Here is a 68,295-nt window from a genome sequence, read left to right on the forward strand (position 1 = left end):
GAACTGTGCCTTGTGTGTTGATGACACGGTCGATCATGGAAGACTAGTTAGGGCATCATTTTCTGGGTTGCCTTCTTGTTCGGCTGTTCCTGGGCCTAAGCTGCAGGGGGTGGAGAGGGGTGGGGGCGGCACAGACCGTAGCTAGGCCGGCCGGCCCACTTTGTTCAATGGGTATTTTCAGTGTTGACATCCATACTATCAAGTCCTATGGTACTCGTTGATTTTATTTTATTTTTTTGGACAAGTGAATCTTATTTATTGTCTTTACATGTTGTTTGGTGAATGTTAAAAATTATTGAGTTAATCAAAAGACGAAAAGACCGTACATTTTATTTTTTACTCAAAATCCTCAAGTCTTATTTATGTCACTTGTAATTTGGTAATTCCGTATGAACCAAAAATTTTGATTTCATCCTACGGCAGTTTTGTACATGGGGCGATTATCCAAACGTCGATTGAGTTGACCAAAACCTTTTTGGTCGACAATTTTGTTCGGACTCTGGCGATCAGTTATTAGTACCGATTTGCAGGACGGTCAAATGGATTGGTGGAAATTAAATGTAGGTCAGTAGAATGTTTATTTCCAAAACTTTCAGCCTCGCCTTCACTTCTATTTATACTTATAAACAAAAATTTAAATTTTTAACCTTAAATTTAAAATTAATTTTAATTTTTTCATCGTAATTTATTTTTCATTGACTTTTAGATCGCTAAGAAAACTAATATATGCATCACCCTTAGAATAACATATTCTATGCCTCCCTCCCCTCATAAGGCCCAAACCCTCCCCACTTCCAAATGCCCAAAACTCATCTTCTACCGTGGTCAAAGCTCTCTCCCGCCGATTAAACCCGTCTTTTAACTTTTCTCCACACCCCACCTTTGTCAACTCCCGTCTATTTGAAAAGTGCAGTAACACGAAAACAAAAATACAGTAACATGCCTTGTAAAATGTAGTAACAACGTCAAAATATAGTCATGACGGATCTATTTTTTAAATCATATTTTTTAACCATTGTGGTGAAAACGGTTTTAAAAAATAATATAAAACATATGAGATATTGCTCTCTAAAGATTGGCAATACAATCTTTTACTCTCTCACATGCATTAGTTGTACTATAGCAACACTATGCAGTCATGATGTTACTGTACTTCTATCGCAATGTTATACTTCTATCGTGATGTTACTGTATTTTTATCACAACGTTATTGCAGTTGTACAACACACATATTACTACACGTATATCTCAATGTTAATACACTTATATCACATTGTTAATGCAATTATAGTAACAATACACATATTTTTATAGCAACACAGCATTATTACTACGTGGAAGGCGTATTGGTACTGCACTTATAGATATTTCTTAAGATTTCGAACTTTAAACAACTTTATCTTTCACCTCATATATTATTTTTAAAAAACTTATGTGCCATATTGTTTGAAAAAAATATTTTAAAAAGTAGATCCCTCATGGGTATGTTTCAACGTTGTTACTGTAAATTAGTCGTCGTGTTACTGTATAATTCTTGTGAGACGAGGGGTGAGCTTAGATAGACATGAGAGGAGGCTCATAAGGGGTTGACCCACGGAGTTAACCCTTTAACCAGCCTTTAAATAAAGTGAGAGTGGTTTTTAGGTCTTGGTAGAAGGGTGAGAAGTCGAATGGGCCTTGAGAGGCTTTGGAATGGAGGGAGGTATAGAATATGTTATACTAAGGAGATGCACATATTAGTATTAATATATATATATATATGTTTTATTTATGAATTATTTTTCGTTACAAATATACCATCTTTTTTGCAACCCCCACTTAAAGAATCCTTCGTGAATCGCCTTCGCAGGTTTATGCAAAACGAACGAAGAAGAAGAAAAAACAACCGGACGGTACTGTTTGTAAATTGTAAGTTGAGAATTTTTTGAATTTTGAATTTTATTATTAAATAATTTACAAATTTAATTTTGTATTTAAAAAATCACAAAACTAACCTCTTGCTGCCCTTAGGAGGGCGGAAAGGTGACGTGGCAAACGGCCACTCGGTCGCGAGCAATGGCCGGAAACGGCGACACGGTAAAATTTTCTTTTGGCCCTTTCCACCTTCTATAAGGGCGGCAAGGACCTAAGTGTAAAATTTTCCGCGCCGTCCAAAAATTTTATGATTTAACTAGGGTTTGATAGATATATGTATAATGTATGAAATTCTCTAATCAATACTACTACTTAGCTCAGTGGTCATCCTTCTTCTCTTCTATCTAGGAGACCAAGGATCAAATTCTATGCTCTTATTAGGATTCGACCCCTGGTTTCCTAAATAAAAGAGTGAAACAATGACCACTGAGCTTAGCTAGTTTTTGTAATTAAACAATTATATACAATATACATATATGTATCAAATTGTGATTCAATCGAAAAGTTCTTGGTTCAATTATAAAATTCTTGGGTAGTGCGGCAAATTTGCATTTAGGCCCTTACCGCTCTTACAGAGGGCGGAAAGGGCTTAAATACAAAATTTGTCGTGTCGCCGTTTATGGCCGTTGCTCGCGGCTGAGTGGCCGTTTGTCACATCACCTTTCCGCCCTCCTAGATGTTAGTTTTGTGATTTTTTTTGAAATGCAAAATTAAATTTGTAAATTATTTAATAAAATAAAATTAAAAATTCAAAAAATTCATGTTCGGTGAACTGGAGACTAAGCCCACTGCAAAACTTTACCTGGACCGGGACCTGGTGGCTAAAAGGCCGAAATTTGTGCCATGCTTCAGTCGAACGGGCCCAAATAAAAAAAATGTTGAAAGAGAGAGTTAACAGTCAAGATATTTAATCGAGGACATAATTAACTTTTCGCCACTTTTACATCTGGTCATAACATATTTGTCACTGGAACACATGAGGGCCCATGTGTCATAGATAACGAGTGACAAATTTGTTATCATCTATTTTTAAGAGTGACAAAAAGTTAAATGCCCCGACCCCACATTAAAGACCATTCATTCGGCGAAGAAGAGAGACGAGAGAGCTTGTCATCATATATAGTAAGCATATTGTTAGATTAATGCTGGCTAGAACTCCAACGATAAACCCTCACGAGCATTCGATCTAATATGATAACATGAACCCAACAAACTAGATTGATCGGACTGAACCGAGACAAAATCGAGTTGACCGAAATCATGCTCGCAGATCAAACAGAAGAACTTGCAAGAATTTGATTGGGAACTACTGCCACCTTAAGCTAAAACAGATTAAAGCAATAATAGAATTCAACCCGCCAATCAACCAGACAGAAGATCGGACGTAAACGAGACAATCCTGTTCTAGTTGATCGACGGATTTTGACGAACTAGAACTTACATTACAGAGCTGACAAACTCCGCGCCGAAAGCCCAAGCAAGTCGAGAATTTTGACGATGCGCCGAAGTTGAGTTGATTGATCTGAAGATGATTTTACAATGACCCCAGACATACATATTTATACCCTCGGGTGTTAATTGACATAACCGGATAAGGATCCGCTACTAACTAACTTGTAGTATCCAGACTTTAATTAAATCTAAAAATCCTAAACAAATTCTAAGATAAAGCGTAACTAAATTACACGGATTCACACCTAACACCGAATCTATCTCTAAGTTCTGAGCCCAATCGGACTCCACTTCCTGTCCGACTCGGATTCTATTGGTTGCCTTCGTATCACTTTCAATCTTCTGCCTTTAGCCGATTCGCCTTTTGTTATCCGATTCGGTCTTTAGTTGCGTTTTAATCCATAACGTTAATTTGCTAAAATCTGACGTTAACACTAAGGTTTCATCACTCAAAAAGTTTTCTCAGGTGGGGTAGTACAGATAAATATTTTTTTTCCAAAATATAAACATGTCTAGGATAGGATTTAAAGTACTTACCATAGTATAAGCATCTTTTGCACTGATTCTCAAGATTTTAATCATTCCGATAATTTTAGAGCCAATTGTATGCCTATAAAAGAATCTAATTAATTGAAAATTAAGAAAATAATTATTAAAATGACTAAAAAGAATTTTTAAAATATTTTATTAGTGTATGCTAAAAGGAATACTTATATTTTAAAATACTATCCAGCCGCGTCACTAATAATAATAATAATAATAATTCGTACTCTGGCTAACAAAAATATGTCCCTTCAATCTCATCAATGTCCCCTCCATCCCGAAGGTACCTACTACCCAATAAAAATCGTACATGCATCAACGTATCACTCCCACTTGCTCTGGCAGCAAAGGGCGTGGGGAACCAGGCTCATCCAGGCCAATCAGGTGGGGCTTACAATTTGAACCACATGAGAGTCAATTATATTTCCCATACGGGATAGTTGTTTGGGTTTTTCACGTAAAAGCTAAACAATATATTTAGCAATAAAAAGTAATTTATGAATAAAAAGTTATATATGTATTATTAGCAATCTAAAAATCAAGGCTAGAAAATAAACTTCGGTGAAAAAAAATCTAAAATCAACTCCAAATTTATGGTTAAAAATTCAAATTTTATCTCGTAAGCATAAGAAAATGTGAAAGGTGGGGTGCACGACTGTTTAATCTCAAACCCATACTTTCCTCTGATAGCATATATTTATTCAGTGGCGGATCTAGAAAAAAATATTAGGAGGGGCTGAACGAGAAAGAATTGCTTCTAGTCTATCACTCTCTTCAGTAATACCAAAAATTTTATTGCGGGGGCTAAGCAGGGGCTTCAATGGCGCAGAGGGGCTAGAGGGCTTGATCCGCCACTGTATTTATTGTCACTAACAACAATAACAAAAATATTGAATGATATATTGATTAATATGAATCTATTGGTAATAGTATTAACGTCATAATAATAAAATGTGACTGTAATACTTACCGTCAGATGCCCGACACCTGAAATAATGATATACTGGTCGGCCGATATCAGTGTGAGAGAAAGAATGTCAGGGAATTTGATGGTATGATTCTCAGACGAGGGTATTAGGTGGTGGTTGGGACAAGGGACTTATCCCATCGAATGTTTCGACACTTATTATAAATAGTAAACGTAGATTATTAATAAAACTCATCCATAATCTTAGACTAATTCACGAGACGAATCTATTGAGCCTAATTAATCCATGATTAGCTTATGTGATGCTACGGTAAATATGCTCTAATTATGGATTAGTTAGGCTTCAATGGTGCAGAGGGGCTAGGAGGCTGAAGCCCCCTAGCCCCAGTGGTGGATCCGCCACTGTATTTATTGTCACTAACAACAATAACAAAAATATTGAATGATATATTGATTAATATGAATCTATTGGTAATAGTATTAACGTCATAATAATAAAATGTGATTGTAATACTTACCGTCAGATGCCCGACACCTGAAATAATGATATACTGGTCGGCCGATATCAGTGTGAGAGAAAGAATGTCTCACAAAAGTAGGGAATTTGATGGTATGATTCTCAGACGAGGGTATTAGGTGGTGTTTGGGACAAGGGACTTATTTTTAGTCCCTTGTCCCATCGAATGTTTCGACGCTTATTATAAATAGTAAACGTAGACTATTAATAAAACTCATTCATAATCTTGGACTAATTCACGAGACGAATCTATTGAGCCTAATTAATCCATGATTAGCTTATGTGATGCTACAGTAAATATGCTCTAATTATGGATTAATTAGGCTTTAAAAATTCGTCTTGCGGATTACCACTCATTTATGAAATTAGTTTTTTATTAGTCTATATTTAATGCTTTAGATTAGTGTCCAAACATCCGATGTGACATGGGGCTAAAAAGTTTAGCTCCATCTAAACAACCCCTTAGTTGAATATAAGAAAAATGGAATGAAATTATGATGATTATTTTAATATATCTCGAGAGTGTATATGACTTACTAAATATTGTCTTCACATCCTTTCTTATTATGTGGTTACTAAAATCTAATGGTAATAATTTTAACAATGTACTAATCTTGCTAACTGCGTTTAGCACTCTCATTATTTCAGGGACTAAAGTTGAGATGAAAAAATTATGGTGGCCCTTAATAAACGAGGAATAAATAGGCGTACGGAGGTAAGTCAGGGTAAAATAGAAAAAAATTAGAATGTAAAATGATTAATGAGAAGTAGTACTATAAATAATATAAAAATATTTATATTTTTATATAAATTCTATATTCTAAAAATGTGTATAATTTGGCAGGGAAGGAGGAGTCCAGATGAGATGTCCAAGGGGGACGGTGACATGCAGACATAGGGGAGGGATGTTGGTCGATCTACAGTTGTAGTACTTCCTCCAATTTTTTTTAACTGACACAGTTGACTTTTTAATTTACGTTTGACTATTTATCTTATTTAAATTTTTTATCCAAATATATAATATTATAAATCATACTTGAAGTTATTTTAATAAACAATCAAATCATAACAAAATAATCAATAATTGTATAATTTTTTTAATAAGACGAAGAGTTAAATATAGATAAAAAAGTCAATGGCGCCAATTAAAAAATCCGGAGGGAGTACACTAGCATTAGCTTTTGGTTCAATATAAAGGAGACATACAACAACATGCATGGTGCAGGGAATAGTTTAAAGGACAATCAGTCTGGTCAAGAGACCAACCTATATACTACTATTTAGCTGTATAGCATGTGAAAATAAATGGAACCGTCTGATTGTAACCGCTACATCTCCCGTAGTATTCTTATGAAGCATTTCTATAAGGATACAATAGACTGTAACAATTACAACAAAATTCGTATATGATAATAGCAAGAGGTCCTTATAGTTAAAAACCATTTTTACATATAGTTCTTTAGAAGAGCAATTTTTAGTGTGTAAATATGGGATACTCCATATATGTGCGTTTATCTCGGCAGGAGTAACATATCAAATCTTATATGGAAACAAAATCCATACGTATGGATAATGTTCAAAGTAGACAAAAGAGTGTGAGGTATGGAACCAAATACTAAGACTATTCATATACATCCACACTTGTCTTCCTAGTTCTACTTAGACAAGGGAACATCTAAGGGTATAAATATAAGAGCCTAGAGAGGGTTGGATAAGTGAATAGTGCTTGAGAGGCTAATAGACCCTGAGGGGCAATCAGAAGACAAGTCAATACAATACAAATCCCACGGAGTTAACATTGGAGAAGCCCGACGATGCCTAGCCATCTCGACAACCACTCTTGTGCAAATATGCCCACATAGTTGCAAACTAGACTAAGGTTTCCTCCTTGTATATTGTACTCATGCGAGATTGATATAAACGCGAATCTGGCTATGACCGACAGAAGTAAGGCTATTACCCATCATCAGGCTTGAACATGTAAAAAATATTTGTGTCCTTCTCGACTGTCTCATGTATACCTTGGCAACAATCAAACCCTATGTTCTCATATACCATAGTCAGATCTCTATTTAACTATAGTTGGCACAGTAGGTACAGGCCTAGTGTGCCTAAGGTATTCATCAAAGAAAACTTCAAGAAGGGACACTTTTGACAACGTCTCTGTCATAGCTTGAGCCTAGGAGATTCAACCTAGCCAATGGTCACCTATCTTTAGATTGGAACCATCACCATCTCAATCATCGACAATTCAATATACTAGAATTGACATGGCTTCAAGACATTATCACCATGAAAAACGGTAGCCCAAAATTATCGATAATGGAGCCTCGAATCAAGAACCCGGGCTAATAACTTCTAAACTAGGATCCACAACATGCTTGTGCACTGATGAAAATGTTGATCTTCAACAAGATATCGGATGCATACATTTACATTATGATAGAACGCACTAGGAGACATTATGGCTACCATATCTATCGAGTACATAACATGGTATTTATTAGATGGACTTTTTAGGACAATTTACTAATTTCGTAAATACATTTAGCACGTATCTACCAGGTACGTAATAGTTTATCCAATTTATCATAGCTTCTTTCATATCATAAATTTATTGTATTTACCTAGAATGTTTTTATACACGACATTTATTTGGCGAGGTCATGTCATATTAGACCGACTATGGTTTTATGACTGGGACTTGTACTTTTCAATACATGCATGAAATACGCTCAATCATGGTGAATATGGTGACAAATATATAATTTGAATATACTTACTACAATATCTACATATTTTATCGGGTATGCTCAATATTTTATAGAAATTTCTTTTCATGAACAATAAGCAACATATTTCACAATAGTCATTGATATCACCTAGGATAGCTGTGAAAAGGTTGCCATACTAGGACAATTTCTCAGAAAAAAAATAACTGGTACTATCTAGCATATTTTGTCTAGAATATGTCTATGTTGTCTTCCCTGACTACTCAAGACACCAACAATGAAGGCGCTCCACTCATAAACAAAGGATATGATGCTAAGCTTATGTCATCTATCGTGATTATTAGTGTTACATATATGACATACCCTACGATATTGCGCCAATGTATATCCAGCAATACCGCATACCCTGTTGACTACAAACAGGAAACTGCACACTCCAAAGAGGATGCGATTAAACAAGGAATTGTACCTAGATAAAACAATATGATTAGTTTGATCCGGGTACGAACGCACCTGCCTAGTTGTACTCTGTAAGATTTTACCTGAGTCCAACTTGGTAAAGGGCGAGGAGTTTACAATATAAATACAAGGACCTCCTAGGAGAGGGGAGTGGACAAGTCACAAGTGATACACGAGCTACACGGAACCAGGAGCACCCTCATCAAGAGACCACACCATACAATCTCGCCGACTTTATCGAAACCTAACCATAGGGTAGTCTAACCTAGCAGATAGCTCCAAGTGTTGTATTTGTGTACTTCTCATTGAGATCATATAAGAGAAAAATAAGCTTTGGTTGAGTGGAGTAGGGCTATTACCCATTACTAGGGGGTCTAAACTAGTATAAAAAATCTTTGTGTCATACTTGTTGCTACGCTCTCGTGCATACCTTGGTACCAATGAACACATGCCCACAGATACCATAATTGGAGCCATGTCTGATGACACTAATGATCAAGTCAGTTACTTTGAACGGTGATACATGTCATTGCTATACTATCGAACAATACCTAGGTAATGTAACTAGATCAATAATTTGACATAGTTGTTGAGACAGTGTTCGCACCGTTTATGTTGACTAGTTGGAACAAGGATGAAGGAGGTTCTTTGCTATCAACCAGAGGACCCGAGGCACTGCCTATGACATCTGAGAAGATGATATTGGCATAGACGTAGAACGACAATAACACATACCGTGTCATCGCCCAAACATAGAAGGCATATGTGGAAAATATGCTTGTGAATTGGAAAAATAAATGTCAATCCATGCTAACCATATGAAATGTGCCTCAAGCAACCAAACCAAGTACAATTATACGTGGTCGAAGCTTCGACTATGACCAGGTCAGGGGGGAAAGGGTCTCCCACCTAAATGGTGGTCAAAGTTCTGACTATGCCACTTCAAAACTAGTCAGTTCACAATAGTTTTACCAATAGTACATGTTGTTAGGATCTTACTACACTACTATTCATGAAGAGGCCATGGGAGTTGTCATGACATAATCGCCTCTATATGTTACTCATCATATTGGTTATTTATGCACCACAAAAAGCGAATTGTTCCAAACAACAACTAATGCCACCAAGGTCGTGGCCGAAGACATCAAATTGTTAGGTAGATTGATACTCTTTATACCACTGTCTTACTTAGATTGTCTACTCATTTAACAATGTTTATGAGAAGATAATAGTGGATGTGAAAATATATATTTTATTTATATACTGAAAAATGTTCAATTTCAATTTAGATTTTACTCTTGAGAGTTCACTCGGGGGCTTGTTATTTAACTATTTTTTATAGATAGTTGATTTTAAGAAAAAGTCAAATGACAAAACAATTGGTCTGATATGGAATAAGACAAAGACTAGTCAAGGGTTTTATATTAGTCATTATTGAATACGAAATAAGTGAAGCTAAAACCAACAACTCCATGACTCAACTTCAAAATCATATACACAATCAGAGGTGCTGACTAGTCGAAAACCTACATTGACTGGTCATGTGTCGGGTTAATAAGTCCATTCATAAAAAAGATAAAAAAAAAGCCTGATGACCTATATATAATGGCTATGTTTGGTGTTTCGCATCATGTGATATCACCAATATTCTTCGTATCTATCATGCAAAGGAAGATTCCAATTAGGTGGGTTGAGTACTCCAAGCGTACATGGTAGCAGATATAGAAGAACATATTAATAAGTTTACATATATATGCATTTAAATTTTATACTTTGTGTCCATATACGTGTACCTTTCAATTACTTGCATAATCACCAAGTAGTCGGTGGTAGACTAGGGGGATTCCTTGTTGTCAAACTATGGATTGTGCATACTGTATGAGTAATATATAGATTTGAGATTTCTTGTTTTTGAATTAGCAAAGGGCCTAATCTCAGATATTTTGCTTTGACAACATCTGCAAGGGAAAAAGAAACCTGCATTATCCGAAGATTTTTACTACTCCAAGAGCCCATAGACCGAATGAGATGTAGAAGATAGACAACCTAAGACTAGTCGGAATGAGAGAGCAAAAGTTTATAAGTATGGACAAATTACATAGTAAAAAATTACTGAATATTTTATATTTGTAATTTGTTTGCTTTTTATATAATACACCTATATTGAGCTACTGGGCTACATCGGGGCTTTAATGTTTGCTGATGAGTTTATTCAAGTATTTCAAAGGAAAGAAAGAATAAAGTGGGTACTCTGTCGATATTTTATGACATGCAAAACTTCTGAAGTCTACTCAAATATCAGAACCAACTACGATGGAAACTTATTCGGATCAACGATGTCAATGTAAGCTACTTGGTTGATGACTCTATTACTTACTCTGATAAGTTGACTACTTGCGATGATTGTACTAGTTAGTTTCTCTATTTGAGTAGAGTTTGGGGGCTACTGTTGCATTATAGATATGTGATACCTCGTAGACATACACTGACCTTGGCAAGAGCACTACATACCAGAGGCCAATAAACCATGCGGAACAATTAGGAGACAAGGCAATACAACAAAAAACTCATGAAATCAACATTGGAGAAGCCCGACGATGTATAGCCGCTAACAACCACTCATATGCTACCATGCTTATATAGTTACATAGTAGACAAGCTACGACTTCTTCCTTATATGTTGTACTAGACAAGCTACGACTTCCTCCTTATATGTTGTAGTAGATTGATATAATGACGAAACTGAATACGTTCCATTGACAGGAGTAGGGCAATTACTCGTCATCAAGAGGCCCAAACCTATATAATTCCCCGTGCTCTTCTTATTGTTGTTGTCTCGCGTATACCATGACATCGACTGAACTTTATGTCCTCACATACCATAGTTGAATCTCTATTTGACGATAATCATATGTATAAATAACCCTATGTGAAAATCATGAATATTAGAGACATTTTATCAATAGGAGCACCTATGAAAATAGTGTGATTTTTTTACATGATGTTTTGAAAATATGCTGTTAAAAATTAATCCACATTTGGTTGAGATATACAACTTTATAGTTGAATTGCTTTTTATTTAAAATCATTTGGGGACCAAATATGCTACAAACATGTCAAAATTTTCATATATTTTGATATTTGTGCTGAAGATGTATTAGATTTAAAATGCTAAAAGATGCACCAATGTATCCTACTCCCTCCGTACAGCCGTATCAAAAACAAAATAAATCTAGCACGAGATATGACACGTCCTAATATAATGAATTTGAACAGAGTAGGTTGATTAGACTTACTTTTTGTGGGACCGAGAGGGGTAAAATCTTACTACGGCCGTGTTCGGTAGAAGTAAAAAGTGGGTTAGTTATCTGACTCAGAAAACGTAGTAATAGATTAGTTTATGATTAATTAATAATTAATTATTAAAAATTTATAATAGTTTAATATGATTTTTTAAAACAACTTTACTATACAAATTTTTTGTAAAAAATACACCGTTTAGCAGTTCAGGAAGCGTGCGCGTGGAAAACGAGGAGATTTAGATATCTAACCATGACTGCCGAACGCGACCTATCTCAACTAGTACCTAGAGTACGGAGGGATTCCATGTGGCTAGGGGTGGATATCGAGCCAGCTCGACTCGACTCGGCTCGGCTCGGTCTAGCTGCTCGTTATCTTAACGAGCTAAAAACCCATCTTGGCTCGACTCATTAGAAAGCTCGAGCTGGCTCGTTAGGCTCGTGAGCAGATGGAGCCCGGGACTAGGAAGCGACGCGCCAAAGGAGCTTGGTGCGGTGGCCGGTGGGCGAGCTCGAGGTAGCGACCGTTGGTGGAGCGGCACGAGCCGACAGTCGCGGAAGGAGGAGCTCGGGGCGGCGGTAGATCGACGACTGTCGGTGGAGGCGCAAGGCGGCGGCCACGACAGAGCTCGGGGCGACGACAGACCAGCGGCCGTCGGTGGAGTGGCACAAGGGGTGGCGGCCACGGTGGAGGAGCTCGACTAGCGGCAACGGCGGAGCGGTGCGAGGCGGCGACCGTCAGCGGTGGAGCTCGGGGCGGCGGCCACGGCGGAACGGCGCGAGGCGGCGACCGTCAGCGGTGGAGCTCGGGGCGGCGGCCAGGAGTGGCGCGAGGCGGCGGCTCGGGGTGGGAGGAGCTCGGGGCAATGCGAGCGTCAATCGTTGGCTTCATGCGACGGCGGTAGATGTCACGCCCGGACGCTTAGTGCATTAATCCTCGTCCCAGGAAAGGCGAGGTACACAAAGACATAGTTGATTATTACAAGCCAAACTTTACGGTAGCGTAAATAGAGTACTTAAAATGGGTGACCTTAGGCCCTTACAACCAAAGATAAACAAATAGAACAGCGGAAGACTAAACAACGGCAGCCATAGGCACTTGACGGCGGAGCGAACTAGAAACCAAAGCCTTCACCTTCTTCTGGTCCAACTTCTGGGGATTTTTGGAGCAAGGGTGAGTACACACCACCGTACTCAACAAGTCAATCGGAAAAATGATATAAATGCATATGGAAACAAAGGAAAGGCATAGTATGGTTGACATTTTTGCACAAAGCTAAGTTTGTAATATTTTACTATTTTAAAGCTGTTTATAAAACCAGACTTATGTCTGAGCAATTTTACCACGGTTGCGCTAAACCACGCATTGCCGGCCTTAAACCTCAAGTTAAACTACCTGTCCCAGGTTAAACTACCTGTTTACCACACCAAGAATTCCATCCATTCAATTTATTTAGAGAGAGAAATCTAACTTGGGTACATTGCTAGGCTTGCCCATGACCGCGGACGCGGCTATTCGAATAGTTTTAACTCTGATAAGAGGTGTACAACTTTACTCACAAGACACAACATTCAACACGCGTTACCACGCGCCAAACACCACAAAGGTGCCTAGATAGAAGTTGTGACAAGACCTTTCAAGCATATCATCCCAAAACAAAGGACCCGCTGAGGTTTCGCAGCCCGCCAGTTCCCAACAATTAAACCATTGCCGGATCCCCGGGTCGAGATATGCCCCCTCTTGCGCCAAGTCAGAATCAGCCGACCCTGGCTCCGGACTCATCGTACCAGTGGCCTATGTTTTGAGATGATCTACCATTCCGGTCAGGCCTTACCCATTAGACATGTGGTTGTACTGATATGCTTCGCAACAGAGGCCCGAAGACCGGTCCTTATATCGGCCGAGGTGCTTCTAACACAACCATGCACCTCGTGTCCCACCCAAAAACAATTTTCAGAATTTTGAATAGGGATCCATCAAGTTCTGGCTATACCAGCCATAATCTTATTATCTAAACCACATTTTAGTTATTACCACATTTTAAATATAAAAGAGTACTATGTTGAATCTAAGCATGGATAAGCCAACCTAAAGCAACTAGTGAGTCCATCATATAGGGAGTCAAACTAGTTATTTTACAATTTTACTAAGGTTCACAAGGTATAGATAAACAATAATAACTAAATAAAACAGTGAACGTTATATAATTTTATAAAGCAATGCATAAGGATTAAAACAACATAGATTTTTACAATATTGGGATCAATATGTTCAAGGGATGATTGACTTGCCTTGGTCGCTCCAAAATTCTTCTGCTTCCACAGCTACGAAGAGATAGTCTTCCGAAACAAGAGAATCTACACGACCAACGACAAAAGGAAGCAAAAACGGCTAAGACAACAATAAAATTAAGAACCAAACAATACAAAAATGGGTTCTTTAATTCGTTGGAGGGGATTAGTGATTTTAACAGATCCTATTCAAAGTTCAAATAGCCAAGAAAAACCATTTGCATTTTATATGTTGTTCGGGTGAACAATTTGCGAATTCATTAATTTAGATTTTTTATTTTGGATAATAAGTAATGGATAAAGAGAGAAAGGAATGGTCGCTGCAACAGTAACCATGATGGGTGATAAATCGTCGGCTTACCACCAAAAAGACGACGATTGGTGGCTTGATGGGTTCCCAGGGAAAGTTGTTGTTCCAGCGAACGGAGGGTTGGCCGGTGTTCTCCTCGATCACACGAACTCAACGGTGCATGCGGCATCCTCCGAAGTCGTCCAGAGCAGCGGCAAAAGCCCGCCGAAGTTCGTCGGGGAGAGGAGGGAGGAAGATGGTGGGAGGGCAGAGGAGAGCTCGCGAGCTCGGGCCAGGGCTAGCAAATGGAGGAGGAGGACGAGGGGGTTCCATTTTATAGGGTCCCGAGAGGTGGAAGGTCGCGGGAGAGGTGAAATGCCGGCAGCTTCTTCACTGCGTCCATGAAAACGCCGGCGAGACAAAGAGTGAGGAAAACCGGCGATTTAAGTCACGATTCAGTGAGGAATTAAGGGGGAAATTAAGAGGGAGAGGTGGGGATTCCGTTTTTCTATTTAATTTGGAGAGAAACGGTCGGGAAGGAGGCGAATCGGGCGGCGGCGCCGGTTAGGGTTCACGGGAGAGAGAGGAACAGGCGGCGTCGGTCTGGAGGAAGAAGAAGAGCAGGTGCGTGCGTGCCTCTCTGGCTAGCTGGGCTGGGCGGCACCGGGAGGGGGCGGAGTGGGCCGAGGAAAGGCCCAAGAGGGAGAGAAGAAGGGGAAGGGAGAGCTGGGCCGCCAGCTAGGAGAGAGGGCTCATAGAGGGGAGGGGTCGGAGGACTTGGGCCAACTTTCAGCCCAAGTTGAGGGAGAGAGATTTAAATTGATTTTCTTTTTAGTATACTATTTTAATGGTTTTTGTTGCATTAAAATTAGCTAGAGTGCTCTGAAAATTCCAGTAAAAATTACTTACATATTTTGAGGCACGTGGAACTTATTAAAAATACCCACAAGCCCATTTGAGTTCAGTATTGGTCATTTTTAATTGTTGGAGGCTTCCTTCATCTTTTAAAATTTCTCGAAATTCGGATTAAACAATGTTTTAAATTTAAGGTGATTTTAGGGCACTACAGTAGAGGAGCTCACTAGCGCTAGCTGTTGCCTTGACCTTTGACTAGGGTTTTTCTTTATTAGGCTATGGGCTGTCCGGTGGGCCTTCGTGTTGGGTTATGGCCTGTGGCCAGGGGTGAGCTCTGGCTGCCACAACTGGCTTGTTATCTCTAACGAGCTAAAATGCCGGCTCGGCTTGTTAGAAAAACAAAACGAGCCGAGTCGAGCCGAACCGAGCTTGTCACGAGTCGAGCGAGCTAACGAGCACGGGTTTTCTGTCCACCCCTACATGTGGCGCATGTCATTTCATCCATCATAAATTCCTTATGGCAGGGGTCACGAACTAGAAAGAAAAATTCGTCCGTTGCGTGGCACCGGGAATGAAAACAATTATAGTACCTGACTAAGGTGGTGTTTGGATTCAGAGACTTTTTTTATCCCTTGTCGCATTGGACGTTTGGACGTTAATTAGAAGCATTAAATATAAATTGATAACAAAACTAATTGCATAGATAAATGCTATTTCATTAGACAAATTTTTTAAGGCTAATTAATCTATGATTAGTAAATGTTTACTGTAGGATCACATTTACTAATCATGGATTAATTAGGCTTATTAGATTCGTTTCGTGAAATAGTCCAGAGTATGAGGTGTGTTTTATTAATAGTCTATATTTAATACTTCTAATTAATGTTTAAACATTCGATGAGACAGGAGAAAAAAAAGTTGCGTGGATCCCAACAGGGTCTAATCGCCTTTCGCTGACGCAAAAGCCAGATCGACCTGTCGTCCACGATCACACCAAGGTTTAGTCGTTTGAGCTGTCTCCTCCTCATTGGACGTACGGCCAATGGCCGGATCCGCCATGCACGTCTCGTCTATCAGGGAGAGTTGCCATGGTTAATTTTTGCTCACCAGTAGCAAAATTGTATGTTTTGCGAATTTCTTCTTCTTCTTCTTTTACGGTAACGCACGAGCTCTTGCAAAGAAGGGTTTAAAAATGATGAGATTCGATCTACTGTTTTATTTTATTTTTTTACTTCAAGCGAAAATCAGCATGCATGGACTGTTTTTGCTGAAACAAGAGCTTTTCAATGGCATTAGTCCAATGCAATGTACCATAAACAAGCGTACTTTCGCTTTCAATAAATTAAGAGATTGGAGGTTAATGGAGGCCAGCAGAGTGTTTAGTGGCCTCCTACTCCTAAAATCTATATTAATTCGTACTTTCCCGTATCAGATTAATTTCATTTTTTTTCTACTGTTATTTATTCTAAAATAGATTTAATTTTCTTCCCTCACCTACCTCTATCCTCAAATGAAAGTAGTTTATTCCTTTAATACCCCTTAACAACCCATTATCTAAATACCAACCATACCTCTTTACTAATAATGAGGGTATTTTGGTATGTTTCCTCTCTATCTTATTTTGAACACCCCCGAATATCAATATGGTAATCTTCGTTGATTACCAAAAGTGATCTTATTTTGGGACTTATGTACTACTTTTTATTTGACAATCTTGCTAAATAAGCACAAATGTATGTAAATAATTTAAATGGTAGCTAGTATGTCGCATTCTTGGAATTTTTAAAAGAATACTATTTAAATTAAAATATCCAAATTCAATACCGTGCTTTCAGAAATCTCAAAAGGGGACTAGCTATACGTTATTTCAGAAATCTCAAAAGGGGAGTAGTTATACGTTATTTGCTATACTTCCTCTTCGAAATCAGTCAAATTTGTATACCCCTATTAGCAACATGTGTCTTGCATTATAACCATATCAAACACATAAAACTCATTACTAAGATTTTAAAAATGTGGTTTAAATTAGAAAATATAATATAATTAAAAATTTATTAAATAAGATTTACTTTATCCATCCTAAAATAAGTAACAGCTTTGACATTTATAAGGAAAATTAGGATGGGAGAAACATTACATAGATGCCCCTTATTACATGAGCAATGTTTGAGAGTGGCTAGGGTAAGACAGGAGAAAATTTGAATGTGAGGTAATATAATACCCCGTTGTTCAAATAGGATCTTTTTCCAGTAACAATTAATAGGAGGTGTGAAAATTTAACTTTTATACCATTTCTCAAATAGACGATTGGAGACTGTGGATGCGTAGGGTTCGTTGAGTAATACGAAATAGAGTATAAGTTGGTGCTAATCAGAGTCTAGATGAATTCACAGTTGTCGAATTAATCTGGGCCGCTTGATTTTCATTAAAACTCTTTTTAACCAATAGGGAAAAAAAGAAAATAAGAGATATATTAATCCAGCCACGTACAGACCCTATCAACTACTACCTCCGTTTCATAATGTAAGATGTTTGACTTTTTGTTCTAACGTTTGACCATTCGTCTTATTCAAAAATTTAGTATAAATATAAAAAATGACAAGTCATGCTTAAAGTTCTTTTGATAATAAAGTAAGTCACAAGCAAATAAATAATATTTCCATAATTTTTGAATAAGACAAATGATCAAACATTAGAGCTAGAAAAGTCAAACATCTTACATTATGAAACAGAGGGAGTACCAAATATATATGTCTAGCCAACAAAATCCATCCAACCAACCAACAGATCGATCTATTGCTAGATCCAGCGGCAGAGGTGGCATGAGGGCTGGGGGTGTTGAGCCCCCACTACCGGCGTCGATCTCATGCAGACCCCCCTAAGCCCCCTCCTAAGCCCTCCTATAAATTTTCTCCATGGTTTCATGGGATGGGGGATGGAGTTCTTCAGTTCGTGGTTAGAGGTAGAAGATGAAGTTAGTTGTTGGACCGTTATGAAAAGAAGCCTAGCAAATTTGTTTTCTTAGCCTAGCCCACTTAGAACATAACCATCAACATTCAGCCATCCATTTTCATCTGTTTCCGTCCAAACCGTCCATTCTCATCCCAATCCACATCCCCTCCCCACCACAATACACTAATCCTCACTCACACCCACCCAATCCTAGGTGGCTGGCGGTGGACAACGGATGCACAGAGCGGCGGAGGCGGTCGTCAGCTGGCAGTCGACGACGAGCGCGTAGGAGCAGGCCGAGCGACGAGTGGCCTACGCATGCGGTAGGGGTCGGCAGAGGCGCGTGCATGGCAGGGAGCCCGGCACACGTGGCACGGCGGAGAGCGGGGCGCACCCGCACAGGGCAACCGGTTTGTTCAGCCCCCCTATGATTTTTTTCTTGGATCCGCCCTGGCTAGATCGATCCAGCCCTTGCGGCTAGGTTGTTTTGCCGCTGCCGCCGCCGCTCTCCTGCTTGCGCCGCCGTCGCGGTGCTGCTAATTGGCTGTTGCTGCTTACGATCATCAAGTCAAAGGAGAAGAAAAGGAGGAAGGCAAAGAAGAAGGAAATGAGGAAGAAGAGAAAAAAATTTGGGGGGGGGGGGGTCTTGTGAATTCCTCAAGTTCTTATAACTTCTGGGTGTTCAATCCATAAGGGTGTGGAGGGTTCAAACTTAGGAGGTGCTACGCTAAATTTAACATCAAGGTTTGAGGCAAGCGCACGACGAACTTATATGGCAATGCTATATTATCATATATTTTCTTACTTGGTCGTGCATAAATATTGAACCTATTTTTATATTATTATTCGGATTAAATTTATGCATGTTTCGAGTTGATAATTAAGTTTCTCATGTTGTTTTCAAGTTTTATGAGTCCGGTTCTTTTCTGGTTAACTCAATTAAGTACCCTGCATAGAAATGGAGTGTTTCAGTTGATTTTTCATTCATGATCCTTGTAGTAAGCGCTGGCCCAGCTTACTCGGCTTACCAGTAGATGGAAACTACCGTCGAATTAAACTTCGAGTTTCTTTTCAAAGAAGAAAATTGATTCTTGTTGCTCTCTGTTCCTAAATATATAATATATTTTAGTTCTATATTATACTTGCTGAGTATTTTATACTCACTCTTGTGTTTTATTTGGTTTTTAGGTACTAATTAGTAACACTGGCATGCATGGGCGGGAAGTAGCGACCTTTTACCTCCACACTTACACACATCTTCAAATTGAATTTAGTCAATATATTTAACAAATAACCTTGTGATTAGATGATCCAACCATGTATGTGCTCCGTGAAGGTTCGAATATGGTGGTTTTTTTGTGTGCTTTGTGTAGCACTCCAGGTTGGTGAAAATCCGAGGTGTTATAGGTAATTACAAGTAGTACTATAAAGTATTAACTTATTTTGGAAAATTTTCAGCCATATTGTTTAACTTTCAGCTTATAAGAAAAAATTTAAAATTTAAAACTTAACTTTGAAGTTGATTTTGGGATTTATTCATCATAGTTTATTTTCCAGCATGTGTTTTTAAATCGTTAAGATCACATATATAAAAATTTTTACTCAAAAATTATATTTTATCGGTAATAAGCCATTTCGCTTATAATAAGTATAAGCAAAATGATGAGGTTACCATGCATCTTCACTTGCTTGGGACCAAGAGACTTCATTGAAACCTCAAAGTGTTATCCTGCAATTTTGTATCAGTATCACTTTGCCACACTCCTTGAGAAAGTACAACATGGATATACAGTGGCAGAGCCAAAAGTTTTTTAAACGTAGGGCTCAATTAGTTGAATTTATAAAATTTTGCCTTTATCTTCTAGTTTCTAAAGTTTTAAAATGAAATTCCAGTGCATATTTAGGATCAGGAGTAGGGCTGCAGCCTAAGCTACCCTACTCCTGTATCCGCCCCTGGATATATCAACAAATTAAAGGGGTGCAAACAGATGAATAGTAAGAGCAAGTGCAATAAGTAATGCAAATGCACTATATGATTTACCATATCATATTTGTGCTAAGTTGGATGAGAGACAAGAGAAGAGAAACAGGCTGCACATCTGCATGTCATCGGCAGCACAAGCTCCAAGCTTTGCTTGAGACTGAGATGGACCATGTATTGATGGTGTAGCTGCCTATTATGGTTGTGTTTTGTTGATCAAGGATAAAATATGAAGATTATTTAATTTTTTTGATAGCTATTTATGGTATAAACGATTGAATTCATCGCTACAAAGTTAAAAATCTACTTTAAAAATATAAAAATATGAGAATATGATGAACTTCTATATAGCACCTTTTGCAAAATAATAATAATAAATTGTTTAATATTTCGGAAAACATGTGTGTAAAAGTTAAAAAAACTGAGAATAATCTGCGATAAAAATGCAGACTATTAGATTGATTGTATACGATATGTATGGGAATAAGATAAAACTAGTATAGTTTACTATGGCGCTCATTATTTGGGCTTATAAGTTGAATTTTAAGCTAAAAAAACATAACTCTAAACAAACAAGTAGTTTTTTCATTGAGCTTTTTAGAACTATAAATCACTCTTATATTGTTAAGTCAAGACCTAGGTCCGTGTAACTTTTTTTGGCTTATTTAAAGTAGACGCTGCACCCCCACCATTAAATTTTAAAGCCTTTACGTCATCAACTTATAAACTATATAAGTCCAAAAATCGGTGTAAAAGCTCAAATAAACTTAAAGCCCAAAAAAAGGACATATATTACGAGCTTTGCTCTAATTAGGGTTAATAAAAAGCAACGAGAAAACAAAACATACAAACACTTTAATACTATGAGAGCAGTAGCGGATAAAAAAAAATATTAGGAGGGGTGGAACGAGAGAGAATTGTTTCTAGCCCATCCTTCTCTTTAGTAATACCAAAATTTTTGTTGCGGGTGCTAAGCAGGGGGCTTCAATGGCCCCTAGCCCCGGTGGTGGATCCGCCACTGCATGGAGGAGCATGAAAAAAAACCGGGTACGCTTGATGGGCTAAACAAAGCATGAATATCAAAGTAGCATCAATCAGTAAAAAAAAGCTAACTAATTTTGAAGAGGAGATATATTGACATAAATATCGATCGAAAAAATGCCATGTCGGCAATCATAAAAAGATTGTGGAAGATGTCGTCTACCTAGGTTTTGCGGGACCGAGCAAGATACTCATTGATTTGGAAGTGATACCCAAACTATCGATGCATGTGTGTGATGTCACCTTTACCTATTGTTGTCCATGTGATATATGTCATCTCAGAACAACTTTTATAAAATACTTCCTTCGTTACATAATGTAATATATTTGACTTTTTTTTGCTCGCAATGTTTGATCATTTATCTTATTCAAAAATTATGAAAATATCATTTATTTTGCTTGTGACTTACTTTATTATCAAAAGAACTTTAAGCATGGCTTGTCATTTTTATATTTATACTAAATTTTTAAATAAGACGAATGGTCAAACATTGTAACAAAAAAGTCAAACATCTTACATTATGAAACGGAGTTAGTAGATAGCTATTACCTTTAATTTTTGTTTATATATACTATTTGTTATATAGATAAGAGATAGCATGTATAATATATCAGTTTCATTTATTTATTTGCCCAAATAACTCTTTATTTTTCTTCCATTTCTCTGGGAGTTGGTATATAAGTTGCATATTGCATATTAGGAGTGGCCTATACTGATCTCTATCTTCTATTTTCTCTCCCCGCCTCACCATATAAGCCTATGTGATATGATTTTAGGGCATGTATCGAAGGGTTTATAGTAGTTGCTCTCGGTTATTTATCTCGTGATCTAACAGATTAAGGCCGTGTTTGGCAGTATGGTTAGTAAGCCGTACGAAAAACGTAGTAATAGATTAGTATATGATTAATTAATTATTAAATATAAAAAATTAAAAAATATATTAATATGATTTTTTAATTCAACTTTCCAACAGAAAATTTTTACAAAAAATCAACCGTTTAGAAGTTCGGATTTCGAAAAAAAAGAGGGAATCTTGCTTAACTAGCCGACCAAACATACGCGGCCTAAGACGATTGCTATAATTCAAAAGCTACATGCATGACTCATCTTTATTCGCACGGTACCTCAAAATCATGATTACTCAGATCTTAGATATGTTACTTTATAGTACATAGGTACCAATCACAACTTTCTTAATTCATGTGTACACCAGGAAAAAAACAAATCTACATATATTTGGAGTTCTATAACAGCTTCCACTGTTGGCAAAAAACGATGCTACCAACATGGCTGTCAAATATCAAGCTGCATCTCCGACGTCTCAATCCCAGCGGCGGGTTTCCGACAGGTAGCTGTTGAAGATAGCTAACATTTTGTCCAACGGTATATGTATCTTCTGCCACAGTAGTTATCCTCTGTTGGATCCAATAGATGTCATGTAGTGAAGTTCGTATCTCTCTCTCTCTCCTCTCACGAATAGATACCATCCAATCACAACAACGAAAAGAAACACCTTTACATAGGGTCAAAAAGGTATTATGCAAGGGGTTGGTAGCCAGCCTTTCGCAATAGCTTTTTTTAAAAATAAAAAGACAACTAATGAAATCCTAAAAAAAAAATCCTACCACCGCCCCACATTTGGTACACCGCTGCACAAGGTCGTTGCGCCTACCACGGCCTGCCCGCTGTTACCGCTATCGGGCCAAGCCCCACCAGCGTGGGATCCACTGGATCTGAGAACGAGAATGGGATGGAGAAGCAATAGTTTAGCTCGTCCCACAATTGATCCACATTCCATGACCAATGTTACTCAACCCAACCAGAACCAAACAAGCAACAGTTCAGGCTCATCCCCTCCAATCACATGACAACGAGTCCAGAATAGCTCATTTTTTGACAAATTGGTCCTTTTCAAAAACTTATTTTAAAACTAGTCCCTACCAACAACTTCAACCAAAAATAGGTCGTGGGCTTAGCGTAATTGAATTTGCATAGAGGTCCAACAAGGCAGCGCCATAGGTGTTCGCGATGAGCCCTTGCCAGCAGGGAGAGCGAGCCAATCCCCTTGTCGACGTGGCAAGGATCTCAGTGCCAATGAACTTAGCCCTAACATGCTCAAGCTTAACGCCAAATACGTTGGCGTTGAGCTTGGGCACTTAGTCACCCCCACTAGTCGCTCCACCACTCTATTCCCCTCCTCTTTCTCTCTCGCTCTCTCTCTCCCCCTGTGCAAGGTTCCTTCTAACAAGGTCACCATCTCTCCTCCTTTCCCCAAATCCACCCCAAATCAAAGGGGGTTTCATTGGGGGTTTTATGGGCATTGCGTTGGGGATCGATTTGTAAGGTAAACCCCATTGGAAAACCCTAATTTCATCAATCAGTTTTTCATTGGCGTTGAGCCCACGACCTATTTTTGGTTGAAGGACCAATTTCTGGCCGGAGCTAGCTATTTTCAAAATAAGTTTTTAAAAAGGATCAATTTGTCAAAAAAGAGAATAATAACAGCCAAGAAACTAAGAATGGATTGAGAGTTGCCTTGAATTTTCCGTTCCATCCTCGGTTGGGAGAGCTGGCTACATCTAAGCCAACATGACCTCATCTTTACCCGCATCAACTACGTCTTCATAGAAGGAGGGCAAAACAACCATGGGTAGCACTTTCCCAAGCCACACATCGCACTCATCATCTTTGTCACCTGTGTGGGTGCATGCCCCGATCCTTCTGCACTCCACATCCTTCCTCCTACTAGGCACCAAATATGGCACCATTGAGTACGAAGGAGATGGATCAAGTGAATCTCCAGGTTTAAGGAGGCTTGGTGGCTGGATCAGGGAGGGAGAAGTAACCTATAATGGCCGAAACAGGTAGTGGGAGATAGTGGGGTGAGAGCAGCGAGACATAGTGCAAGCTAGGGATCTTGGAGGAGGAGGAGGAATTAGGGCGAGGTGCTTGACAGCTTGGCAGAGAGGGAGAACGGGAGAGGAGCCGAAGTAGTGATGGTTGTGTCGATCAAGGATAAGGATGAGGTGCATACAGGCATATGTAATTGATCCTCTCTGTCGCAAGTGGGCCTCTTAACACACCTGCGTGCAAAAATAGGACTATTCTTGTAGGTGGGTAGCTTAACTGGTCTACATGCAAAAAACAGTTTTTACGGGCGGGTTTTTACTAGTCACCCCCTAAACAATTTTTCCGGACATGTCATTTTTCAGTCCACTTGTATATACAAAGAGAGTGTCTAGAAAGATTTGTAGTAGTGAATGTATGTCGTCAAACCTTGAAATCTTATTTTATTACTATCTCCATCCTAAAATATAAGAATTTTAAAGTTGGGCATGAATATTAAGAAATACGTAGAATTAAATAGGAAAATTATTGATATTGACTGAGCGAAGAAATTAGGTAGGTTGACGAGGAAAGGTTATAATTGGTTCAAAAAAGAACTTAGGTAGATAAGCAGTTATATTTTAATATAAATTTTAAATACTAAAGTTATCCTATTTTGGAATGGAGGGAGTAGAATAAATGCACAACAATAATAATTAATATGCATATGTGATAATAATAAATTTAAGACGGTAAACACTTCCCTGTAGTTATATTTCTATAAATAGATGAATATAAAAAATAATAAGTTCGTTTTGGATTCCTAATGGTGCCTCGTCATATAAACTACAGTTTCGTTCTTAATTCCTGTTGTACAAACAGGTTGCGCAGAACAGTGTACATATAAACGGAGCAGCACGCCGATGGCCTCATTGTTTTGCTCTTTATAAACATAAGCGAAATCACTTATTAACGATTAAAGAATAATTTATAAATAAAACTTTTACATAGATGTTCTTAGTAATCTAAAAGAAAGTATTAAAAACAAATTACGATGAAAAATCTCAATATCTACTCCAAATTTAAGTTTTAAAATTTAAATATTGGCTTATAAGCGTAAGCATAAACGAAAAGACGAGCGGGTTTTAGGCTATGGTGGTGTTTAGATTGAGAAAATTTTTGGGAAAGTGTCACGTCAAATGTTTGATCGAATGTCGGAAGGGGTTTTCGGACACGAATGAAAAAACAAATTTCATGGTTAGCCTGGAAACCGCGAGACGAATCTTTTGAGCCTAATTAATCTGTCATTAGCACATGTTGGTTACTGTAGCACTTATGGCTAATCATGGACTAATTAGGCTCAAAAGATTCGTCTCAAGATTTCTTCCATAACCGTGCAATTAGTTTTTTGGTTCATCTATATTTAGTGCTTTATTTGTTCAAAAATTCGATGTGATGTTTTTGAAAAAAAAATTAAGAACTAAACAAGGCCTATATATACAACCGGACAGGTAGACGGCCAGCTGCATGTTATCTGCGTTTCAATTTGTTCTAGCTTTCATTGGTTTCTGGTTCTTCTCCGTCTGTATCTTATCAGCTAGCTAGCCATATCAATCTCTAGGTTTCCAGGTCACTATTGCTTTATCTTGCTTATTATTCCCTCTACTTTCTGGGTTGGTTTTGTTAAGTTCTTCATCTTCTTTCATGCATGAATATGAATCAAAAACTTATAGTTAATTATCTTAATTACAGCGTCTTGATTGCCCATCATCTCCTTGCTTTGTACTACTGCAGGTAGCCGCAGGAATGTTTTTTCTATAGTATAGTTAATTGGTTATATATATATATATATCCTTGACGCATGCAAATATATATTACGTATATATATGTGTGTGTGGAGGTAAATTTTTAGGATCGATGAATGTGCTGTACGTGCATAAATATTTAATTATTGGTTGATCTGCTGCTTTTGTTAATTAGGTACATGTGGTGATCGATGATGGGGTCTGCTCCTAATTCAGTAGTTGAGGGGGAAGAAGAAGAAGAAGCCCTAGAGCCAGGGACGATGCGATTCAGGAAACAGCTTGCTGCTGCCGTGAGGAGCATCAGTTGGAGTTACGCCATCTTTTGGTCCATTTCAACGTCTCGTCCAGGGTACGTAATTAATTATATATTAACTGGTTATATATGCCAATGGAGCATCTTCTAAGCTAATTAATTAATCCCCATCAGATAGTACTACTGCGAAATATATATAGGTAACCACATGCAGCCATATAAACGATTTTGCAGCTGGTCGATCGTCCTTGCCGGTAAACTGAAGGACTGCGAAAAATCGAGTATTTCCATGTACTGATTTTTTTTACCGTACACTCAAATAATTGTGAGCCGTTCGTTGCTTTAGATCCAAGGGCTTTGATTGTATTATACTGTACCGGTAGCAGGTATAGTAGAAATTTTATATGGGTAAAATGGAAACTAAAATATATAACACTGGGATAAATTATTTGTGTGTCATGTCATATTAAAATAGATAAATTGGTAAATATATATTACCAAAGTTTCATATAAAATTTTTAATATGCTTATTAAAAATATATAGTTTGATCTAAATTTACCACATTCTACTGCTAGTAATGCGAGGTACCATAACATTGCCCTAAAAATAACCTTGTATCAAATCCTAGAGAGGTAAGAATAAATTTCTATATTAATAAAAAGTATAGAGATTTTCACATAAATTAATTTACCAGGAGAAAGATAAAATCATAACCATCTAATTTATTTAACGGTTATAATCCTAGGAATACAGGATCAGTTTCAATTGATATACACATTATGGTTATCAGTAATTAATATGTAGAGTCCAGCTTAGGGCCCCTTTGACCTATGGAAAAAACAGAGAAAATTTGTAGGATTCCAGTCTTATAGGAAAAGTTCCTAAGCAATCCTTTGAATCAAATGATTGATTTGCATCCTTTCCTATGAAATATGCAATCCCATATATCAGATTTTTGGAGTAAAATAATCATAAGGCTCTACCTCACGTTTTCTTCTTCTTATGACTGAATTTCTGTTTTTCTCCTCAACTGATATTTTAAAAACTTTCCAATGTTTATCATTCAAATAGGTATTTGGAACATAGGCATCTTATTAGTGTATTTTTACTATTCTTGTGTTTTCACAATACCACGTTTTAAAGAAGACATAAGTCAATAATATAGAGGTTTGCATGCATGGTCCGAATCATATGTACATGATCAAACATGAAAACTCAACACTTATATATATACACACATGCACACAAATTAAAAATTACTGAAGATAAATCATTAAAACCTGTTGCCCATGCATACACCACGGTAGCTGAATATGAATATATACACACACATACATATATACATAAATATAGTACTTGTTTCGTATTTAAATATACGATGCTTTGACTTTTGTAAATTTGACCGTTTATCTTATTCGATGTTTTTAAGAAGCACCATTTATTTTGTTGTGATTGTTTTATTCCTAAAAGTAATTTAAGCACATTATATATTTTTAAATATTTACACTAAATTTTTAAATAAGATAAATGATAAAAAATCGAGTTTAAAAGTTAAAAATATCATAAATTAAATGGGAGTGGATTTTTAAACTCTCGAGGAGGTGTCTCCTTATCTATTGCATGCTATCCAAATAGTCATCAAAAAATTTGAAAAAAATTATGGAGATAGATTAATATGAGATATATCACTATACAAACATTCAAGTTCAAATATTACTTCTATAATCCATAACAAAAATAACAATATGACTATGGGTATACATATACTATTGATAGTTTAATTTGTTATTTTTGTTATGGATTGTAGAAGTCATATTTAAACTTGCATGTTTGTGTACTGATATATTTCATATTAATCTATATTTATAAATTTTTTGATGACTATTTAGATAGCATGAAATAGACAAGGGGACATCTCTCTCAAGAGTTTAGAATACTTCCCGAAGAAAAGGTTCAGTTAATCTATTTGGACCATGCGTATTGAAGAAATTAACGAGAGGCCGGGCATGCGCCGATCACCCTCGATGGTTTAAAATGTTCTTCTTAATTTTTCGCCCTCAACATACCCAATAATACTACATCGATCTCCTGATATATTAATTGAATATATATTAGTATCTCTCTCTCTAATACGTAGTATTACACTAGCTCCCATGTATACTCCCTATGTGTTAAAAAGAAGATATTCCTAAAATCCCAATGCAATAATAACAATAAGAAGAAAATACCAAAATACTCCAACAAATATATATAAAATTATAGGTTGGTGGCTATGTAAAAAGACCGGCATTAAAAAAGAGGTAATTAAGAGCGTGGAAGCTGACTTACTTTTAAACAAATTTTGAATTTTAGAAGCAAATATATATACACACACGAACGAGCTCGAGATTCATATGCATGATGAAATTGACTGTTGTACGTAGGGTTCTGACATGGAATGACGGGTTCTACAACGGCGAGACGAAGACGAGGAAGATAACAAGGTCAACGATGGAGCTCACGGCTGAGCAGCTCGTCCTGCAAAGGAGCGAGCAACTGAGAGAACTGTACAACGCTCTCCTCTCCGGCGACGGCGGCCGTGGCCGTGGGAGGAGGCCCATCACCGCCTTGTCACCGGAGGATCTCGGGGACGTCGAATGGTACTACGTCATCTGCATGACGTACGCCTTCAGGCCTGGACAATGGTACCTATATACCTACGTAACATCTAGCTTATCTCTTTTTTGATAACTTCTGTTTAAAGATATAGCAATAAGAGCAAGTATGTATATACAATGTCTTTAAATACACTATGCTTCCGCCTCTAGAGCACGGTGCGAAGAAAGTGAAACAGCATCTATACGATGTTACAGGTGTTGGTTCACATAAAATGGTGTGCACCTCTACTTCAGATGTCAATCATATTTAAAAACTGTCACCTATAAAGGGACCCAAACGATCCAAAGACAACTTTTTGTTCAGTGGGCCTGCTTGGGGTCATTGGTGCTACATACTACTTGGTAGCGGCTACGTATTTGGCATCTAAGAGCATCCCCAACAGCTCATCTATCCCATCCTCTATCCTGAAAATAGAGGATAGAGACTATAAATTGAGCTCTAACAGAACGGCTATCTTATCATCTATTTTTAGATGTCATCCATATTAGAAGAGATTAGAAGAGAGCACATTTATATTTAGATGATATCTTTTCATCCTCCAAAGAGATATAGAGGATGTCCTATATGGATGATCTAGTGAGGCAAAGAGATATGAAGGATGAAACTAGTTTAGATGATCATCCAAATGAAGATATGGATGACCAAATATAGATAAGTTGTTGGGGATGCTCTAAGCTAGGTTTGCATCTGACAATAGCTAGAGGTTTTGCAACAGTGATAATCTCTATATGTCAGGTAACTTATAGGATGAACAGAGAAATGAAGGGGAAAAAAATCATCCTCTCATGTGAGATACAGTTTCTTGACGAGGTAGAAAATACTCCCTTGGTTTTAAAATATAAGATAAATTTTGTTTTGTTATTTGTTATTATACTTTTGTATTACATAAATAATACCCTAACGAAGTAATTGCTGGTCAATATCCTGTTCCAACCAAACAAAATATGTATTATATTTTAAAACGGTTGGAGTACCTCTATTATTAAATTAATTTGCTTTAACTAGCCGTAGAGAGCTTTCATTAATTCACTGCAGTCTCTAAATTAATTAATGCACATACTATGATGCAGGTTACGTCCGTACGAGAACAATTAAGAATAATGTTGTGGCATATAGTACTATATACTTGATTAGTGGAGAAACTAAACTTGGAATCTTAATGCCTGTTTAGTTCCTAAAATTTTTTACTAAAAACATCATATCAAATCTTTAAACATCTAAGTAAAGTATTAAATATATATGAACATTAAAACTAATTACATGGTTATGGGGAAATCGTGAGATGACTCTTTTGAGCCTAATTAATACATGATTAGCCATAAATACTACAGTAACTAACATATGCAAATGACGGATTAATTAGACTCAAAAAATTTGTCACGTAGTTTTCAGACGGAATCTAAAATTTATTTTGTAATTAGACGTGTTTAATATTTCAAGTGTGACGATACGCGTCGATACATGTGTCGCAAAATTTTTTGCGAACCGAAAGCAGCCTTAATTTTGTCTCTGCATGCATGCATGCTTCCAATTACTTTATTTTGAAAAGCTGCAACTTAACTATTTGGTCAAACCTATTACATACTACACCACTGCAAACATTAGTTCAAAACTACAACAATACATTATAGTAAACTATTTTCAATGCAACTTTAACCTCTTGTGTGTACTACATAGGGGCCGAGTTGCAACTGCATGAGTTTATGTGGATGTGACAGATGGGCCCGACTCTGGATTACTTATAATTGATATCAATGTGTAATATCCATTGTAATGCCGTCTATCTTTACTTGTAACAGATTAAACATTTAACACAAAAAGCTTAGCTGATATAGATCAATATATATATCTCCTTGATTTATCTTGACAAAGATATATACTTTTTACGGGGTAAAATTAAATGTGTTAGTGGTACATGAACTTATGAGTGCGGTGTAATGCTACATGTGCTCACTACAGACAACCAATAATATTATAGACAGATTCTGTAGAGAAAAACATATTAATATAGGATACAATATAGTGAATAAAAAACAATGGAAGAACAAAATAAATACACAAGACATAGAGATTATTTTCATATATATATACAGTGCATTATGCCCTTCTCATGTGTGCGTATGATATATATATATATATATATATATATATATATATATATATATATATATATATATATATATATATATATATATATATATATATATATATATATATATATATATATACATGTTTGTGCATTGAAATAAGCGTTTTACAGTCGCATATATCCCATATTAGGCCGCGTTCGTGAGAGGTGTGGATAAGTTAACTTATTCGGCACGGAAAACGTAGCAATAGATTAATAAATGATTAATTAATTATTATTTTTTAAAAAATATAAAATATATTAATATGATTTTTTAAAATAACTTTCTATAATTTTTTTAAAAATACGTCATTTAATAGTTCGGGAAGCGTGTACGCGGAAAACAAAGAAGATAAGTTAACTTAACTGCAGGGCCGAACGCGGCCTTAGTAAGTTTATATGCTACCAATGAAATCTACTATAGTCTACAGTAATGAATTGTTGTCGTTAATCATGTGCTGGTTTGCATGGATATACTACATATCACATGCATGCACTGTCAGTTTGCCAGGTAAAAGCTTTGCAAGCAATGGATGTGCCTGGCTGTGCAACGCTCAGTGTGCTGACAGCAAAACCTTCCCACGCAAACTCTTAGCAAAGGTACGCATGCCCATACAATTAGTAAGTTAATTGGATGCATATCATTAGTTTATTTATGGTTTTGAAGTATACCATTATATTATTGACCTATTTGAAATCATACCATTATAATTTAGCGGGTATATGAGATATGCCACTAATTTGGATCTTTGAATGAAGTGAAATGTTTCTTTTGGACAAAAATACCCCCTCTTCGTTCGTCCACTTGTTTTAGCATATTCCCCTTCCTCCCGGCTTATCCTTTTCAGAAGTTAATTCACATAATAGCTTAATTAAGAACAGAACAATCTCATTTTGGGCAAAAACGATGCCATAGAGCAGAACCACTAAAGTGAGCAACTACGGTTGTGTTCTCTCGTTATATGAAATTAAGTTTATGTGATTTTCATGGTACAAACAATGGAATTAACTATTTCAAAATTAAAGTAGTTCTACTTTAAAAATACGAGATGATTAATTTCTATGTAAAAATCTTATGTAAAAAATACACATTTAGCGCTAGGGCAGTTTGGAAAGGATATATAGGGACAAAAATCAAAGAAATAATCCACCAAATTAAAATGAACGCAGCCGCGCGCACATGGATCTACTTGCTGAGTGAGCGAGCTAGCGCCGTCGTGTGCACCATCCGGCCAGAAGACGATGCGATGGACGGACACCATCGATCGATCATTCACGGGGCCGGAGATGATGAGGAGCAGCAGGCCGAGGTGGACGTCTCCGGCCCGCTCGAATAAAGCTGCACCATCACCAACTCCTGGCTGATGCTCGATCGATCGTCGTTGTCGACGCCGGCATCGATCATGTCTGCCCGGCCGGCCGGCCGGCCACCGGCGTCGGCCTAGCTCCGTCGTGCAACACGTACGTTCGACTCGATCGATCTTCTACCACTGAGATCCGTCGATCGGCGGCCGGGCTGTGGCCATGATCAGCGCGCGGGCTGGACTGGTACGTACGTTGAAGTAGACCGGCCGGCCGGCGCGCGCGGAGAGCGACGGCGGAATATGTCCCTCTTCGAGATGTTGACCAGCTGCATGCATGCGCCGTACGTCACCTCCTTGCTCCGGGGAGATGCATGCATGGGGAGAAGAAGACGACGATCGGGGTGTATATATATATATATATATATATGGTCTAGCTAGAAAACCATTTTTAGTTTGACGTTTTACCAGCATAAATAGTGGCACATCTCAAATACTATCTTATCTCCGTTTCATATTAAGACTCTCTAGCCTAGGCAAAATTCATCAATTAATGTATATATATAATTTATATATATATATATATGTCTAGCATATATATAAATTTAAATAAGACTAAAAAATCTTACATTATGAAACGGAGGAAGTACTTGCTACATTATTATAACATGGTTACAAATAGGTAAATAGCTATGATATATTATAAAATCATTAAAGCTATAATGATATGTATCTAATTAACCCTACTTTAATTAACAAAAGCAGTTCTTTCATGGCATATTTGAGATCTAACTTATTTTCTCTTTTGACCAATAATTTGCTATGCACGCATGTAGAGCGCTTCTATTCAGGTACGTACGTATTGTACATATGCTCTCGTCATGCAAACTGATATACGTACGTCCATATAGATATATTATTTCTGACTTCATCGGCTAATGAAATGAATTAATCGTGATCGGTTTTACAGACAATTGTCTGCATTCCATTCATGAATGGCGTTCTTGAGCTTGGGACCACTGATCCAGTAAGTATTACTCCCTCCATCCCTAAATATTTAACGTCGTTAATTTTTTTTATATACGTTTGACTATTCATCTTATTCAAAAAATTACATAATTATTAATTATTTTTATATCATTTTATTTATTGTTAAATATACTTTTATGCATATATATAGCTTTACATACTTTATAAAAAATTAAATAAAACGAACGGTTAAATATGTGTTAAAAAGTCAACGGTGTCAGAGACGGATGGAATGATAGTAGAGATATATAATACATATGTATGATTATGTAATATAGTACTACATCATCTTAAAATATAGGAATTTTTAGAATTAGACATGGTATCAAGAAAGTAATTGGAACTAAACGAGGGAAGACTTTAATCAGTTAAAAAGAGAAAATATGTAGAGAATAAATAGATAAGTATGTTATTATTAGTTTACAAAAGAATATTGTAGCTATATAGAGAAGTTTTTGTATTTGGAGACGCGAGAGGTTGATTGTTTGGTTTTTTTTAATGAAAAAGTCAAACGAAATATTTGCAAATGAAAAATAATTTGTAAATAAAAAATTATACACATTTTTATCCGACTAAAAGCTAATGCAAGAAAATAAACTTTGGTGAAAAACTCTAAAATCAACTCTAAATTTAAAGTTAAAAATTTAAAATTTAATTAAACAGAAGTGAAAATACGGGGTCAGAGGGTTTACTCAGGCAGGCCTTCGTTAGTACATGTAATTGTCCGGAGTTTTTTTTTTTTTTGGCAGTTGTGTCCGGAGGTCAGGGTGCAACCGTGCAATCACTGCCCACACTTGGTGATGCATTCATGGTAATGATAGGACTAGATTGAGTACTAGCGCTAGTAGCTAGTACATTTCACGAACCGCTAATTCATGCCGGTCCGTATGTTCAGGATAGACGATGGACCAGAGCCTTAAAAGATTTTCACCCAATTTTTTTCGCTTTCCATTTACTTATAAGCCAAACTTTAATTTTTTAAGCTTAAATTTAAAGTTGATTTTGGAGGTTTTTCTTCATAGTTTATTGGCTTTCAGATCGCCACTTATATAAAAGTTTTATTCACAAATTATGTTTCGTTTACAGATATGTCAGTTTGGCTTTTTTTCCCTAAAAAATGAAAAGATGACCCCTTTTATGTTCCAATCCAAATTCCAATCTTGTATTTCTTCATTAATTTAGTTGGGAATACAAGAGTGTGTATAGAATACTAACCAATCAATATATCTAACTAGAAATATACATAGAATAATCAGAACAAAAACCGGAAGAACAGAAAATTCACGTGTAAAAGCAAGTAGCGGGTTCATTTCATATATAGCTACTTAAAAAAAATCTCGAATAAAGAACCAGAAATCACGCTCCATTTCAATGAATGGTACTTGAATAGTATTTAACTAGAAGAAAATCAAGAACTTTGAAACAAGAATGGCATGAATATGGTCATACGTGAAGTATGAAATTGAGAATACACAATCAAGCTGTGTGGAATCGCATGAATAATAACATGGTATAACAAGACTAAACATTGAAAATCATTCCACTCATCACAAGCAAACAAGTTCATCCATGAACTTGTCTTAACCTTCATAATAAACATCATCAATGATGACCACCAAAACCCTCCAAACCTAATGAACAAAAAATATTTCAACCCCATCTTTTGGCTTTTGCTTGTGCTTTTCTACCTTAAATATGAAGTAGGTTTTCTCATCGAAGTTTATTTTACAGCCTTGACTTTTGAATCATTATGAATACGTATATAAAAAAACTTATTTATAAATTATTTTTGTTTGCAAATAAGTCGTTTGACTTTTTCTTTTAGAAAACCAAAAGCCTACTCTCATTTACTTACTGTTTTGTAAACTGTAATCCACTTAACTAAATATAGCAACAAATACCACTTTAGACACCTAGTGAAACTGTCTGCAACTTTTAACATATAGTAAAAAAGAATAGAACAATGCCTCAATCATTGACACTAGACTATTGAAGGGGCATGAGGTTAGGGTACGTACAGCGACACGAGGGATGACAGCGAAAGTGGAGCAAATCCAATGGATGCCCACCCCTGATCTATCTCCTATTATTTCCCTAATGTGAGTTGCTATATTCAAAAAATAATAGGCTGAAAGCTAATGGCCTAGATTAATGTAGCCACCGCAAATTTAACTAAAACTAACTTAAAAAAATATAACTCAATTTTACATGACTCGATGTAGGGACTGATTTAAATTGAGGTTAGAGGGTTATTCACTCCTCCTATCTTGTACATGCCCCCCCCCCCCCAAACTTAGGAGGGGCTTGATGACTTACAACACTCACTCTAGATCCGCTCTTGATCCAATGAATTCTATATTTCTAAAATCTCGCCTTACCAATCAGAACAATGATCTAAAATTTTCACATTTAATTATTTAAAAGTAAAACATGAGTTGTTTTAAAGAAATATTTAATCACATTTAATCCACCTAGATAATATAAAGAAATATTGAGTTGTTTTAAGTAGTTTCTGTACTCCTAAAAAAGGAGTAGGGTTGTGGTGGGTGCCACCCACCCCATCAACTCTATGTTTTCTTAAAAAAATAAATGTGAGACCTACATACTCTCTTTAATTTTTTATATGATGTCGTTAACTTTTATGTTCACGTTTGATCATTCATCTTATTAAAAAAATATAATTATTAATTATTTTGTTATAATTTGATTTATTATTACAGAAACTTTAAAAAATATATAATTATTAATTATTTGTTATAATTTGATTTATTGTTATAGGAACTTTAAGTATGACATATAATTTTGCATATTTGGATAAAATTTTTAAATAATACAAATGATCAAATATAGATCCAAAAGTCAACATCATCATATAAAAAAAATAGAGGGAATGAGTATCATTTATCACCACTAATGACAACCGTGTACTAATAGGTTCACATGTTAGTAATAAAACATATGTAGCAATTAAGAGATGACATGTGTGAAAAATAATTTAATAACATGCAAATCATATTATTTTAATAAAATATTATTGCAACGCATGGGCAATATATACTAGTATGGTTACAGTGAGTACAGAATATTGTAAAGGTTCATGTGCACGGATGAAATTATTAGGTAGTTCAAATAATTTGAATAGTTGTTTTCTATAAAAACTAAAGGATACGGTCAAATAGGATAGATGGCCCTCAGCCCGGTTCTTTTCAGCTTAATTATTCATCGGATCATTGTGAACGGGCTATTTGTTCCACGCTTCAAACAGTCCATTTTTTCCCCAAAATACTTCATTCCACTGCGTGCAATGCTTAAATGAGCACTTTCTAAGATATTTATTTTGTTTGGAAAAATACCATAGGAATGGCTTCTACAACAATATATTAAATTAAAAGTAATGTGCAATTAATATACATCGAGTGTCATTACAATTTTGTCTATCTATATATGGTTTCATGTGTACAGAGTGGCTACTGTTTAAGCTGTTTGTTAATTAAGTTTTTTCTTAAACTTATGATTCATGTGTACCTACCATCAAATCGATAATCCGCAGCAACAATCTGCTCAATATATATCTAAATTCTTAATCCATTAGAATATCTTTTATTGTTTTTGCTGGGAAAAAAACCAGTAGAATTTTTTTTCAATTACTCATATGGATTAATTGAGTTATATCCATTTCCAAAGGTGTCGGAGGAACCAAACGTGGTGAACAGAATCGCCACATCTTTCTGGGAGCTTCAGCTTCCGGCAACCTCGTCGGACGCCAGCGCCGTACTGTTCGACGACCTCGTCCACAGCGCCGTCCTCGAAGATATGCTCCCAGGCCCAGCGACAGCAGCAGAGATCGGCGACGGCGCCGCCGCCGACCTCGAGCAAACCGCCATGGAGATCGACGAGATGATCTACAGCCTGATCGGCGACTGCCAGGAGGACGGCCTGGACGACGCCGACATCTTCGTCGTGCCCTCGCTCGTCGAGGACGACAACAACGGCGGCGGCGGCGGCGGCTGGCTCCTGCGCCGCGTTGCTGCCTCTCCCGCGTCGTGCTTCGTGGCTTGGAAGAGAACGGGCTCGGACGAGGAGGAGGCGGCGGTGGTCGCCGGGGAGTCGCCGGGACAGAAGTTGCTGAAGAAAGCCGTGGGCGGCGGCGCGTGGATGAAGAACAATGGCCGTGGCCCAGGTAATAGCATGAAGAACCATGTCGTGTCGGAGAGAAGGCGGCGGGAGAAGCTCAACGAGATGTTCCTCATTCTCAAATCACTCATCCCGTCCATCAACAAGGTAATAATAATTATATTTATAGTACGTATAATTAATCTAGTAAAACATAATATCTATGTTTCACAATTAATGGTTTTAATTTTAATATATGGATGTTAATAAAGCTAGACATATATATGTGGATGTGTCTTCATGGCCGATGAGCTTGATTTGGCGCGTCAGCGAGCTAGCCAGGATAGATGGAAACGTTGGTTTTAATTTGGAGCTTTATCATGTGTTCTAACCGGTGAAACATGGTTTATGTGTTTTGACTGGTGAAAACGTTATGCACCTCTTTCCTTTCATCCCCTAGCTAGTTTAATTGTAGCAGGTTTATGTGTGCTCCTTGGGGTGTCATGATCCCCGCCCTTTGTTCAATCTTCTATATATGTAATCTATGCGTTCCGTTTTAGGTTACAAGATGTTTTGGTTTTTAGTACATTTATTTATAGACCAATGTATATGTTTTATCTGTGATATATTGACAAACTAATAGCACAAAATGAATGTAAAGGTCTAGTTATTTTAATTAGTCTCTCATTTTTGCACAGTTTAAGCAATCGTAGACCAAACTATTAGAGCGCAGAAGGTTAATTTCTTTATTTTTCGCTGTTCATCCTACAGACAGATCGATCGAACTGTGGTTTCAGGTGGACAAGGCATCCATCCTTGCGGAGACGATAGCCTACCTCAAGGAGCTGGAGAGGAGGGTGCAGGAGCTCGAGTCCAGCAGACAAGGCGTGCCCCGAGACGAACCTGACATCGCCGGGAACAAGAAGCAGGCCTCTGCAGGGGCCAAGGCCAAGAGGAAGAAGCCGCCGTCTTCAGAGGTCGCCGGCGCCGGCGGCGGAGCAGCGAGAGAGCACCACCACCACAGCTGGGTGGTGCACTCCGAGGAGGAGGAGGAGGGGGCGGCGACCGCGAGCGACGTGCATGTGATGATCGTGACGGAGAAGGAGCAGCTGCAGGTGGAGGTGCGGTGCCGGTGGAAGGAGCTGGTGATGACGCGGGTCTTCGACGCCATCAAGAGCCTCCGCCTCGACGTCCTCTCGGTGCAGGCCTCCGCGCCGGACGGTCTCCTTCGACTCAACATACGAGCCAAGGTTTCTCTCTCTCTCTCAATTAATTACTACTCTCTCGACTAACTTTTTATATTGCTTAAATTCATACGGATACTAACGAATCTATACATATATACATTATAGAGTTTTAGGCAAGACCTGAAAGTCTTACAATAATATGAAACGGAGGTGGCTTTATTTTTTTGTGTCCAGTGTTTAACCATCCATCTTATTTAAAAAAATTTAAAAAATGTCATGCCTAGAGTACTATTCTTCTTTATCATTTAATAACCATAAAAATATTAATCGTAAAAAATTTTAAATAAGACGAAGAGTCAAATATTATATAAAAACTAAAAAAGAAACTTATTTTGAGACGGAAAGAGTACGCGCAAGAGATAGCAATCACATAGGAAAAAGGTGGCTGGAATAAAGACATGTAGTGCCATAGTTTTAGCAAAACTGTAATTGGTGTTCATGTTTCTTATATACCCCATGCATACATTCATAAAATAAGAACTTCATTTTTTTTGTTTTGCATTTTTTATAAAGTTGGTAAACTGCAACTAACTTTAATCACTTGATTTTTTTGTATCAATTCAAAAGATATAGGGCATGCTTGGCTTGTTGGCAAAATAAACCTTAAAATTTTGGCATAACTAAAATTTGTTAAGGCAATAGACCAAACCTGCTCTAACCATTTCAGAAACTTCTCTCAAAACAACAGCAAAATTTGGTAAAAATTTAAACCAAATATAGTTTCTTACCTGATCTATCAATCTTCAGTAATGTCAGATTTTGACTTTACTAAAATTTATTAAGGTTTGTTTTGGCAATAAACCAAAATATATCCATAGTTTCACAAGTGTAACATTGTGAAATTTTTCCTTATACTAACAAATTTTGTTAGGTTGTTTTCTTCACGTCCTCAAAACTTATTTTTAAACAATATTTATTACAATAATAATTATGATAAAACTAACTTAGTTATGTTGAATTTTTTTTAATTTTAAAACGACAATAATGACCTGAAAGAGTATATACATGGAGCCTTCATTTGTTGATGTAGCTGTGTTGGAATTGTTGCAGTATGCCAGTTCTGCAGCCGTGCCGCCTGGGGTGATCAGCGAAGCTCTCCGGACAGCCGTAGGCAACTAGTGTTCGAGAGCGTCGGCACATCAAGAAAAAAATAATGTTCCTAGAATACGAAAACAGGATCGGTCTGCGTTGAAAATAATGCTGGAATCAGGAGTTCAGAACTAATCCAAGAGGGTTGTTGTTCTTCATTTGTTCCATGGACAATACACCCTCCAGTCCTTAAAAAAATTAACTTCTGAAAATAAATCTATGATAATTGAGTGTCTCGACACCCCTATGTTTACCTAGATTTCCTTGTTTTCACGTGCACGCTTCCTGAACGACTAAACTGTGTATTTTTTATTAAAAAAATCTATAGAAAAAAGTTGCTTTAAAAATCATATTAATCTATTTTATATTTTTTTATAATTAACTAATTAATTATATCTATACTATTATAAAAAAATAATAATTCGGTCGAGAATTTTATGTCCGTGCGTTATGATGACGTTAGTAGCAGCAGCAATGTGATCCCCCTCCGACGTTCCCGCAGCGCCCACGACCACCCCCGCCAGGTCGGGCGCGCTCGTGCCTCCGGTGCGGCCCAATCAAGCAGAGAGCCCACTAGGCTTCTTTCGCACGCAACACGTAGCTTGAAGAAGTCTCATCTCCGACGACCACGAGACCGTCTCCGCACGATCCATAGGAGAAAAAAAAAATCAGCTCCACCAAGAATCCAACGTCATCTCCGCAGCTGAAAATTAGCGAGGCAGTTCCTTTTTTTTTTCACTTCATTCACGTACGATTTCAGTCCATGTCTGTCGTCTCTCTGATAAATAACATGGGAAAGGAGGCTGGATTGATTGATCCGATCGGTCTATATTTCTCTCTTTTTTATTTCTTAAATAGAGGATATTAACAATGGTCCAAATTTATTCGATCACTATCAATTCATTCAGACTCCAATTAATACAAACTTAAAATCTATTTCGTATTACTCGATGAACCCTATGCGTCCACGGTCTCTGATCGATGATTTGAGAAATGGTATAAAAGTTAAATTTTTTTACACCTCCTATTAATTGTTGTAAAAAAATCTTATTTGAACAGCGGGGTATTACAGCTTAGCTACAATATCTTGATGAAACGACGATGCCGATCATGTCTTTCTTAACTTTGGTCTTCTCTTCTGTTTATGCTTTTATGATGTATTTTATCTGCTTTAGAATTTCACACTAAATAGTTGAATTCTTTATAAAATAAAATAATAATAGTTTTCATCCATTTTCATCCCTATATTTGGAACTATCTACTACCTTCGTCCCATAATAACCTTATTTTTCGTTTTTCCGTGTCCAACGTTTGACCATTCGTCTTATTTGAAATTTTTTGCGATTAATATTTTTATTATTACTAGATGATAAAATATGAATAGTACTTTATACATGACTAATTTTTTAAATTTTTTTTAAGATTTTGTACAAAATTTTTAAATAAAACAAATGGTCAAACGTTGAACACGAAAAAACGAAAAATGAGATTATTATGGGACAAAGGTAGTATTTTCAATGTTGACAAAAATTCAAGCTCGGATATAAAATCAAAAAGAGGCATTATATGCCAGCTATAATCTTTAAAGGTCAATCGAGCATTTTTATAATTTTTTGACTTTTGTTTAAACCTGTTGTAACGCAGGGCATTTTGCTAATAATCTAAAATGTAGTTTTTCTATTTTTTTTCAGCATTGTATTGAAGTTGATACGAAATATTTGAATTCATAATTTGAAAATTTTCCAACCATTTCTAAAAATAAAGTAAAATAATATTACCGTGTATGCATGTTTTTATCCCTATATTTAGAGGTTGTTTGGTCCCTCACACTGCCATTTTCCATTTTGGGAAAATTCAAGTTTAACACAAAATCACACAGGGATCTTGGGGCCAATTATAATGTTGAAATAAGTATTGATCAATCGAGCACTTTTGTAATTTAAGCCCATTGCAATGCAGGGGCATTTTGCTAGTATACTAATATATTAATAATTTTCTGCTACGGACAACTACCTTCTTTTTACCCAGCCGATTAGCCGAACATGGCTCAGGTCTTTCTCGGAGAAATAGAGGTATGTCCGTATGTATAATAACGTCACATGACATATATATGTTTATGTTACCTCTTAACGTGTTACCAAGATACCATATAATATATTGTTATATATAATTAAACATTGAGAGAGATATGTTTATGTTTATAAGTCTAATTTTGAATTTTTTAAATTTAAATTTAGAGTTAATTTGGGAGCTTATAATAACGCGCAAGTGGGGTGCTAATTAGCGTTCTGTACTGCCAACTTGATTTTTTTTACATAAAGCTGTGCATTACTCTACGTGTCCATGCACATTGACACATTGTAGGCTTGGTGACAACGTGATCCCGGTTGTTGAGTTTTTTTTTTTTTGGCTACGAAATACACCCCTGCATGACAAATGGATAGTAATTTGTGCTCAACAAACATTGGGTTTGGAAAACGTGTGTTGTAACAGAAATATTACAATTAAGAACAATAAATCGTGATCAACGTAAAGTTCATTTATAATAAGAATAGCAAATTTTACATAGCGGTGGTCATTTCTACAACAAATAAAGATAGTAACACACCAAACCCTGTTATGCCATTGAACGAGGAGCTTACAATTGAGAATAGAAAATTATGCTTAACATATAGTTGATTTATAATCAAGAATAATAAATTGTGTAAACATAATTAAATAAGAGGTTTATAAGTATAATAGAAATATTATACTTATAAACATAATTAAATTGTGTAACAGAAATTGTGTAACATATAGTTGCTATTCTTATTATAAACATAATTAAATTGTGTAACAGAAATATTACAATTAAGAACAATAAATCGTGATCAACGTAAAGTTCATTTATAATAAGAATAGCAAATTTTACATAGCGGTGGTCATTTCTACAACAAATAAAGATAGTAACACACCAAACCCTGTTATGCCATTGAACGAGGAGCTTACAATTGAGAATAGAAAATTATGCTTAACATATAGTTGATTTATAATCAAGAATAATAAATTGTGTAAACATAATTAAATAAGAGGTTTATAAGTATAATACAATTTAAAATACCATGTCGGTGTTTTTGGAACCAAAAGCACCGAACCAGTGGTTTGAGGCATAGAAGAACCTGGGCACGCCCACTCCTTGGAAGGGTCAGTAGTTATGCTACCCAGCCCAACCCTCTCAAGCTCCATCTCGAATAGGTCATGCCAGAGTCTAGAAGTCAAGCCGATCAATCAGGAGGTCACCGCTGTCTAACAGGGATCGTCCCATCCCTTGGATAGGTCAGGCTACCCCGCCTAATACCCCGACGATCGGGCGCCTCTCGTCATGCCAAGGGATGTGTCTCCCCTGGGGGTTGTGCACCCTGACCACAACGCTAGCCGGGTACCCCCAAACCCAATGTCGTAGACGTATGACATCATACTATGCCGACAATAAGACATACGAACGAAAATGTTACAGAATCAGGCAAGGCCCAATAATAAATGATGGAAGCATCTTCAATTTTTGTAATAGTATACGGATTCACTTAAGATACTTGGTTGTTCCCTTGGACGAAAAAGGCTTCATTTTCCCCCTAAATTTAAACAAGTACATTTAGATTCACGTAGAAAATTAAATAAATGTTGGACAGAAATCGTAAATATCATCCCCATCTCTATTGTACTACCTCCTCGTCCTAAAATACAATAGCATATGTCATTCAAAATTTATTGTAAAATATAACAACTTGTACACCACATTTAGAATTTTTCTATAATGTAACAACTTCTACGCCAGCACTTTTCGGCACCCCATTATAAACATTCATCACCATAGTTTTCTAACCAAGATTTATATGGATACTAATAAATCTAGACACATATATAAACTATATAAACGAATCCATAGATAAATCTATGCAAGGTTAAACTGCATTCCCATTGTATTTTAATAGATGACGACGTTAAATTTTTGTTACACGTTTGCCCGTTTGTTTTATTAAAAAGATTTATATAATTATGATTAGATTTATTTTTATAACAGTCAAATGTATAAAAAAGTAAACATCATCATAGATACCGATGGATTATTAGAGTATGAAAAGGGAGGAGAATAGCGAATTGTAATAAGGTAATGTTTAGTTTTCAAAAACATCACATAGAATTTTTAAACACCTAAATAAAACATTAAATATAAATGAACATTAAAACTAATTACACGGTTAGGGAAGAAAGCGTGAGACGAATCTTTTGAGCCTAATTAATACATGATTAGCCAATAGCTATAAGTGCTACGGTAACCAACATGTGCTAATGATGGATTAATTAGACTTAAAAGATTTGTCTCCGGAATCTGCAATTTGTTTTGTAATTAAACTACGTTTAATACTTCAAATATATGACTGTACGCGTCGATGTTTAATAATTCAAATATGTGATCGTACGCATCGATGTTTAATATATATGTGACACAGTACGTGTCGATATGACCCAAATAAAAAAAATTCTAACTGAACGGGGCCTTAACACTAACCAGCACTCTGTTTTCACTCCACCTAAACAAACACTCCGTTGACTTCAAGCATCTCTAGCACTCTCTCCACAGGTAGTAGTGGCATACACATTTTACTCTAAGATCTGAATCAAGAAGCACAGGCACCAGCCATGGCGGAGGGCGTGGTAGGACTGCTGATCGGCAAGCTCGGTGCAGCCCTAGGGAAGGAGGCAGCAACCAATGGCGCGTCGCTGCTCTGCCAAGAAGCCTCTGCTCTCAAGGCCCTCTTTGCCCAGATCAGGGACGTCAAGGACGAGCTGGAGAGCATGGAGGCCTTCCTCCATGGAGCCGAGCGGTTCAAGGACATCGACGAGACCACCGGGATCTACGTCAGGAAGATCCGACTGCTGGCCTTCGAGATCGAGGACGCTGTCGACGAGTTCACCTACAAGCTGGAGGACAAGCACGGGGGATTCGCCGCCAAGACGAAGAAAAGGATCAAGCATCTGAGGACATGGCGCCGCCTCGCGCGCAGGCTGCAAGACATCAAGAGAAGGCTGGAGAATGCTGACAGGAGGAAGCTTCGCTATGACCTCAGCCTGGGTGGGATTGGAAACGATGGTGGGAGCAGCGGTCGCTCGAAATCTCCTGAACAATCTTTTCAGTTTGCGAGGGAAGAGGATCTTGTGGGGATTGAGAAGAACAGGGAGGTGCTGATGCAGTGGATGGTGGGGGATTCCGGGAGAGGGTGTAGGGTTGCAACAGTTTGGGGGATGGGAGGTGTGGGGAAGACCACTCTGGTTTCCCATGTGTTCAAGACTGTCAGATTGGGTTTTGATGTTTCTGGATTGGTGACTGTCACAAACAGCTACCAATTGGATGACCTGCTGAAGAAGATCTCCGGCGAATTGGAGGTTCCGATTGACGACGACACGACGCTGCCAGCGTTGCAAGCCTAGTTGAGAGAATTCATAACCATCTGCAAGGCAAAAGGTACATCTTGGTTCTGGATGATGTTTGGCATCCAGATGTTTGGTTTAAGATAAGAAATGTGTTTCCTACTGAAAGCACTGGCCGGTTTATTTTCACCACTAGAATGCAGGAAGTAGCATTGCTAGCAACTAAAAATTGTACGATTGAACTGGCACCATTAGATGTACATTGTTCATGGCAACTGTTCTGCAAAGAAGCATTTTGGAACACTGAGAACAGAACATGCCCTGAGGAACTAGAAGATATAGCTTGGATGTTTGTAGAGAAGTGTGCTGGCTTGCCCATTGCTATCGCATGCATAGGCCGCTTATTATCCTGCAAACACCCGACATACTCTGAATGGCAAGATGTGTACAAGGAGTTAGAGCTTCAGCTCACTAACAATGTGATCCTTGATGTTAATATTGTTCTAAAAGTCAGCCTGGAAGATCTTCAGCGTAATTTGAAGAACTGTTTCTTGCACTGCACAATATTTCCAGAAGGTTATGTATTCAACAGAAAAAGGTTAATCAGACATTGGATAGCGGCTGGATACATTCAAGAGATAGGTAGCAAAACAGTAGAGGAAGTGGCAGAGGGCTACTTAAATGAACTAGTAAACAAAAGCCTATTACAGGTGGTCAAGCGCAATCTATGTGGTCGAGTGCGCTGGTGCCGAATGCATGATATAATCTGTTTACTTGCCCTTGCAAAATCAAAAGAGGAATGTTTTTGTGAAGTTTACAAGGGCTCTGAAGCATGTTCAATTGAGAACACACGTCGTTTATCAATCCAAAATGCAAGTATTGAACACATTTCTGGATCTAGTGCACCATGTCTCCGATCCCTCCATTTTTTCAATAGTCATCTGAGAACTGATTCACTGAAGGCTTTCCTCATATCATTCAATTTTCTGTCAACATTGGATCTTCAGGGCATTTCAATAAAGAGGCTACCTAAGATTGTTTTTGACTTGTTTAATCTGCGGTTCTTGGGTCTTCGCCAAACAGATATCGAATATCTCCCAAAAGAATTGGGTAGGTTACAGAACTTGGAAGTCCTGGATGCTTATAATTCTAAGCTATCGATTCTTCCTGTGGAAGTGGCCACACTTCGGAAATTGAAATATTTATATGTGGTAAGAGTTTCAAAGGAATCTTTTGACAGAGTTCTTGCTTTTGGCGGGATTCAGGTACCATTGGGTATCTGTAATTTGATTGACCTACTAGCCCTGCAATTTATTGAAGCTACCACTGAGATTCTGTGTCAAATTGGATGTTTAACCAAGTTAACAACCTTTTCAATCGGTAAAGTTAGAACTGAACATTGTGCAGATTTGTGTGATGCAATCATGAGTGACTCATCTTGTTCATCTTACAATTGGTTCAGCTGATGAGAAAGAAGTAATACAGTTAGAAACACTTTGTTTACCTTCTACTATTTCAAATATTGAACTAATTGGCCAGCTAAGCGAGAAATCTATATCACGGTTGAATTCAGCCAGTTCACACCTCCGTTTAAAATTGTGCTTCTCCAAACTCAATGAAGACTCTTCTGCATGCCTCTTGAATTTGCACAACTTAGTTGAGCTTCATCTTTTAAAGGCTTATGACGGAAAGGAGCTAACCTTCTCTGCAACATCATTTCCGAAACTGAAACTACTATCAGTACAGGATGCTCCAAATCTCAGAAAAATTGCAATCCAGCACGGTGCATTACAAAATCTTGTTGAACTATTCATAGAAGACTGTTCAGAATTAAGGGATGTTCCTGATGGCATCGAGCATGTGAGAACCCTTGAGTACATAAAACTTAAATGTTCAGATGAGCTCAGGAGGAAGCTTCAGATAAAAGGAAAATCGAAGGAATGCAACGAAGATACAATGAAGATCAGCCATGTCAAATGGGTCGAGATTGTTTAGGATAAATGATCTAGAACAAATGGGGTGAGCTGAACAAAGCAAACATGTGAGAAAAGATTAGGTCAGTACTCAGTACAAGTGTTCTGTATGCACGAATCAGGTACATCTCCTGAAACTTAACCATCATTGTTTTTTAGTAAACACCTAATAAATATTCTGTACTTATAATCCCCTGCAAAAATTATAATTCAGAACCTGATGTCCATTCTCTGAGCATTGAGAGTTTTACATCCTCTGACAATTGAGCATAGGATGCCGAGCCTCTCAAGAGTTCACAGCGAACATTGGAAACATGAGGTCAGTAACTGATTAACAAACCATCAAGCATCCCCAGTATGCCTTCCTTTTTCTTTCTAAATGAAAATTCATATATGGTCGCTTGGCTGGGGTTTTCGAGCGATTTTCATCACTCAACAGTAAAATCATTTTGAGTCTTAGGTCTTTGAGCTATGAAATCCATATTTGGTCTTTAGCTTTCCTGATCAGGAGTAGAGAGAGAGAGCACCACCACAGCTGGCTGCTCTCCGAGTGACGTGCATTAGGATGAAATCAAATGATTGCAAGCCTACGTGAAAGAGGAGGTAGCAATCACATATGAAAAAAGTGACTGGAATAAAGACATGTAGTGCCATAATATTAGCAAAACTGTAATCTGTAATTGGTGTTCATGTTCTTGCTTACATACCCCCATACATTTATAAAAAAAGCGCCATTTTTTGTTTTTCATCTTTTAAAGTTGGTAAACTATAACTAACTTTAATCACTTGATTCTTTTGTATAAATTCATAAGATATAGGACATGCTTGGCTTGTTGGCAAAATAAACCTTAAAATTTTGCCATAACTAAAATTTTGGTAAGGCAATAGAACAAACCTGCTCTAACCATTATAGCATTACTAGAATTGTGTAATTCCAGAAACTTCTCTTAAAACGACACCGAAATTTGGTGAAATTTGAAACCAAATATATTTTTACCTGGGTTATCAATCTTCGGTAATGTCAAATTTTGACTTTACTAAAATTTAGTAAGGTTTGAATATATCCATAGTTTCACAAGTGTAGTATTGTGAAAGTTTTTCTTATACTAACAAATTTGGCTATGTTGTTTTCTTCACATCCTCAAAACTCATTTTTAAACAATAATTATTACGATACTAATCATGATAAAACTAACTTAAGCTATGTTCGCATTCTAAAACAACAATAATGACCTGAAAGAGTATATAAACGGAGCTTTCATTTGTTGATGTAGTTGTGTTGGTACTGTTGCAGTATTGCCAGTTCTGCCGCCTGGGATGATCGGCGAAGCTCTCCGGACAGCCGTGGGCAACTAGTGTTCGAGAGCGCTGGCACATCAAAAGATAATATGTTCCTCGAATATGCATTGAAAATAATGCTGGAATCAGAAAGTCAGAACTACTCCAAGAGGATCATTGTGTTCCATGTACAATATGTGTAATAACGGGTCACATCCGTTTATCTTATCTTTTACAGTGTTATGGAGATACCATATAATATATTGTTATATATAATTAAAGATAGGGAGTTATAGCTTGTGGAGGGTTCATGTCTTTTAAGGGATATACAACACAATAATATTTTTTTAAAATTAATGCGGAACTTTTAAAAATATATTAACCGTAGCCCTAGAAAACAGAACGGAAATAGTAGTTTCTAAGGGCAAAAAAATGCGTGTTCTTTTCATGGCAGAATGGGCCCAAAACACATTTCCCCTGGCAGAATGCACCTACCACAAGAGTAAATTTAGTGTCACTGCCCGTCTAATATTTTCTTTTATTCACGGTGTGACTTTCAGACCTGTGCTTTGCACCTAAATTGGGCCAACCCCCCACCCCACTCCAAGCAGGCTAGTTAAGGGCATGGTTGGTACAGTTCCACTCCAATATTTTTAACTCTGCTTTAATTTTTTCCTGCCAAACGCATCCAACTCTAGAAATTTCAAATCTAAAAAAATCCTGAAGTTGGAGGCCAACTCCATGTTTTTTCTGGAGCTCCTCAAGGATGCTCCAAAAATCAATCTTATCAACCTAAATATGGAGTTGAGGGGTAATTACCCACCAATGTCACACATTACACACGTATCCCTTCGTTTAAAAAAAAATCACCTCCCCATCGTTACTTTTCATCATGAACAGTATCCTGTCCCCTTCCCTGACAGCCAAACCCAGGGCGCCGCCCCTTCCGTTGTCGTCAGTGGCCCTCCATGGATGACAGAATAGATCTCCTCAATCTTCGTGATCCCTGCAATATAAGTATTTGCTATAGTAAAAGGGCAAAAAAGTCAAATCTCACCAAGCTCTCATTTTCCTAGATTTGGATACACGAATTTGCCAAACATGTACTCGGGATCCTAAATTTGCTAATCCTAGAGTTGCAAATCCTAGATTTGCTGATTCTGAAGTTGATTTTCTAGAGTTGGATTGCTCCCAAACAGGCCCTAAGTGATATTGCTCACAATTCAAAGGTTGCAAGTTTGGATTTGGGATCTATATAGAGCTACTACTAACCAGTACTCCATCTGTTCTACATTATAAGATTTTTTAGATTTATTTAGATTCATCCATATATCAATGCATGTGTTTTGTATATATATCTAGATTTATTATCATACATATGAATCTTGTAAGTCTAGAAAGTCTTATAATATAGAACGGGGGAAATATTTAGGGTATCACTTTACAGTTGGATCAAAACAGAAGACTCAGACTGGTTGCTACACTAATCTTTACATGAGCAAACAGTACCTTAAGAATACTGTATCTACGGTATTCTGGCACTATTCATGTCATTTTTCATCTTCCCCTCACATGAACAGTATGTGTCTGCGGTAATGCAGATATTTGGATCCTGCAAGTTTGGTATAGCATAGCTGAAACTTTTAGTTTTCTTATATTTGTATTATTTGGACGAGCTTAGATATGTTTCTGTTTTTATTTGTCATATGTTGGGTGTCTACATCGAAGTATAGTTTCATTAGTTCAAAGTTAGAAGATTGTTTGCGTCACTTTTTTTTAAAAAAAAATAGACATGCACATGTTGATCCAATGAATAAAAAAGGTGAACCATAGATAGAACAAATCAACAAATTGGTTTCTTGATAAATAGATGTTCTCTCATACTTTGTTATACAATTTAAAGTATGATGCTCCAATTATATTTCATATTTTTGCAAATCTTATCTGCAAAAGTATTCCAATCATATTTAATATTTAAAATTAAATCTTGCCTGTTAAAGTTTAAATTTGGCATGGAAACATCAATATGTACACACTAAAAGCCCTTAATTTCTTTTGTGGTGTATTTTTTTAAGGAATACACAAAAAACTTGCTCATCTTTGTATTAACAGAAGTTGTTCAAACAAGCAGCCGTGCTAGGACCTAAGAGGTTGTGGCCACCACCACTTACATTGCCAACTAAAAGGTGTGAAAACATTTTTATTAGAAAAAAAGAACAGGATAAATAACCAATGAGTACGATTTGGAATTTACAGTCTCACCTTGGGTTTTCTGGAGCTACTGTTGTTGACTGCCAGTACATACATAACACATAATTTTCTCGCTTGTTGTCTATATTTTGTCCGGCCTCTTAGCAGCTAGTTAGCACCAAAAAAGTAAAAAGAAAAAAAAAAGCAGGACCACCTTGTACTTTTCTGGGCTGAGTGAGATTTCATCACCCTGTACACATGTGTGATCACAAGGTTGCACCCAAGCATGAGCTGATGAGCAAACAAACAAGGCAACACAACAATGTATACCTCACATGCATTCCAGGATTCTTGGCTCTTCCTCCCTGGATGGAACCATCACAGGATCCATCCAAGCTGGTACACAGTACTGATTGATGGTACACTTTGGAGTCACAAGAGCTGAGCAAACAAATGGCTGCATTCACCTAACATGGAGAACATCCAGGCTAATCGATGCACGCTTTTCGGGGCACTGGTAATAACACTAATACAAACATTAGCATGATACAAGATCTCAGGATCCTAGGTCATTTAATTGGTACCTCGGGTATGCCTCTAAGATCAGTGATTAGTGATCCTAGATAGGTAGGTTACAAGCTCATGGCACTGTCAGGCATGTGGCTCAGCATGGACACTTACAGGTGGATGATGCCCATGATCATAAGGTGCACAGTTCTTGGAGCAACTCTTCCATCGTAGGTCTATGGTCTGGATTTTCACTGGTGCAGGCTGATGCAATCTTTGCCAGCTTAGCTGCTTCAACTGCCGAGTAACATCCTTTTAGGTTACTGTCAATGAGATCTTCGATGTTATCAGACTCAACAGGCAGCTGCGCGTTCTTGCTTTTACCGGTAAGTATCTGAAATACAATTACCCCAAATGCATAAACATCGCTCTTCTCTGACAACCGACCGATGGTAGTGTACTCCGGGGCGAGGTATCCCATGGCAGCACTTTCTTTGAGTGTCGAGAAAACTAGGTCATCGACAAGGAGCTTATGCAGGCCAGAACCAGATATCAGAGGCTTGTAGGTGTAGTCCACCAGAACTTTGTCAGCTGATATGTTTTGGTGAACAAGAGGGGGCTTGTTTGCTCTATTGCTGTGCAAGTACTCAATTCCTGAAGGAAAAAAAAACATCAGTTTATTGCAAGTTGCTAAAATTTTTCACAATGACAAAATTGCAACAACTATGGAACAATTACCAAGATAAAACTACCAGGTTTTATCAAGATCAAGGTAGACACAGAACTAAAGAAGACAATGTTTTTCAGAGCATAGACAGCTCAGACAAAATGTGACCAGTGGTGCACATCACAGGCCGGGTTTCCGCAAAACACGTGAAGAACCAGGTAATCAGCAGAGACACAATACTAGCATCAATAAATTGGACTTTTCTCGCAGTGGCAATGTAGCATGCATCACTTGTACACACTAGGCAAACATTGCAAGATAGACCCAAGTGTTGCATGCATACCATGCTTTTAGACAAAGTGACAACTAGCTAGCACCAAGAGCCTAGAAGCATCATACACGCATTGCTCTTTTATGGACAGTGTGAATGCAAAAAAGATATGGCCATTCATACCATCCACTATAGCAGAAATAACTGATAATTAGACAGAGACAGGGGATATAGCTGCACTATACCTTTGGCAATGCCCTTGATAATGGAAATCCTCGTGGACCATTCGAGAACACGGCCATTGCTGCGAGCAACTTCATCATTGATGTCCAAGAACTGCGACAAACTCCCGTTCGGCACAAAGTCGTAGACGAGGAAGCACTCCCCTCTCGCTCTGGAGCAGCAGAAACCCCTCAAGCCAACAATATTCTCGTGCCGCAGCTTGGCAAGCAGCTTCAATCCCTTGAGGAACTCGGACTCCTCTTGCTTGCAGCAAGTCTTGCCAAGCCGCTTGACGGCGACGGATGTCCCATCTCGCAATGTACCCCTGTATGTGGCTGCAAAGTTGCCATTCTTCCCCAAAAGGTTCAGCTCTGAGAAGTACTGAGTCGCGGACTCGACATCCTCCATGTTGAACCTGAAATTCTGGGCCACCTCTTGGGAGAACCCAGCGCCGCCCCTCCCATCGGCCAATGGATCCCAACCATTCGAGTACTCAAGGCTCACAAGCGTGGACGACACGCTCTTGCGAAATGACTCCTTAACAGCAGCCTCGGTACTGCACCGGCCACCCACAACCACCGGTGAGCCCGCAACCCTTTGCTTGCGCCATCGGTACCAAGAGAACGCGAAGAGACCAGCCGCGGTCACCGCAAGAAGAATTACTGCGATGACAACGACGGCGGCGAGCGCCTTTGTGGACGGGGGGCAGCGAGCCCCGCTGCAACGCCCATGGCCATCGGGGGACCCCGGTGTGATCTGCGGCGATATGCCGGCGCTGAATGGCTGTGGCCTGTCGGGGCTGATGAGGTCGGCCGGCGTGCACGGCCGGAGCGCAGGCAGGCCGGTGCCGCACAGATCAGTGTTGTTCGCATACTGGAATCCACCCTGCAGCTTCGCCAGTTCTTGGTGAAGCAAAAAACACAAATCAAAACTAGTTAGCCAACCTCAATTGCTGAATGATGGGATTCATCGATTGATTACCCGAAGGCACGCTGCCGGTGAGGGTGTTGTTCCTGACGTCGAGGGCGGCGAGGCGGGGCAGCTGCGCCAGCCTGACGGGGATGGAGCCGAAGAGGTTGTTGAAGCTGAGGTCGAGGCGCACCAGCTGGGGCAGGTCGCCGAGGCTGGCCGGGATGGCGCCGTTCAGGTGGTTGGACTGCAGCGCCAGCACGCTGAGCCTCTTCAAGAGCCCCAGCTGCGTGGGCACTCCCCCGGTGAGCTGGTTGTAGCAGAGCTGCACCACTGCGCAACAGCAGCATTGATTCATGTCAGGCTCACTCCACAAATCATTCAGCTGCGCTACTGCTAATTACTACTACTACTACTACTCAGAGGACCGACGGACATGGCGGCGGGGCAAGAACGAACAGTATCCAGAAGAAGAGGGACAAACGCAGAAGCGCAAGATCAGAATGCAAAACAATGATAGGTATCGGCCAAGAAACGTTGCAATCGAAAGACGCGAACTTGTTGCGGCGCTGGATGATTGGGGCGACAAAATCCTGCCAAGAAAATCCCTTTTTTTGGTAGGTAAAGGAGGCCCATTTTGGAGTGGACAAACGCCAAGAAGACCCAAAAAATAAACTAAAGAAAGGAAACGATGAAGTCGAATCGGTCCAAGCGATGCAACAATCCGATGCTTCGTTGGTGGTGCGGAGTCCACGGCTCCACCCCTACCTCACATGGAGGCAAGGCGACGCGAGGAAGAAGCTTCCGAGAAGAGCAGGAGCTCTGACCTTGCAGGGAGGCCATGGCGCCGATCTCGGGCGGGATGGCGCCGGAGAAGTTGTTGACGTTGAGGTAGAGGTCGGTGAGCCGGGTGAGCCCCGCCAGCTCGCGCGGCAGCGCGCCGGTGAGCCTGTTGTAGTGGAGGTACAGCCCCGTGAGGCCGCGGAGCCCCGCCACGGCCGGCGGCAGCGACCCGGCGAGCCCCTTCCCCTGCAGCGACACGTTCGCCACGGCGCCCGACGCGTCGCACGCCACGCCCTCGAACCCTCCTCCACCGCCGCCGCACGGGTCCCTCCCCGGCGCCCACGACGGCAGCAGCCTCCCCGTCGGGTCCAGCGCCGCCCCGAGGTCCAGCAGCGCCCGCACCTCCCCCGCGCCCGCCGCCTCCGCCACCCCCAACAGAAAAGACCCCCCGACGACGACGACGACAACAATGGCGGCGAGCGCGACGCTGCCGCGTGCTCGAGAGGAGGTGGCCATTGCTGCTGCTGCTGCTGCCGCGCGCGCGCGTGGGCGAGGTGGCGAGTCGTTCGAGGAGGGAGTGGATCGGTCAGTGGCAATAACGTGGATGATGCCCGAGAGAGGCGGTCGGGGTGCGCCCGGGGGCGGGGCGTGGTGTCCCCGCCATGTGGGCCCCGGGCGTCAGTGGGGGTGGGGCCGGGTGAGATGGGGACATACTCCCTTTCTAACCACGAATTCTCCGGTTTCCGTGTCGAATGTTTGACCATCAGTCTTATTTAAAAAAATTAAAAAATTTAGTCACATGTAAAATACTATTCATAATTTATCATCTAATAAAAACAAAAATATCAATCGCAAAAAAATTTTGAATAAGACAAGAGTCAAAAATTGAAGGTAAAAAGTGAAAAATTGGTTTATTTTGGGACGGAGGGAGTATCTGCTAAGCAGCTGTTTGGATCCAGGACTTCTTTTAGTCCTTGTGATATAGGATGTTTGATGTTAATCAGGAGTATTAAATATAGACGGATAATAAAAACTAATCATATAAATAAAGGTCATTTTATTAGATAAATATTTAAGTCTAATTAATCCACGATTATCAAATGTTTACTGTAGCATAATATTTACTAATCATAGACTAATTAAGCTCACTAGATTTGTCTCGCGAAATAGTCTAGATTATGGAGTGAGTTTTATTAATAATCTTATTTAATTTTTATTTAGTGTCTAAATATTCGATGTGATATGGACTGAAAAGTTGAGGGGAATCAAACACCCCTAAGTATCGTGGAGTACAATGCGGCGCATAACACCCGGGAGATACATGCGATGGAGTACTTTGTGGCATGCCCATACGGCAGAGCAACGTCGACTCGTGATCATCCCATACATTAGTATTCGGTGCAATCATACGCTAAGCTTACACGAAGGATGAGAGAAAATTGTTGTCTATGTGGTATACACAAACGCTAAACAAATTATATAATGCGTGGTTGGTTGTTTATATAATATTTAATATATTATTTATGTTTGTATTTATTGGATGTAACTAATACATAATTTTTTTTAAAAAAAAGTTGCATACAGCTTGAGAGTATGTACTCAATCAGCAGGCGAACGAGGAGATGCATCTTAAATTTTTTTCGTTAATGATATCACGTAGAATAATTAATTCGACGACGTGGATGTATATAAACGACCATGGTTACTGTTGTCGTTTGTCCTTTGTCCTAGGTATCGGTGGCATCAGTGATGCCATCACACATCACATAGATGATGCAATAGCGTTTTCTTTTCCAAGACAAGATGTACCACGATTTGGTCAGTTTTTTATTACTACATTCCCTTGTTTTATTTAACACTATTAACTTTTAAATATATTTTCAATATTCCTCTTATTTAAATATAAATACGTGAAATTATAAACTAGTCTTAAAAGAACCTTTATAATAAAAAATTATAACAAAATAATTATATAATTTTTTGAATATAACAAATGGTCAACCCAAAAATCAACCGGACTTAATAAAAGTACTGGAGGGAGTACTTTGCAGGACATGCATAATGTGGAGCCTATTGTCACTTTTAGTTGTGTTTATAAGCTAAAATTTAATTTTTTTTTAATATAGATTTGATTTTGAGGGTTTTATTATAATTTATTTTTTAGTATTTGCTTTTATATCACTAAAAATATGTATATAAAACTTTTATTTATAAATTATCTTCATTTGTAAATATGTGGTTTGCTTTCTTTTTTTTTTAAAAAAAAGCGCCAAACAATGGGGGGCTAGATGTATAGCGGTACAGGAGTAAACAAGCGCACACTGTTAACAGTACGATCGGACCACCCAGCTTTGATTCAGTGGTGCAGAGAGAGAACTGTATATTCAGCTGACAGTCCATCAGACGACGCCCTGTCCTGGTTTCTGACCCGACAACTAATGTACCAATAATCCAAACTGGACCGGTTCAACTGTGGATTATATTGGAGTTCAAAGCAATTTTAACGTTTAATTTAAGTACGATTTTTATATGAAAAAAAAAATCAGTTTTCTTAGTTACTCCCTACATACTTCTTACTTACTCCCTACATACACGTTTGATCGTCGCATAAGCAAAAAGTATGTATATATATATAAACATTTGCAATTGATCGATGCATAACAGCATAACAGCAAGTTTTATAACAAAAGCAAATATCAGATCTATTTTTTTTGTTCACGTAGCATGCAACTCATTAATCCAGAGGTGTCACGTATAACACACTGCATCTACGATAGCTTTAATACACTAATTTCAACCATTGTGGAGCTAATTTAGTATTTCTCTTTCTGTTGGAGATTGGGTAGAGATACGCTGATTTTCTTTTTGGTCGTTGGATGTATGCCAAGATTTGTACTAGCGGTTGGGTACAAACCAATCAGGATAGAATGGTTAGGTTAAAAAATGCTCCAATAGATTTGAAATGGTGCCTCTGGAATCTAATGGATCAGATGGTTCTAAGCTTAAGAACCTATGATCATCGATGCATCAATCCTTTGGACTCAGTACTCATTTTATCCAATTTTTTCATACACATTTAATATATATAAACTCAGATCTTAAATTTTTTAAACTCATATTCACACTACATCAAATTTAACTGAAATTTGGTGAAATATTTTATTACGCAAAAGTGCAACTATGTATAAATTTTGATCTATTTTATACGTGGACCTACATATATATATACAGGGCGCGGAGCTACCATGTGATCATTGGGGTCATATGACCCCAATAACTTTTTGTTAATCTTACTTTAAGACTGAAATTTTGCTTTAATAAACATGGTTTGGCAGACAATATTCAAAGAGTGGCCCCAGTAACATTATTCTCTGGCTCTGGCAATATATGTCTCTCCTCTTAATAATTGGGCTACCCATTTGATTATCCATGGATGACATATCTACATAATTAGCTTAGTATGAATTAACCCTATTAAACGGTAGCTTAGTACAGACAGGTTTATATTTATATGTATCCTAACCATCCCCATCTCTAAGCACCAAGATCTATGTGCACCAGAGGAAACAAAAATCACATGTGCGTTGAGGATTGGTCCCCGATCGTAAATTACGTGTGACTTATACTTAAGCTACATTGTAACTACGTGCAAATTGGATTATAATTACACAATAATTAAACTTCAAGTACTGCCACTCTCTTCTATTTTCAAAAGAAAATTCGAACCGAATAGCATCCATGTTTATTTCCCAAATTACCGGTTACAGTGTAGTTATCGTGATTGTTACGATGCATTAAATGGTAATGCCACGTTAACCACACAAAATTCAAATAGATATAAAAAATAGTTTAAATTGTTAATACTCATGGTTTGCCACGGTTAACGTCATCCTCAGAATTTTTTTTATATAAGAGCATATACAGTACGGTAGTGTCAGTGGGCTAAAAAAGTGACATCTTATACTTGTGTTTATATGGAGGCGATCGAAAAAACATGCTATAAATTTATAAATTTATTGTCAGCTACGTTACGAGCCAGAGCCCCAAAATACTCTGCGAGCGGTGACGGAGGATGGAAAAAAATTTGAATAACTATTCGGTACATTTTACTGGTAGTATAATACTACCAGTAGAATTAATCTTAGCCATAGATTAAAAAACATATTTTTGTATTTTATTAATTAATTAATTAGCAGTATTTTGTAATTTTGCGATAAAGATCACAATAAAAAGGATGATATTACCCCTTTAAATTTTTACTACACCGAATATTGTTGGTAGTATAATTTAATCACAGTCGTCCAATAAAAATAGATCAACGGTGTAAATTAAATTCTACTGCACGGGAGTCGGCACCAAAAAATTTAGGTGTGGTTGAGCGTAAACAATCGTCTAAACATCGTGAAATTAGATGATCACCCGCTAGGCAACTGCAAACCGTATAGTATATACTCAAACATGCTTTAAAGAAAATCAAATCAGAAATTCACAATTGTTGATGCATTTTCCTTACATATCCATTCTGAAATTAAAAATCAAAAATAAACCGGACACCGGCTCTTCGCCGTGTGTTTACGCCCCCCAGGTTTGTTTAGTTACTTGTTACTCTTTTATCTTTCGCCTCTTGCACCAACTATGCAACGTAAGGCACCGGTATTCAGGATTTTAGTGCTCCCTCCTATTAAAATATTTATCGCTTACGATAAGATTTACTTAAACGTCTAAAATTCTGATAATCAATTTTATGTTAGAATAAAATTATAATATTTTATAAGTTTATGATATTATAATGTTACTATCAGAGAAAAATCTATTATATCATCTACTTTGTATTTAAATCAAACATTTAAGAAATTAGTTATAGTCAGAATTTTAAAATTGTTACTCAAGTATTTGCCTGATATTTTTTAACCTTAGGGCCTAATAATTACAAGCCACGAATTAATCAATCACTTGCGAGAGTCGAGAATTTCCACTCCTATTAGCTGGTTGTTGCTCATGTACTCACCTGATAATTAATAAAGCCTCTCTCTCTCTCTCTCCAGGAACCAGATGCCCTAGGAGGCTTTTCTCTTCTTAACTGCCTCAACCCCTGGATTAATTAACTAACTGCTGCCAAAGTATGAAGACGGGACCACGTGGAATGGTAGTAAAAAATTCAGTCTTTGCCCTGGCAGTTTCAGTTGACAATTGTGTTGTTGTTGGCGAGATCGGAGCGGACGGCTCTTTCTCCCGTTTTTGTTTATGCTTGGAAGCCAAAATTTAAATCTTTAATTTTTAATTTAAATTTTATTTTAAGATTTTTTATTATAGTTTATTTTTAGCCTTAGCTTGTAGATCCCTAACAACACATGTAATAAAATTTTATTTATAGATTATCTTTCGTCTGTAAATATATTGTTTGGTTTTTTTCACTTAAAAAAGCAAACAATTACCACATGAGATTGATAAGCTGGCAGGGATCCTTGTCATTTATAAAGACAAAGTAAAGGTACTGTGCACATGCTTAGGGAAGAGTTCCTTTAAGATTAGCGTGGGGTTAGCTAAAGTAAATTAGTAGTAAGTTAGTAACATTGATGCAGCCTAGCTTCTTTGGCATCTTGTCGGTGAGAAGCAACCTAAAGCGAAATATTAATAGTAATTTATAAACTCGATCCCGTTGTCCTAGTTAAGGCTGAAGGTGTTTTCGGTGTTCTTTTATCATCTTGATATAATTATTTGAGTTTAATAGAACTTCCGTTATCTAAACACACACTCTTTCCACAAAGACATTATTTATATTTTCTAAAAGAAAAAAGTAGTATTCAGAAACATCCAAATCTAATTTATTATGTATCTGTTTTAAGCAATAGTATAATTATTTTATTATTCATATCAAAGCAAGTGTATTTAGCATTTTTTATTAATGTAAAAGGACGGATATACTTCTTCTAGGTTTGAGTTCGGCCAGACTTTAGGCAGTCTCATGCTCTAATTAATGATGTTTTCACACCTGATAATTAGAGGTAGGGTGGTGATCTCTAACCAAATGAGAGAAAAAGGGGACAATAATGATGTGCAATGGATCCCACGTCTAAAAGTAATAATTTTATGAGATAGTTGTTTCAATCAAAAATAAATCTTTTAAGGGGTGATTGTTTGGCCTGCCAAATATCATATTTACAAATAAAAAATAATTTAGAAATAAATATTCTTAGCAATCTGGGGTGATTGTGACATATTTGTAAAAAAAATATTATGAATAAATATTTTATGTACATATTCTTAGTGATCCAGAAGTTAAGGTTGGAAAATAAGCTTTGCTTAAAAAAACCCCTCAAAATCAACTCCAAATTTAAGGTTAAAAATTTAATTTTTTTCTTATAAGAATAAGCAAAATCGAAAAGATGAGAATGCTAAAAACAATGGCTAATAAAATAAAGTATGATAAAAAAATCTAAAATATACTGTGTAAACATAAGTATAAGTAAAAAAGATAAGACTGTTTATAAACGGAGAGAGGACGTTCCAACTTCATGCAAATCACATATAACCTGAGTAACACACGTAGCATAGATGGCTTCAGCTTGCACACCCAGTACGATGTGGGGTAAAGTTTGTACTAATCGGGTGCTTATGTACTCAGGACCACGCAATGCTTTGGAGTGCCCTAGATGAATTCGGAAATATAAGTCATATGACACAACCACACAAATATGTACTGTACCTGCTGGCACTTCGCTCATGGAGTCATGGTCAACCGGTTGTTCGGCACTAGTAAATGACAATCAGACAATTATTTTGGCCATGCAAAAAAATGCTTAGACTTTCGTGGGGCCATGGATGAATAGATAATATCGATTATAATTTATAGATGATGAAAGATAATATAGATTATATTTATAGGGCAGTATTGTAGTAGGGCAGACACCGGTCAGACAGCCACCAGGGTTAGGGTCGCCGTCTAGCTGTCTAGGTCCTCTCCTCTGCAGACCTCCTCTGCTAGGTGCAGCAGGCTAAAGATAGGGAGTCAGGCGGTGTCAACCATTAGAGATAGCAAGACAAAAGAATCAGCCCTTCGCCGATCAGTGAATCATGGAGTTGGTGTTGGCGACTTACATATCCGAGTGGCTGACTAGGACTTCAGGAGAATCCGACACCAGCAACTTGGCGGTGACTAGAACCAGTAGGACATGTCACGTATTTGAAGCCGAAAGGATTAGTTAGTATGATAATACACATTATCTCGAGGTAGTCCTCCCCCCCCCTCCCATTAGGTGTGGGCTCTAAGTCGTCACCCTCATCGCCCATGTGTAGAGTTGGCCATGTATGTACTAGGTGTGTCTACGAGATCAAATTCGTTCGAGATATTTTTATTGTATCCCTATAAGAACTCAAAAAAACAAAGGATTTTAGTATAAATGATAATTATGATCATAGGAAAATAGGAATTAGGGTAGAGATATACTTGAATGAAAGTTATCTAAGATTTCAATCTCATTCTAACTTTCTCCCAAAATCTCCTTGTCTTGAGCTATTACTAAGAATGTCATAGAATTGTTGAAGACACAATCCTTTGTAGCAAATGATTAGGTCGATTTTTTTGCTATAAGATTCAGACCATACAAAATGTATATGTTTTTCCTACAAATTAGATGGACCCTTAGTCATTTTCTCATATTATCAAATATTATTCTTCTTACAAAAAAAACTATGCATATTTTACCAAATATTATAAATGAATGACAACAATGCCTTCTGAGTTATTTTCTTAACTATGTGCACAAGTCTAAATGACTTACATTTACCTAGCTGTGAGCAAATTATGTTCTTGTTCCTTCTTCAACACTTCAAATGCAAGTTGCTTAGAGTGACAAAAGTAGAGTTAGCTACAGCACCCTGCATTTTGTCAACGAAGATTCGATCTGCATACTCATGGTGCCGGAAACGGCCTAATTAATTTTGTTTTGTGAACCTGTTTTGTGTGAACAGAATCGTGATTTAGGAGAATATTTGCACGTGAGACGTGAGTAGAATTTCAAACATCTGAACTGTTTAAATTGTTTTTTTTTTAGGGAACCTGTTTAAATTGTTAGGCACACGTTGGTCTACTGTTCGCATTCTCTTCCCAATAGTCAAAACCAGCTGCCATCTCCGTACTTAATTGCCATAATTAACGCTAAGAATTTCAACCCGTGTAGACGGGGAATCGCTAATTGCCTAATTGTGACAGCGAAGTGGGAAACGTTTTAATTTTTTTTTTGGTTCGTATAATTAATTAATCTGGATGGTACTGGCTTGAATTAATACTGTCATGGTATATATGTTTCTTTTTAGGGCGTGTTTAGTTTGCGAAAAAAAATTTTAGGTGTCACATTGAATGTTTGATCAGATATCACAAGAGATTTTTGGACACAAATGAAAAAACAAATTTCATAGCTCACCTAAAAACCGCGACTAATTGTAGACTAAGCTCAAAAGATTCGTCTCACGATTTTCTCCTTAACTGTGTAATTAGTTTTTCCTCTATATTTAATGTTCTATTTTGATTCCACAAATTCGATGTTTTGGGGCAAAAATTTTGGAAACTAAGAGCATCCCAATAGATCATCTAAATTTGATCATCCATATCTGTATTTGGATGATCATCTAAAATAGTTTCATCCTCTATATCTTTTTTAACTCCAGCAGATCATCCATATATGACATTCTCCATATTTCTTTGGAGAACATCCAAATATAGAGTTTCTCTGTCCAAATATGGATGGCATCTTAAAAATAGAGGATGAAATGGATGTTCTGCTGGAGCTCAATCTTTACCTTTCATTCGCTATTTTAATATGAACTGTTAGAGATACTAACGGGCCCTTAGTGTCATCTTACAAGCTAAAACCATTGAATGCTAAGAGTGAAATTCGTCATTCGTTATCGTCACCTACGGTACGGGATCAACCTCACCAGCCTCATGATCCTACTACAGCAGCCACCAAGATTCATCGTGCTATATTCTATGATTTAGGATCATAGCGACCGCTATGAACGTTACTTATTAGTATGAATGAGTAGAATTATAAAAATCTTTATAAGATTATTTTTCTTTTCAATGTTGACCTTATGTGTTTAAATAATGTTATCATGGAAGCCAAAAAAAACCTTGCGCTCAAACACTGCAATCCATTTTTAAATACCAGCATCTATGAGTATTTATTCGGTTATCCTTATGTCTAGGTTGCTAAAAATATTGATATTTTGAAATGGATGCCGTCGTTTTTAATAGTACAAAAGACACGTGATGACAACACCAAGGATTAATCCGGTCAATTTTATTTTCCATTTACTTTTTTATATAATATAATAAAAATAAAAATCCTGCACAGAAGCCACGACCAATCATTCCAAACGTTCAAAACGATGGCAGTAAGTACTCCAACATGTCGAGGAAACTGGCCTCAAACTTACTAGTAGAGAAATTAAACACATTTTTTTTTACCCTCTCCAATATTGCTCAACAACATTATTGCAAACATTGTCACCTTGTGAGCCCATTGTAGCCGTGACGCAGGTACATACGTTACGTACCGTCGATTGGCATTTTGTGTGCGTGGCTACGTGACGAGATTTGTCTGCAGCTAGCCCTGGAGTGCAGGGAGCCCGTGGAAACCTACTTACTACATAGGATGACAGCACTTGCTTGATTGGATTGATTGACATCTAACACCGAAAATATGAATTTTCGCCTTAATTTTGAGGTTAATGTTAAGTGTTCCCGTATCAAAGTTTATTTTTTTAACTTTGGTTCTTAAACGCAATGAACCTGTATAAAAAATTTATTTGTAAATCATTTTCCGTTAGCAAATATACCGTTTGGTTTTTCTACCAATAGGCCTAAAGATGATCCCATCATCTTTACGCTTATATTCATGCTTATAAGCCAAAATTTAAATTTTCAAACTTAATTTGAAGTTAATTTTGAGGCTTTTTGTCGTAGCTTATTTTCAACATTAGCTTTTAGATTATTAATAACATGTATATATATAAACTTTATTCATAAATTATATTTTTCTTATAAATATATTTGTGAAATAAACCAAAAGATGGACACAGATAGTAGCATAGCCTGCATGGGTACTGTACTACTGTATGTGTAGTAGAGTGTGGTGTTTACCTGCATGCATGGTAGGAAAAGCCAGCTGCAAAGGCAAGCAAAGGTGCTCATCTTCAGAATATGCATTATTGATTTCTTTTTTTCTTGGGGGATGGGGGCATGGATCACGTACCTGCATCAGTGACGTATTGATGTGTACCGGCGGCGTGTGTACTTAGGTACATAAGTGCACAAATTTGATATCTCTAAAGTACTACCGTATACAAGTATTATCATTATTATTATTTGAGTAGCATTTTTAAGTTCCTCAGTTGAAATCTTTACAGGAATAAATTTCAGATTATGTTTTTAAAATGATAAGTTCTCATTAAATGGCTTTGCCGTTTCCGTTTCCAACAAAAAAATATCTAAATATGTTTTCATTTCCGAGAACATCCGATAAATATTCGTCCGATATTATACGTTTCCGGAAAGTCATACAGATTCCGGAGACTATCCGAACCGATTTCATTCCTAAGTAGAACAACGACAGATAGGTGACAATGTGCATGCAATTCATAAGGAAGAAACCAGCACCGGCGGGTGATACATTCGCGATCGCGATTGAGCTAAGCCGACATCAACAATTCACTCAATCTCCATGTACTTTATCCCTTTTGCGCACCTTAGGCCGCGTTCGGGTGGGTAGGGGGTAAGTTAACTTACCCAGCACAGAAAACATAGTAATAGATTAATATGTGATTACATAATTATTAAATATTTAAAAAATATAAAATAAATTAATATGATTTTTAAAACAACTTTCCTATATATTTTTTTAAAAAAATATACCCACGTGAGTGCGGAAAACGAGAATGATAAGTTAACTTAGAGGGGGTGAAGAAGACGGCCTTAATCTTCCTCCTCCATCCTCGACATCTCACCGCCATCGCACCTCATTCTCAACGTCCCTACGCATAGGCAGCAGCCGGTAACCTTCATTCCTTAGCCTCTGCCTCACCCCCATCCTACTTCCACGAGCTTGCGTGTGGGGATCACTTGACGGTGGTATGCGGATGGAGGGACTTCTCCATCCACGGAAAGCAACCGTGGCAATGGTAGCGACGTTAGCTAAGTTTATTATTATTATTATTATTATTATTATTATTATTATTATTATTATTATTATTATTATTATTATTATTATTATTATATAATTTCGTAGTCGTTAAAGTTATATTATTATATTATCTTCAAAGAAATCAATTGTGAAAATTCAACGTTCCAAGACCGTATAAAACCTAATCAGGGAATACTTCCTACTAACATTGCCGGCGAATGTATTCCGTACTGAACAGCCAATAATCAACATATATACGGTGCAGGTATATATCAGAGGAAGAGAACAAAGCTATAGTCGACGAACAAGGATGAACAAAATTTAAGGCCGCTTGTCCTTGTTCTCTCCATGCTTGCCAAGATCTGGCCGGGACCGTTGATCCTACCACCACGAAGCCACACCTACCCCTCCCGGTTTCCAGTGGAGATGGGCCTATATCATTCCATGACCAATCTCGCATAATAACCTCGCATGCATCGCATGGCCGTTTAGTATGCAACACACATGGTATTTCGAAATTGAAATGACAATCTATTTCCTTTTTTTCAAAAGCGTTGGTCTCATGCTTCGTAAGAAGGGAATTCTATATAATTACAATTATACGCAAGGAAAAAGTCTAATGATTAATCAATGGTGAATAAGATAAGAGTTTTTTTACCGTCTTTGAAACATACCTCAAGGTACCACCTTTTTTATGTAAAACTTATGGTACCTTGAGATACCAAAAATTTATACTAAAATTCTTGGTATCTTGAGAATAATAAAAAAGCCCATAAGATAAATAATTCGATGTCCAATTAGGAGTAATAGTTACCTAGTTCCGCCTAAAATTTCATATTATTTTAACTTATCAATATAAACTTTCCTGATCATGGTTAATCATGTACAAGCCATAACATTTTATCGACAATTAAAAATGTTTTATAAATAGTACATAAAACTTATATATATATATATATATATATATATATATATATATATATATATACTGATTTAACAATGAGCACTGAAAAATAAATCAATGATACAAAAATTGAAATCAGTTTTTTTTAGAAAAAAACTTTGTCTGCCGCTTATAAGAGTAAGTGCAATAGCAGGCTATAAGCCAGCTATAAACATATTTTAAAGAGATAAGAGTAAGTATAATAGTAGACTATAAGTTGGCTATACGTTGATGTGGAGGAAAGAGGTAATGAAAAAGGAGTGGGGTTGGCTCTCATGCAAAAGCCAGCTATACACCAACTCTAAAAAAATGCATTAAATGCAAAGAAAGAGATAAGAGATAAAAATTATAGCCAACCTTATAGACAATCTATTATATGTGTTGACTATTATATAAGCTTATAGGTACTTTACTATTAAACTTGCTCTAAGAGGGGGAAGAGAAGAGATGTGGGCTATTAATTTATAGCCAGTTGCATACGAGCTCCAAGATAAAATGTGTGTATGACATATGGGACTATATATTAATGTTTTATAGGTAACTATTGTATGAATTAGCTATTAGATTGGCTATAGATAGATTAGAGCCGGTAGTTGGCTATACTATGCAACTCGCTCTAAGCTTAATGGGTAAACAATGGAGTGTTTTTATAATTAAGCTTTGCTGTTGATCACGAATTCATCATTCCCAGGGGATCAGTGAAGAACATCAAGATCTGACGAGTTTTCCTTTCTGTCGAGACTGAAAAGATTCCTGGGGTATCTCAGGACCACCACCAGCAGCATCAGCACCGCCCTGCCGGGCGCTTGCAGCCAGCTCTACACATCCATCCTCCTTTCCTGATGCTTTGCATTGCAATCGATCGACCCCCATCGGCCGTCTGCTTTCGCAACAAAAACGACAGCTTTTGCTCCCCACATCCGCTAAAATTTTCACCTTTGCTCAAAAGTTGCACCACGTATGGAGGAGAGGGGAGTCGCCATCCGTTGCTGTATTCTCTACATGCTTCTTCTCTTTTTTTTTTAATCCTTGTCCTTGTTCTCTACATCATCTCACTGTCTCGGTTTTATAATATAGGTTTTTATGTGTTGTTTGGCTTAAAATATAAACATTTCTATATTATTTGTGTGGGCTTATTAGATGTCAACAGATTTTCTTCTAGTCATTTTAATGGTCAACTTTTGAATTTTTTTTAATTGATTAGATTATCTTTCTAAGTATCTTATTAGCTTTGGAATTATTGGAACAATTAAAATCATAAAAATCAGTGTGAAAAATGTATATATCATAGCACAAAATTGAAATTCTAGAAATATTTCTATTTTTGAAGAGAGAGGGAGCACCGATTGCTCCGAGGTGTCAAGATGGCCCGTTTACCTAGAGTCAAACCTGACTGAACGCAGGCTGCTTACCTTGGAATTGTAGAGGGAAAAAAAAACAAAGTAGATCATGCTGTAAAAATGCGGAATGCCTGACTGCTGTGTAGTTTGACCGCTCTCCTTGTGATGAGCCTAGCGGCTGACCATACACAGATCTTCAGTGAAACCATGGCAGCAGCACGTACAAATTAGGATGACAATGATGAGATTCCTTACCGGTACTGGTAGTACTATAGGAGAGCATCATGTGCTGCTGGCTGTACTACTACCATAATATAGCTATTGCATTGTTAAGAGGGATTAAGAAGTAAGGCTATACTACAACACACCCTACCAAAATAGAGCTACTCCCACTGTCCCAAAATAAATTTATTTTTTATTTTTTACCTTTAATTTTTGACTCTTTGTCTTATTTAAATTTTTTTACGATTGATATTTTTGTTTTTATTAGATGATAAATTATGAATAATACTTTACGTGTGACTAATTTTTTTAAATTTTCTAAAATTTTTTTAAATAAGACGGATGGTCAAACATTGGACACAGAAACCAGAGAATTCGTTTTTTGGGACAGAGGGAGTATATTTCTAGGGGCTTTTAACTTTTTGCCACTCTTACGGATTTTCATAACAGATTTGTCACTGGACCCACTTGTCATAGACTCATGAGGGCCCATATGTCATAGACAGTGAGTGACAAATCTGTTTTGACCGCTCGTAAGAGTGGCAAAAAGTTAAATTTCTCATGTTTCTAAGTTGTTAGAGGGAGTTAGAAGTAAACTAAAAAGAGCAAGCGCTATGCATTAATGCAATAAGACCCTTTGGGAAGCAAAGCTAGCGGATCCAGCGTGGGGGTTGGCCTGTTAGGGGCTTAAGT

At 37.6% G+C, this 68,295-nt stretch overlaps 2 protein-coding genes and 1 pseudogene across 3 annotated transcripts; 2 read left to right on the plus strand and 1 right to left on the minus strand.

Annotated features, from left to right (window-relative positions):
- Positions 1–25,862: 25,862 nt before the first annotated feature.
- LOC102710936 (anthocyanin regulatory Lc protein-like) lies at positions 25,863–39,735 on the plus strand. Its single transcript, XM_040525014.1, has 9 exons — positions 25,863–25,875; positions 26,062–26,235; positions 28,564–28,824; positions 31,430–31,526; positions 33,064–33,078; positions 33,198–33,254; positions 36,941–37,537; positions 38,167–38,619; positions 39,667–39,735. Exons 2-9 carry the CDS (start codon positions 26,078–26,080, stop codon positions 39,733–39,735), a joined length of 1,707 nt encoding a protein of 568 aa, XP_040380948.1. The 5' UTR covers positions 25,863–25,875; positions 26,062–26,077.
- Positions 39,736–44,238: 4,503 nt separating this feature from the next.
- Positions 44,239–48,691, plus strand: LOC102715522 (annotated as a pseudogene).
- A 386-nt stretch (positions 48,692–49,077) lies between these two features.
- LOC102711214 (LRR receptor-like serine/threonine-protein kinase GSO2) lies at positions 49,078–54,498 on the minus strand. Of its 2 annotated transcripts, XR_005811003.1 has the most exons (5): positions 53,959–54,498; positions 53,204–53,464; positions 52,246–53,124; positions 50,628–51,716; positions 49,078–49,371 (listed from the first exon to the last, which is right to left on the minus strand). XR_005811003.1 is itself a non-coding variant. In XM_006645965.3 (4 exons), exons 1-4 carry the CDS (start codon positions 54,428–54,430, stop codon positions 51,256–51,258), a joined length of 2,073 nt encoding a protein of 690 aa, XP_006646028.3. In that variant the 5' UTR covers positions 54,431–54,498; the 3' UTR covers positions 50,471–51,255. The 2 variants fall into 2 exon arrangements, 1 of the variants encoding a protein (XP_006646028.3); XM_006645965.3 differs by lacking the exon at positions 49,078–49,371 and having other exon boundaries at positions 50,471–51,716.
- Between the last annotated feature and the right edge of the window lie 13,797 nt (positions 54,499–68,295).

Source organism: Oryza brachyantha, chromosome 1, assembly GCF_000231095.2.
Source record: "Oryza brachyantha chromosome 1, ObraRS2, whole genome shotgun sequence".
Lineage (NCBI taxonomy): Eukaryota > Viridiplantae > Streptophyta > Magnoliopsida > Poales > Poaceae > Oryza > Oryza brachyantha.

Coding starts and splice junctions, on each gene's coding strand:
- LOC102710936 (XM_040525014.1), top strand. CDS start 26,078: ATGATGGGGTCTGCTCCTAATTCAGTAGTTGAGGGGGAAGAAGAAGAA. Junction 26,236..28,563: donor ATTTCAACGTCTCGTCCAGG/GTACGTAATTAA, acceptor TGTTGTACGTAG/GGTTCTGACATGGAATGACG. Junction 38,620..39,666: donor GACTCAACATACGAGCCAAG/GTTTCTCTCTCT, acceptor GAATTGTTGCAG/TATGCCAGTTCTGCAGCCGT.
- LOC102711214 (XM_006645965.3), bottom strand. CDS start 54,430: ATGGCCACCTCCTCTCGAGCACGCGGCAGCGTCGCGCTCGCCGCCATT. Junction 53,465..53,958: donor CGCCATGGCCTCCCTGCAAG/GTCAGAGCTCCT, acceptor GCTGTTGCGCAG/TGGTGCAGCTCTGCTACAAC. Junction 53,125..53,203: donor CACCGGCAGCGTGCCTTCGG/GTAATCAATCGA, acceptor TGCTTCACCAAG/AACTGGCGAAGCTGCAGGGT.